The following is a 69,908-nucleotide window of genomic DNA, read 5'->3' as shown; positions in this document are numbered from 1 at the left end:
CTTCATTGTTCATAAAAGAGTTCATACTGGGGAGAAGCCCTATAAGTGTGGTGCCTGTGAGAAATGCTTTGGCCAGAAATCCGACCTTATCGTACACCAGAGAGTCCATACAGGTGAGAAGCCGTATAAATGCTTGGAATGTATGAGAAGTTTTACCCGGAGTGCCAACCTAATCAGGCATCAGGCAACTCACACTCACACTTTTAAATGCCTTGAATATGAGAAAAGTTTCAGCTGTAGCTCAGACCTCATTGTGCATCAAAGAATTCACATGGAAGAGAAACCACATCAGTGGTCTGCGTGCGAGAGCGGCTTCCTCCTGGGCATGGACTTTGTTGCCCAACAGAAAATGAGAACGCAGACCGAGGAGCTGCATTACAAATACAGTGTGTGTGATAAAAGCTTCCACCAGAGCTCAGCCCTTCTTCAACATCAGACAATCCATCTCGGTGAGAAACCATATCTCTGTAATATGGGCGAGAAGGGTCTTGAGCTCAGTCCTCCCCATGCATCAGAAGCCTCACAAATGTCTTGAACAGACCAGAAGTTAGAACACCCTAAGAAATGTACTTAAAACATGTCAGAGGACCCAGTAAAGAGCTCTGGGCAAATCTCAGACTTTCCTCAGAGCTCAGACTTCCGTGGGGACCAGAGAATACAGCTGTGGGAAGTCGAGAAATGGTTTGCCCAGAGAGTGACCCTCACAGAACACTTAAATCAGTCACTTCAGTGAGAAACCTGAACAGATGCCCTGAGGCTTGGGAAAAACCTTTAGTCCAAGCTTGTATCTGATCACCCACAAGGGGATTCCTACAGGTAAGAAACCTTACAGATGCAGTGAGTGTGGGAGAGCTTTCTAGCAGTGCTCAAGCCCTCCTCATCCCGAGAGAATTCACACCAGAGGACTTCTTAAATGCCCTCAGTGTCAACAGAGCTTCGGACAGTATGCACGTCACACTGGACATCAGAAAGCCCACAATGGGGAGAAACCCCAGCAAGTGTGTAAAAGGCTTCTTACGACTTTCTTACTCTTCAGAGAAGCCCTACTGGTGAAAACGTGTATATTTGTCTTGAATGTGGCAAAAACATGAGTTGGAGAGCCGCCTTGGGTTTGCACCAAAGAAACCCAATCTGAGGAAAGACCTTCCAGGGTCTCTGAATGAGAAAAACTTCTGTCAATGAACAGCTCTCATGGTACACCGGGGAACTCACATTAGTGAAAAACCCCCTTGAATCTGAAAAAAGCCTTGCTAGAAACTCCTCCCTCATTGGGTCCCAAAGAACGTGCTCTGTGGAGAATTCTGCGCCAGTGAGAGCTCGAGCTGTGGACTGTGTACATATAATAGGTAACAGTTGACCCATATGGTAGAGGTGACTTTCAGTGGAGGCAGTATGTAAACCGTTGTTCAGATACCCAGAAACTTGTTCTGGGAGGAGCTAGGGCAGGTCACAGTAGGCCTGATGGGTAACTCAGGTAAAGATGCTTTTCTTTTATCTGAACCACTTAATGATTGCTTTACTTTTCACTTTTTAAAATTTGGAAATCCAATAAAGAAAAGGACTGTAACTTTGTGATAGAAGGTGTGGCATGTGTTCCTATTGGGGGAAAAGGATTATATTGATTCGGCCTTTGTCGATTTTTAATTCTTGGCTAGAATGGGGATTAGTGTGTTGACAGTAGTCTGGGAATCTTTTACTGGTAGTGAAAAGAACTGAACAGCTAGGGAGTAGTTCCCCTAGATCAGAACTCTTCCCAAAAGTTCCCCCTTTGGAGGGCCAGCCTCATAAAGAGAATACTCAGCGTTTTACTTAGTGTGAGTTAAGGCATTGCCCTCAAAAATTTCCTTTTCCTCAAACATCTTTGAGAGGATCACTGGCATTTGAAATTTCAGCTTTAGAGATTCATTTCTTTTAAACTCAGAAACGCAGATTTCAGTTTAACAGTTGTGTCCTGATGTCGCTAGCTAGCATCCCATATTTTTATAACTTTAACTTGTCTCTTTCATTGATAAAATGCTCTTCAGCTCCTTGCAGAATGATTAAGGGAAACCAAAAGAAAGGTTTAAGCCTGAGGAGGCACAAAGTAAAACTCGTAAAGATGCGTCACTCATGAAGGAGCTAAAACTTCGTGATTTTGAGTATCCCACATTCCAAAGCTGGCGTTCTTTTCACTCCATTTTCCTGCTGTTTTTAGTGAATCAAGCCCCATAATGATATGCCTTTCATTTATTTCAGTTCTTCCAAGGAAAGAAAATACTTTTTATTCCCAGGGAAAGGATTGCAGTCACCACAACATAAGGTACCTGTGTGGCTTGGAACATAGGGTTCTGAATGCTAGAAGGGAAAAGGAGTGGTCAGGTTTATCAGACATTTAAGGATAAGCACTTATCTCCGATTTAACAGAATAATTAATGATTATCTGTAACATTCTCTAGAAATACTATAATTAATCCAGTGATTATAGATGGACAATTCTGAGGGGTTTTTTCTTCCCTCAGATTAAAAGACATTTAATATAAATGCTTAAGATTCCTACAGTATTTGGGGCGATAGACTGGTAAGTAAATACTCTTGCTAGTCTGGGTTCTCTGGTTTATTTTAACAAATCCCTGCACTCGAGAGAGTGTTGGCATCAGACTTAAGGAGGTGGCCAACTGCTGCCTGTGTACGGCTCTAAGCTTTGATCCTAACGACTGGTTGATGAGCTTGATAATCTTAGGGTCAGTGGATATAGCTTATAGTGATAATAAGGAATCTGGTTCTAGGGTGGGGTTTTCTTGGGTTTTTTTGGTCTTTTTTTTTTTCTTTTTAGAAAACAAATGCTGGAAGTTTATTTGATCTGTTGTGTTTTAGTAATTTTCATAAAATAGCTCTTATACCACGAGAAGTTGCCCAGTGTGCTAAAACACGCAAGATGTATTTGTTTCTCTTTGGTGCAGGTCATGCCTGTCACTAGTATATGTTTGGTGGTTGTAATACTTAAAATAGTATTGGGTATATGGCATGGTGGTGACGAAAGTTAGTCCTTATGGCTACTTGTTAGTCATTAGAACTTGGAGAAGGGGACAGAGTTTGTATCGTTGGTAGGGCAATGACTTGCCCCTTCTTTCAACTAATCTTACTGGTCATTGTCTCTAGTCTTTAAGTAAATTAAGGATGGACCATCCCTCCAATGGAGAACAGTCGGGGTTCTGAGACAGGTCCGAGTGTGAGGGCTTTAGCCATGGGGAAAAAGGTGTTGGTGTTCTTCATAGAGCATAACCTGAGGTTGGAGAGACCACTTGGGAGCCTGTAGCCAAAACTAGAAGGTAACTTCTGGGATGGATGGAGGTTCTCTTGAGACAGTGCCGACCTAAATCTACCTCAGGTAAGTAGTTAGAGTAACTTTTTCAAGATTTAAGACCAAACAAGACACTTGTATTCAGTCAATGTATTCCTATGCTTTAATGTTTTTGTTTTTCCTTAATTCTTAAATAAACATTTATTCTGGAAAACTCCGTTTTTGTCTCCACTCTCTTGAGAACAAGCATTTCTCCTGCACTTGCATGAGAATAAAGCAGATAGCCAAGAACCCTTTCACAGTGCATACATAAATGATTATGGTGTACACTCTGCTTCCACTTTTTCAGTCATACCTCAGTGAAACAAAGTGGATGTTCATGTGACCCTTAGGCCCAGTAGAGGTGATCGCCATTAGAACGTCTTTAGAATTCCAGGAGTTTTTGATGCCAGGGCAGAGAAGTAAATGGAAACCTGGAAGGAATATTGTCTGTGCTCTGCTGTGGATATTGGATCCTTTTGGAGCCCCCGCACTGCATCACCTAAAATAGCAAGGAGAGAGTGATAGCCTGAGCTGCTGATATTTGGGGCTAAAAGTCAGTAACAACAAAAACATCTGTTTTTTGTGTGAGTAACCTTCATCTTCAAAATCCGGGAAATTTTCGAATTCACAGTTCTCACTAGAAGCCACAGATGGCTGTGGTTCTGCAACTTACCACCTTATCTGCTGGAGTCCCAGCATGGGAGGTAAGGTCAGAATGGTGGCTCCAAATCTCCTCCCATTATCAAGTTTACTTCCACTCCATTTGCTCTGCCAACCAGAATAGGTCTCTCCCGGTCTTTTTCTTTTCTTTTCTTTTTTTTCCTCAGATTTTATTTATTTGACAGAGCAAGCATAGGGAGCAGCAGAGAGAGAGGGAGAAGCACAGAGAGCCAGATGTGGGGCTCCATACCAGGACCCCAGGATCATGACCTGAGCTGAAGGCAAACAGCTTTAACCAACTGGACCACCCAGGCACTGAGTTTTAAGTGGTTGCTGAGGTCGCTGGGTTTTAAGTGGCTTTAAAAGAAATGTATCAGAAGAGGGATGAAAAGGGGGAATGGAAAATGGCACAACTTGGTTTTGTTTTGTTTCCGCCCTTCGTGCAGGCTGGTGTGCCTGGAACAAGGCCTGCAGCCTTCATGTCCCCCCCCCCCCCGACGGCCAGGCTCCATCCCCACGTTTATGTGGGCTGTGTTGAGAGACATTCCTGGGGAAAATAGTCACAGCCCTTACACATACTGAAAGAGAAGTGGTGTCTCTGAGGAAGTAGAAAAGCCAAGGGGCATCCCAGCCCACACATATGCCCAGGCTGTTTCCTGAAAGTTCTCTACCTCACACCTTGAGCAAAACCAAAAAAGCCAGTAATGAAATTGAAGCTTGCTTGTTTCATCCTCCACACGTGAGCTGTGTCATCACTCTACCCAAGCAGAGCCCTTCAGAATGGGCTGCCAGAAGCTGAAGGCTGTTAACCTTGCAGAGGAAATCCTTCTTCCATCTGGCAGATGAAACAGCAGTAGGGGCTCCGCTATCGCTAGTGACAGATAAGGCGGAAGAAGTGATGCTTGGAGTCTTGCGGAAAAGGGAGACTCCCGGAGTAGATCCTGTTCCTTATCTATTGTACCCCGTTTTCATAATCTCTGCTCCCCTCCTATACCTTAATTCCTGGCTCGGCGTGTTGCGGTAGTATACCTGAAAAGAAGTCTTTTGTGTGAAATTCTAAGGGGACCTTCCTCACTGAATCCAGCTCCTCTTCTAAAATGGGGGGCCTCAGTCTTGCGGGCGGAGGACATTGGAGCTGCTTTGGGAGACGAGGGGACCTCACGGTCTACACGGTCAGTTTAAACCAGACCAACTGTTTCCGACTGGGCAGGGCACTGATAAGGGACTTAAATGGAACACTTCGTGGCTTGTCACTTCTACCGCCTAAAACCACACCCGGAGCCTTCCTCCTTTAGCCCTCAGCGCCCCAGGATCACCTACCCTGAAAAAAATCTCTCGCAGTCAGAGACCTCCTGACCACTTCCAAACGAATGTTTTTGTCTATCCTGCATTTCTTCTCCAGAGGAATAAATGTTCTGATTCCTTTAGCATGCTAAGCACATTCTACAACTTCTGGAAACTTCTTCCATTTGTCTTGTCTGTAGAACTTAAAATTCATTTCTTGCTTTGAGATTTTTAACTCATTTGTTCAATATGTATGGATATCCTTTTGTTCCCTGTGTAAAAAAAGTTTAGGTTGTCCCTAATTTGCTAGTTTTTCCCCTTCCAGAATTTGCCAGCTTAAAATCTATACTGCTTCCATTTCTAAGTGTTCATTTCCTATCATGCTACCATCTGCCTTCTCTCCGCTTTCTACTGCTCTCCAAGATCACTCATCTTTGGACCAAAGTGCAAGAAGATGTGCACTTCGCAGCTCAGCTGCTTGCCTCTTTTTATCGTCTTCAGCAACCCACCATAGTCTGCTTTTTTCCCCCGCGTGTGCGGGACATTTGTTTTCCTAACCCCGCGCCCCCTCCCTCCCGCCCGGCCCCACGCCCTCCAAACAGGCTCCAGGCCCTCTAGCCACGCCCCCACGCCCCTCCAGCCCCGCCCCGCACCCTTCAACAGCGCTCTGGGCCCGGACTACACACCGCCCTCTAGCCACGCCCCACGGCCTACAGCCACGCCCCTGCGCCCTCTAGCCACGCCCTACGCCCTCACGCAAGCGTGGCGCCTCTACGCCGCGTCCCTGCTGCTGTGCTCCCTAAAAGGGGTCGCGCCGGCGGTCCGTGGAGGTTCTGTGGTGAAGTTACAGGCTCTCTGTTGTCGCTGCAGTCAGAGACCTTCGGATCTGTCTCCTCCTTTCGCGCCGGCCTTCCCCCGGCACCTCCACGCCTACACCCTGAATCTGTGTCTTGGGCTGAGTTATATGTGCATGGGTTCCTGTGTGTGTCCGCACCTGTGTCCTGGGGAATGGAGGCCTCCCGAACTGGCAGCAGCCCCTGTAATGAGAACCCCACATATACGAAATAAGCTTTTACAGGGTTCTGTGTTCGTATATAAACTTTAAAAAATGTTATGCATTGTTTTGTCATTGTAAATTCTATGGGAAACCACAGGCAGATACTCACTACACACACCCTCCAAAGGGTGTTCCTCCAAAGATGGTAGAACAAAATGCAACGTCCAGAAACAGATCTGCACTTTATATATAGGGATTTACTATATTTAAAAGCGTTGTTTTAAATTAGTGCAGAAGGGATGATTCATTCACTCAGGAAATGGTGTTAGATTAGGCAAATAAAACTTGGGAGAAAAAGATTTAATCCACACTAAGTGCAAAAATGAAGTACAGGTAGGTTAAAGGGTTGGAACTCTAAACCAAACTCTACCATAATAAAATCAGATGACGTTGAAGAAAATCCCATAATACCTCTGAACCTGTTTTCCACTCTATAAAATTAGACCACATATTTGCACTATTAAGGTAGTTAGCCACACGTGGCTACTGAACACTTAAAATTTTAATCTAAGTAGAGATACACCTGTAAGATACACACTGGACTTAGAAGACTTAATAAAAAAAAGAATGTAAAATCTCCTTAATTATTTATATCAGCTGCATATTAAAATGATAATATTTTGGATATATTGTGTTAAATATGTTACTCAAATTTCACCTGTCCCAATTTTTCTTTTTATGTGGTTACTAAAAACATTTAAAATTGCGTATGAAGCTTGCATTATATTTCTCTCTTTCTTTTTTTTACGTTCTTAAGTTGGCTCTGTGCCTAGCATGGAGCCCAATACCAGCCAGAACCCAGGACAGTGAGATCAAGACCTGAGCTGATACCAAGAGAGGGACACTCAACTGACTGAGCGAGCCAGCCAGGTGCCCCAGAGGCTTGCATTGTACTTCTATGAGACGGTATTGCTGTATAGTATTTAAAGCCATCTCAAGCTTTGAAAGCCTATTGTTGGTATTTTGCAGTGATTCCTTATATTTGCCTAGTAAATTACATCTTCTATACTTTTTATAATATATTGTCTCATTTAGTATGCCCAGGAACTCTGTGACTTAAGGCAGGATCACAGTGATTATCCCTGTGTCTCAGATGGCGAGGAAACGAAGCCTTTATTAAAGACAGTTTCAAGGTTCATATGATGGAATCAGGGCTAGAGCAAGTCCCCTTCTCTGCTGTGCTCCAAGGCCGGATTCTGGCAGGTTTCATTTTATGTCTGAGGCATATGTCGAACTTAATGTTTCTATTTGAGTTTATTTGAGTATCTGTCATCTTCAGAGATCACATTGGGACTGTGTTTGGGTACTAGTAGGGGTGTGTCAGTACTGGGAGAGGAGGTCCCTTCTTTTGACCTGTTGTCTGTCTCCTGTCTGGGGGTTACAGGTAAGCCTCAGAGTTAGAGAGAAAGCTTAAGGGAGCTCGCTCCTTTAGGTCTGAACCTCCAGCTTCTGTAGGAACTAAAGAGAAGACATAAAGAAGCAAAATCCCAGAGCAACAAAAATGAATCTTGAAAGAGACATATGTGTCTCAAGAAATAAGCACTCAGAGCTGCTCTTCATAGGTTCCTAGCTTGCTTCTCTGTCTACTCAGAAAATTTTACTGCCGTTCTTAAGAGAGGAAGAGTTATTTTTCCTCCAAAGGCTATAGACTAAGGAGTCCGGAAACACATCAGTGATTTATATAGGAAGTGATTTATTTTCAAACTGGTATTTAAATCACAGAGAAAGGATACTTTATTTGGGGGAAAGAGCATTAAATTTCTAGCATACCAAATCTAAAAACAGTCTGGAGAGATTTAACTAGAAAAATTAAGTATTTTCTTAATGTAAAATATAAGATCATGATTGTGACAAAATAAAGTGTAGGGGTTTAGGGTAATTAACAAAATAATCCTTTGTTGTGAAGGCCTTTCTTCATAGGCCTATCAATGTTAGATGGTATAAAAACTAAAAACTTACGTTACATACTTACACCATCAGCCAGATAAAGGAAGTATGCTTACCATATGTCATAAAAAAACGGTATTTACTCATGCTATAGAAGAACATCTACAAATCCATAACTTTAAAAAACTGGGATGAGATTTGAGCAGGGAGTTCACTGAGGGAGTACAGTTGGCCAATATACACTTGAAAAGAGGGTCATATTAATATTCAAAGTAATATAAAATACTTTGGTTATTTTGAATTTTCCAACTTTTGGTAATTCTTCATATTAGCAAAGATTTTAAAAAACTATGATAGCCACGTTGGTGGCAGTTCGGCATTCTGCTGTAGATTGAGTGTTTGCCTCTCCCCAAAATTCTTCGGGTTTCAAACCCAGTCCCCAGTGTGATGGCATTTGGAGGTATGACCTTTTAGAGGCGAGCAGGGTCCTTATATTAAAGACTCTAGAGCCTTCTTGGCCCTTTGGCCATGTGAGAACACAGCAAGAAGACTGCTGCTTTAAACAGAACCAGGAAAAGAGCCTTTCCCAGAGTTCTACCATGTTGGCACCCTGATCTTGGACTTCCAAGACTCCAGATTGTAAGAAATAAATTTCTGCTGTTTATAAGCTTCCCAGTCTACGAACAGACTGACACTCTTATACATTACTAGTATGAGTATAAATATAAAATATTTATATACTTATATACAGTCTTATTGGAGTAACAAACTTAATGCCTGAAATGGTTGGGAACTAGGAGAACAGTAGCTTTATGAAAAATAAAAAATATAAAAAAATATATTTAGTGTATATATTCTTCAACCCAGTAATTTCACATTAAAGATGTTTCCATAAATATACTGATAAAAATCTGTGTCTCGGGCGCCTGGGTGGCTCAGTGGGTTAAGCCGCTGCCTTTGGCTCAGGTCATGATCTCAGGGTCCTGAGATCGAGTCCCACATTGGGCTCTCTGCTCAGCAGGGAGCCTGCTTCCCTCTCTCTCTCTCTCTCTCTCTGCCTGCCTCTCTGCCTAACTGTGATCTCTCTCTGTCAAATAAATAAATAAAATCTTAAAAAAAAAAATCTGTGTCTCTATGTCTATGTGGATATTTATCCTATAAATATGTATTATATAAATTGCTTATGAAATAGCAAAAAATTGGAAATAATTTAAATGCTAAGTTAAATATTCTCTTTAAATAAACTAAGGTGATACCATTTGATGAAATACCCAAAATATATTTGTATAAAGAGTAACAAAATAGGGGACTCCTGTGGCTCAGTTGGTTAAGCAGCTGCCTTCTGCTCAGGTCATGAGGATCGAGTCCCACATTGGCCTCCTTGCTCAGCGGGGAGCCTGCTTCTCCCTCTGCCTCTGCCTGCCTGTGCTTGCTTTCTCACTCTCCCTCTCTGACAAATAAATAAATAAAATCTTTAAAAATAGAGGACATCTGCATTTTCTAATTTATGTATTTCATATCATTTCATTATTTAAATGTTAAATTTCAGGAAAAAATAGTCTGAACAGAACATTTAAAATACAACTATTTTACTGGAGTTGGGCAAAGCATGGAGCATAGCCATAGCATAGAGCATGGGATACTGTTGATATTTTAGATCATAGTATTTAAAACCCATCATCTTTTCTTAGTTGTTCATCATTTTTCCTCTGTCTATGCAAGAGTTATAGCGACCCTGGATGTCCAAGGAATTTATCCCTTAGTTTTCCTCAACCCTCACATCCTCTTGGATTTGATCTTAAATTATTTTAAGAAATTTACCATTAGGAAGCAATAAGCAGTGTGACAAAATACACAGACAAGGGTGCTTGTCACAGTTAGTCATAAAAAGTACATGTCTAGGGGCGCCTGGGTAGCTCAGTGGGTTAAAGTCTCTGCTTTCTGCTCAGGTCATGATCCCAGGGTCCTGGAATCGAGCCCCGCATCGGGCTCTCTGCTCAGTGGGGAGCCTGCTTCCTCCTCTCTCTCTCTCTGCCTACTTGTAATCTCTGTCTGTCAAATAAATAAATAAAATCTTTAAAAAAAAAGAAAAAAAGTACATGTCTAACACTAAGGGGTCTATGTGATACATTGTTAAAACTGAAAGGCAGGTCATACAATGATATGTACTATATGACTCCATTTTATTTTATTATTTTTTTAAGATTTTATTTATTTATTTGACAGACAGAGATCACAAGTAGGCAGAGAGGAAGGCAGAGAGTGAGAGGGGGAAGCCGACTCACTGCTGAGCAGGGAGCCCGATGTGGGGCTCGATCCCAGGAAGGCAGAAGCTTTAACGCACTGAGCCACCCAGGTGCCCCTATATGACTCCATTTTAATACATACAGACAGAGAGAGGGAAAACAATGGGAATATACACATTAAAATGATAACAGTGATTGTCTCTGTTGGTTTATAGGTTTTTTCCCAAATATCTAATAGTGAACATGTTTTTTTTTTTTTTTAAAGATTTTATTTATTTGACAGAGAGAGATCACAAGTAGGCAGAGAGGCAGGCAGAGAGGAGGAAGCAGGCTCCCAGCTGAGCAGAGAGCCCGATGCGGGACTCAATCCCAGGACTCCGAGATCATGACCTGAGCCGAAGGCAGCAGCTTAACCCACTGAGCCACCCAGGCGCCCCGTGAACATGTTCTTGAAATTGAAAATGCAAGATCCATTTTTCTTAAATAATGATAAAATATAACATAAAATTTACCATTTTAACCATTTGTAAGTGTACGAATAGCATTAAGTACATTTCTAATGTTGTACAACCATCATCACTATCAATTTCCAGAACTTCTTCATCATCCCAAACAGAAACTCTGTCCCCATCAAACAGTAACTTCTCATTTCCTTTTTCCCCAATCCCTGGAAACCTTTATCTTCTTTTCTGTATGAGTTTGCCTAGTAGAGGTTCCTTAGATAAGTGGAATCATTCGATATTTATCCTTTTTTGTCTGGCTTACGGCACTTAGCACAATGTCTTCAAGGCCCATCCCTGTGCAGCACGTATCAGAATTTCGCTGTAAGGGTGACTGCTATTCTGCTGTATGGATATACCACATTCTGTTCATCCATTCACCTCCTGGTGGGTATTTGGGTTGTTTTTACCTTTTAATCCATTATTTGAAAAACAGTTCCTCATGTAGCTTCTAGGGCCTTGATGTAGTAACGTTCTTATGTTTTTGCCTATGAAATTAAGCTGATAACTAGATCCTCCTTTTTTATTTTTTCTTATTTTTTAAAAAGATTTTGTTTTTAGTAATCTCTGCACCCACTGTGGAGCTAAAACTCATAACCCAGGCACCCTCTGCTGGCTGAGCCAGCCACGCAATCCTAGATCTGTCCTTAATAAAGGGGCGGGCGGGGGGGGGGGGGGGGGCTGTTAAGTTAGTAAACGTCCCTGAGAGGATTCTCTGGTGCTGTGTCTCTTATGTCTCTCATGTTCTTCTCCTCTTTCTGTGCTTATTTTTCCTCAATGTTCAAGAATTACACAGTTTACTTTTATTGGGGAGATAAAACTTACACATAAAATGCTGTTAAAATAAGATACCAATGAAGAACTTAATTGTGATACAGACTGTCCCCAGGCAGATCTCAGAGGAGAGAGGCATCACCCAGCTGAACCCGTGGTTTAAAAAGTCCCTTCTGGAAGCTCCACCTCTCAGAGACAGAATCTCGGTCAGAGTTCCCACGGGAGGGCCAGAACCTCTCAGCCTCTCTGCTCGGAATAGCTAAACTTAGAGCTTGAAGTGAGTAGTTTGTCTAATACATCTCTTGTGAGGTTTCTATGTGGAAATTCTCTTCACACGTCATCCACTATCCTACTAGAGAGTTTGGGAGTTAAAGTATTGATGTAAAGTATTAGTAAAGTTAATTAGGAATTAAACAGCTGCAGGGAAAGAAGCCTCCCTTAGAAGAGAGATGGAAAGGAAGTGACAATTGTTAAGCACTTACTACGCAAGAAGTGCTGTTATTTCCTTCAAAGAACGTTACAGTCTGGTAGTAGCGAACCATCCGAAATGAGCCAACCACCCATTTGAAAAAAGGAGCAGGCAGTGGTTTGGCCTAAAAGTATCTTATCAGGGGTTTGCCTCAAGCGCAGGGTTTTAACCAGATTGAATTTGACCTATTACGGTGATAGAACTTTTTCTTTCATTTCACAAATATTTACTGAATGCCAGACATTATTTTAGATGCTGCAGAGATAGCAGCGAATGGCTCGTTCTCCTCCATTATGATAGGAGGTTGGGGTAAACCCAGCAAACAGTCCTAATACTCATGTAGCCTGACTTCGGGGAGCAACTCTGGAAACGTGGCGTGTTGTGCAAGGAATACTGAGATTGAATCAGGAAGTCAGGTAGGTCACACTCGCTCTTCTACTTAGAAGCCGCATGAGAGGGAGGAAGATATTTTTGGTCCCTATCGTCCTCAGTAAAATGAATGGAATTAAATCAGTTGGTACCTAACATACATTACCCCTCACCTTCTGTGATTTCTTCACTTTCAGTTTCCCCAAAGTTTACAGCATCGACCCAGCCCCACCCCACAGACTACTACTCCGCAGACAGTCCATCTAGCTGGAATATCCTGAAACAGAACGTCTCACAGTTACCACATCCACCGGTGGGTTTAATGCTTTTGCTACAGTCCTGGACAGACTTAGCCATTTGCTCCAGACAGATTCGGACTCAGGAAAGAAAGCAGAAATGCACAAGCAGAAACAAACCCTGCGGCTTCCAGAGTTAGAGAACTTTTGGATCCATCCTTTTGGGAACAAAGCAGGAGTGATAGTACACAAGGGACCATGAGAAGACAGCTCCAAAGACCTCGGGAGAAAGGTGTGAGCTGTGGGAGAGGGAAAGTGGGGAGGTGTAGGGTAGGACTGGCCGCCTTGAGCCAATTCCATACTCACCAACATACTGGTCCTGTATATGGCTTAGTTAAAATACATGTGTGTATACGTGTATACACACACACACACATCAGTCCATACGCCCATACTGTGTATGTGAACCTCATGTATTACATCATCCCCAGCTCTCTCCTCACCCAAGTTCTTGTAGTTTTTCTTCTAGACCATAAGATCCTTGAAGTCTGGAAAATTGTCCATGCGTCATGGTGTCGCCTGAGCCCAGGGCACGTGAAGGACATTCAGTAAATATGTATCAAGCCAATGAGTACATTTCTGATTGAAGGCTGGAAGTTTCAGCAGGGAAAGCTATGTCATGCCTTTCTTATTCCCTTAGCCCTGTCCTACCGGGACACTAAGAATTGCTCTAGCTTTTGAAGAAGAATACTGTTATGACAGCCAGGACCGGGTAAGTTGGGATAAGTAGATTTATCTGTTCCTTGATTTATTTATTATTTTCAGTTTCTAAACATTGGTATTCTTCCTCGATTCTGGCTCTGTAGTGACTAGCCAGTAACCAGCCAATCAACCAATGACTAATCAAGTTCCTGCACTGGAACTTGAGCTCTATTTTTTGGTAGATAACTAGATAGAATACTTTGAGGTAGAGGCAGTATCTGAAAGGAACGCTAACCATTCTTCTGGTGTCTTCCCCTCACTGTCTTTCTCTTACATGCGGCCATCCATCATCTGGGCTAGTCACACGCACGGCTCTGTTCGTGGCCCTGCCAGCAGTAGAAAGTGTGCATTGGGCCAAGCCCTCGTCCCCTTGCACGAGCATTACAGAAGCGTTTGGGTCTCTGTGTACACGCACATCCACGTGCGCTTATACATACATATTAAAGTATATATAAGTATGTGATGAAGTGGGCAAGGTAAGTGTTAAAGGAGTTTTGGGAAGGCAGAGGCTGGAGGGGGCAGGGAAAGCTCCATATTGTACACGGAGGTTGTAGTGGGTCTTGAATCACAGGTGCGGGCTCCGGGTGCTGCAGGCAGCGTGGGAGGCATGATCGGTGGTGTGGTGCTAGGGATGGGTGTATCGTGCGCGAGGGCCAGAAAGGAGACTGAAGTTCCTGAGAAAAACAGGGGTGAGCCACCCCATTCCCTCTACCCTAACAGGGGTTCCGAGAAAGAAGTGTGACTCGAAAAAAGTGGAGATACAGAGTAGGAAGGAAGTTCCTGGAAAATGCCGAGATCATTTGTTTGGGGAAACTGTAAGACCACTGTACTGAGGAAGATTTGATTTGGAATGGATATAAAGAATATGTTCTCATCCATACACCACCAGTCAAAACAGAGACGTAAGCAAAGGCCTGGGGCAGAACATTCAGAAAGAGCTGCTCCTAAGAGATGCAGGGGCCCCCAGGAGTTCCGTCGGTGAAGCATCTGCTCCTGGCTGGGGTAGGGGTCCCGGGGTCCTGGGATCCAGCCCCCTGTCGGACTCCCTGCCGAGTGGAGAGTCTGCTTCTCTCCCTGCCTCTGCCGCTCCCTGCAGCAACTTGTGCTCTCTCTCTCTCAAATAAATAAAGTTAAAGGGAGCCTGGGTGGCTCAGTGGGTTAAATCAGGTCATGATCCCAGGGTCCTGGGATCAAGCCCCACATTAAGCCCCCATCAAGCCCCGCATCGGGCTCTCTGCTCAGCAGGGAGCCTCTTTCCCCCTCTCTCTCTGCCTGTCTCTTTGCCTACTTGTGATCTCTCTCTCTGTGTCAAATAAATAAATAAAATCTTTAAAAAAAAACAAAAAACAAAAAAATGTTGCAAAGAGAATTCACACAGCCAATAAATAACGGAACAAAGAATCAGCATCAGTATCTGAGCCTGTGCATGATGTTTTGTTCACTCTGCTACTGCGGTCTCTGGATTAGTTTGAGCAAACAAGCTCACCAGTGAATCTAGTACGACTTGAGTCCTGCTTTTTTTTTTTTTTTTTTCTTTAAAAGCAGGATTCTCACTAGTGACTTCTCATTGGCATTACCTAGCATGCTTCTAAAACAAACAAACAAACAAACACACAAGAAAAAACACTGATGTTTGGCCCTCCATTCGACAATTTAAATCAGAATTCCAGTGAGTTGGGCCTTGACACCCCTACGCTTTAGAGACTCTCTAGCTGCTTGGACTGTCCATCTAAAGAGGAGAACTGTTAAGTGAACTCTTTCCCTCGCTTTCTGCATACGCTGGCATCATCCTTCCTGGAATGCCCTCAGTACCTTTTCTCTGTAGCAGAGAAGTTCACGATTTCTTCATGTGCTTTATGATTTTGAAGTTATTTCACATGAACAATTTCCTGTCACTTGTGGACTGGTATTCTTTGTTTTTGTACTTCAGACAGACTCAAACACAGTATTAGACACAAAGTAAGAATGAATAGACTTGGCTTTCTTGACAGAATATTTTATTCTGTCATAACTATATCGTGCTTTGCTTTCTTTTGTTCTACATTCCATTCACTTCTGGGCTTGTAACCCCTCAGTGAGGCATTTCTGGGTTTGTTTGATTTTTCAGGCAACAGCGACATTCAAGGATGTGGCTGTAGAATTCACCAAGGTTCCACTGGCTTCTGAACAGAAGGGTTTATGCTGGGATATGATGATGGAGAATTATAGACATCTGATCTCATTGGTCCCAAATTCCTTTCCCCTTAGGAATGTCGTTGCCTCTTTTTGACTGTTAATAGTGCCGACATATCACAAGAACCTAACTGGCTTCTCTCTGGTGTGGGGTCAGATATTCCTAAAGCACATTTTAAGCGAAGAGACGCTGTGTTTCAGCTTTCCATTCCTCAGATCTGTTATCCTGAAGTATGGCTAGAAACTAGCCAGTATGGTAACTTACACGACACTATTCTCTTTAGCCTAGATCAGAAACTCTCTTTGAAGTACTCCTCACTGTCAAAATGGAGTAGGAAATATACTAGAGCCTAACAGTTCAGAGCTCAGCTTTGGGACTTCATTCATGATGAAATCCAACAGTGTGTTACCCTGGGCGTGTCACTCAACCTCTCCAAGTCTAGGTTTTATCTAAGACAAAATAGCACATTATTTGGCTACCTATTATTCTCCTAGCAAAGAAAATTACATTATGATTTTATAATATTTCTGATCACATGCCTCTATGCCTGCTCCCAGCTGGCGCTGTCTCTTTCCAGGACATATTCATGTCTGTTTTGCACTACCTTCCTTGTATCTGTACCTGCACTACCTTTCATGTACCCTGTATTCCAAAATACTCAAGTTTCTGCCAAGGACGCTTAAGTGGATTTTTGACTTTGACATCTCCAAGATCTTATTTTACTCAACCAACATTTTAAATTCTTAATATTTCACATCTTTTCTTCCTGAAGAAGGAATTCTGTTTCATGACTGTGACATAGATATCCTGCCTGAGTTTCCAGCTTGCTGGTCCACTTTACATATGAGCCAATTAGATCGGTAAGTGATGAGATGGATTGATCAATACATAGAGACAGAAGCGGGGAGATCTCTATAGAGAGGGACTGAGGCGGAGAGATAAGAGAAGGAGATTTACCATATGTGTCCTGCTTCTCTGGAAGAACCATCAAACAGCCACTAACATTTTTTTAGTATCTTGTTACACAGCAATAGCTACATGAAGCAACAAGGCTAGAAGTTGTCTAACAGGGCAAATTACATCCAAGCTAATCCTTTTTGACAAAATATCGTGTGCTGTGGACTTCCTGTGACTTCATCAGGAAGCACATAATGTTAATTTCTCCCATTGTTAATGATGCCAAATTTGATCCCTAGTTTCAGTGGAGACATAAGTTTTGTTTTTTGCTTTGCAATTAGCAAGATAGCTCTGCGCTGATACTTTGGTACATGAGAATATCCTATTTCCCAGGAAGCACACTTTTACCTGATAATTTAAGGATGCATTGATGATCCTCTAGATTTTCCCCTAAATGGTTTGTATTTCCTTCATTGCTCTTCCTGGTATCTTTCCCATTTAATGTATGTTCATCTATACAGATCCTTATGGGGGCCGTTCTAGCAACTGAAGCGTCAGTAAAAACTTTCTTTTTGGACTGAAAATAAATTCTGGCTAGATGTCCTTTTTAAAATTATTATATTCACCTGTATTTGGGTAAACAGCAGTCCCCGCCCTGCTTCCCACCCAATCTACATTCCAAGGTACCTCTCTTAATAATATCTATATTTTTTGAGGGGCGCCTGCGTGGCTTAGTGGGTTAAATAATATCTATATTATTTGAAAACAAGAATAAGAACAACAAAAATCACGAGGGGACATTTCTTCAATACATATACCCATCGAAAGCTATTTGTAAAGTGTATCTCACAGGTCAGACTAGAGAAAATGAAAAGATCATGTTTAGCAAGAGAAGCGCTTCTAGCTTCGTCTCTGTGGCGCAATCGGTTAGCGCGTTCGGCTGTTAACCGAAAGGTTGGTGGTTCGATCCCACCCAGGGACGGCCCTCTCTATTTAGGGACGCCGCTTATCCTCCCTAAGTTTTGTCTGACGATATTGTTTCTGACCATTCTCACAAATTAAATTAAGATCTAGCCAGATCATCTTTGAGATAGGCGTAATTTTCTCTTGTTCCGTGATTTAAAATGTACCGAATGCCTTCAGTATGCCATCAAACATGAGCTCAGCCCCGTCATTTTGTACCTAATTCTACTCAGTTTGTTTCCAGGTTCCCTCTCCTTCATCTGCGTTGGTCCACCCGCAGCGTGCACAGCGCCAAGAGCAGCAGCGGCCGCTTGGCCAAAGCCGCACAAAGCTTGCCCTCCACACGGAGCGGGCCACCCTCTCCCTGAGTCCCACCGTGGGGACATCCGTAAGAGACTGCGAAAAGTGCTGGAGGCTTCTGTCTGGGATAGCTGGTTTCCAGCGACTGGTATTTCTCTAAATTATCCGTTTCCTTGCTTATAAGTGGAATCCCAAAAATGGTTGCTTACACTTTTCGTAAGAGGCGTTTTGACATTATCTACCAAAATTACTCTGCAAGTTCACTTCTGGAAAGGTATACAATTATTATATTTGTACAACTAAAATTGACCCATGTCAGGGTCACTCATGGCAACATTTCAAAGAGGAATAACATTTTAAATGTAAAAAAGGTGTTTTCCTGCCCTCAAAAGGCTGTCTCCAGGGAATCAGGCTGACAGCTCTTGGGAAATTCATCTTCTTCCAGACATTCTTATTTCCATTTCTCACTCCACCTTTGATTTACCCGTTACCAGGCTGTGGGGATGAGCTTTGTGCAGAACTATTGAATTGGAGCCTGCAGTGCTGACCTTGAATATATTGATGCTGACCCAATGCCACCCCAAAAAGTTTATTTCATTCAAAAAATTAAGCCCTATTATGTGTTTTACTTTAGAAGTCATTAGCAACCTAAGGGATAAGAAGTTTCTTAATATTGATATTCTCTTTATCTAGCAAAGGGGGGGAATGGGAACTTAGATTCTGAGTATGTGAATAGCTTATCAAATTCCGACACTGGATTTTTCTGGCTCACTTGGAAGACATCGTGACCAGAGGAAAACAATCCACATGAAACTCACAAGAAACACAGAACAAGAACATAGAAACAAGGGTATGGAGTTCCTAAAACTGAGGTTGTAAAACTACACTTCTTTGATGGGCAGGAGAGGTATAGGCACTGTGGGAAATGTTACACCAAGTATCTATCATCTCTTACTGGTCATTTTTATTCTCCCAAATTAAGTGCACCTACCAAATCAAAATCTTAACATGACCAAGATTTTATTTTAGAGCCAAATAAGTGCATTAATCCACTTTACCCAAAGAAAGAATCAGTAAATATTGAGGACATTGGGGGGAAAAAACAGCACAAGCAAAACCCAGATTATTATAATCACTCCACAACTTCCTATAATTCCTAGATATTGGCCAGTTTTTAAAAGATTTTATTTAAGAGCATAAGCAGGGGGAGAGGCAGAGGGAGCAGACTCCTGGTGGAGCAAGGAGCCCAATGTGGAGCTCGATCCCAGGACCCTGGGATGACCTGTGCTGAAGGCAGACTCTTAACCAACTGAGCCACCCTGTGTTCCTTTTCTAACTTTTTTTTAATGTCATCTCTACACCCAGCATGCGGCAAACTCACAACCCCAAGATCAAGAGTTAAGTTCCACCAACTGAGCCAGCCAGGAACCCTTAACCAGTTTTAATTTATGTATTTATTTATTGAATTTGTTTTCATTTACTGTGACACTTGTTTTCAGTTTCTCTTAGTGGCTTACCTTCTTTGTGGCCTCCAGGCCTGCTCTGCATGTTGCCTGTGAACCCTCCCTCATGTGAGCCCTAATTCCCACAAGTGTATCTGTGGAGCATCGTTTGTGCCCAACTACCTCCCAGGCTTTGTCTACCTTTAGTGATTTGAACCCAACACTTTACCCACCAACTTTTGTTTCCAACAGGACTACACCAGTTTCAGTCAGACTTCTGTTCACTTTTCAGGAATGATCTGGAAAGCCTGGTGAAAATGGACCCATCTCGGAAGAGTGTGATCGGGTATCAGCTGCGTATTTAGCACTGCTTACCTTCCTGGAGAGTCAACCATACCCTCCCAGGGCCCCTACTTTCCCCGATAGAAATCTACCGTGATGCCTGCAGTACCTCTGTACATTTTTTTTTTTTTTTGAAAAAAATTTTTTAAAGATTTTATTTATTTGACAATCAGAGATCACAAGCAGGCAGAGAGGCAGGCAGAGAGAGAGGAGGAAGCAGGCTCCCTGTGGCGCAGAGAGCCTGATGCGGGTCCTGATCCCAGGATCCTGGGATCATGACCTGAGCCGAAGGCAGAGGCTTTAACCCACTGAGCCACCCAGGAGCTCCATCTGTACATTTATTTCTTTAATGTCTCTTTCTAGTGGCAACTCTTGAAGTCAAGGGCTATCTTGAAGCCAAGGGTTATTATTACCTACTATCCCCATGTCCTCATATAGTGACTTAGTAAAGGCTGAACTAGATATGGGCTAAGAAGTTAATGTGATAGATAGAAAAGGGTCCAGGCTGAATTGGGAGGGTCGGGGAGGAATGGTGGCTATGAGACCAGGAGATGAAGTTAAGGGGAAATGAACAGGACATGAGGGGATAAAAGTCAGAATTTATAAAACACCCCCCATGCCCCAATAAACTACAAAGGCATATAAATATATATATATATATATATATATTTTTTTTTTTCTTTCCTATACATTTACTTGGAAGGTGGCTCCCAACCCAGTCCCACCCCTTTACCCCCAGGCCCTGTTAATCTTCTCAAATAAAAAGGATGTTGCAGCTTCCCTTCATCTATAGTTGGTGGAACAGCTGCCTGGAGTGGGCTTTATCACTCTAGCTTGAAGTAAAGGCTCTTCCTCCGCCCAGGAAGTGGGATTTTGAGAGGATCTCACTGGGCAGAAGTAGACAGTCAAGAATCAAGCAAAATTGGCATCCTGCCGTAGTCATACTCTTGCTAGTATGAATTGGGTGCCTCAGCCAAGCAACAGGAGTTGGAGGGTGGACCAGAGCCCCACAAGACATCTATGCCTAAGCACCCACCAGACTCCTGGTCTTAGAAAGATAATATAATCACTGTCAGTAGTTATTATCAGGTAGACAGGAAGCAAGGCTAGGAGATGGAAAGGGTCTCCTGCCTTTCAAGAGTTCTTGACTACTCAGGGCTCCTCCATGCTCTCTGAAGGTGGTGGGGCTCCAAAGATCTTGGCAAGCAGCCCTCGGTTGGAGCGAGCCTGGTCCTGGGCATTTGCCAGGCGAGCCCGCTCACGTCCCCCTGGCCGAGCTGCCTTCCGGGCTCTCAGCTCTTGCTCAGTAGGACGCTGGGCAAAGGTCCAGGTGCCATTCGGGCGGGCAGAGTCCCCTTCAGCAGCAAGGAAGCGCTGTCCCCGTTCCACACTTCGAAGATAGAAGTCAGTCTCACGCTTGGCCTGGGCAACCTCGGCCCTCAGGCGCTGCCTGCGCACCTGGCGCTCAAAGGCGAGATGTTCGCTGAGGTGGGACCACGTGAAACGGTGCAGGTACTGTGGATAGGAAAATATGAAAAGATCTGGGTAGGACATGTCAGGAGCGGAGAGGAGATGAAAGAGAGTGGGGTCAACAAGAGGAAATGAGATGCCCGGGCTGGGGCTGGGAAGGCGGGAGGCTGGGATGCGACAGAGAAGCTTACCCCCTCACCTTGAGGTTCCATAGGTCATAACGGAAGGGGCTGCGCTTTCGGGCCCCCATGGGCGTGTTGTGAAGGCTCGCTGCCACGCGCTTGGCTACTCGCTTGTCCCGGAACTCCACCCAGCCCTCGGTGTAGTCCTTGCTGTACTTGGACCGCTTTTTGCCTCCCGCTGTCGAGGCTGCCGCTGCCTTCTTCTTGCGCCTCACGAACCCGTCTGTGCCAAAAACACAGCAGTGGTTTAGGAAGCCGGCATGGCACCTCCCACTAGTCCGCGGGCCAGGACCCCACCTCGAGATCTTTGTCGGGAAGAGAACTCCAAGGTCCATCCTATCACTGTGTCTCAATCTTTTCCTCAGACTTCAACTCCTGCATCAGATCTGCTCTGCACATGCACACACCAATGCATGTGCAGAGATGCACACATACCCCAATCCCAATTCAATTAGTGCCTGCAGGGAAGCTGGGGTCAGGTGACCATACACTGTCGCTAGACCTGGGTCACGATGACAAAGGGGATGGATTCAGTTTTGTGAAAACGCCTCTCAGATTTTTATTCAGTGTGTACTCATTTAACAAGCCGGTAAAATCGGTTCAGGAAAGGGGGGTGTGCAGAGTAGACTCATCTGTGCTTACTGAGCTACCCACACCCAATCCCGGCTTCCCCACAGGGGCCGGGCGCCTGCCTTGAGTCCCGTGACCCCCACCTCCGAGCCTCGGGCCCGAACAAGCGAGCCCACTCGCCGGCAAGCGCCACCCTCCTCCCCGCACAACCAGAGCCTGTGATAAAGACTTACCCTCGGGCTGGAAAAAGACGCGCCCGACCTCGCCATACGCGCTGAGAAGGTTCCGTACATGCAGAGGCCGAAAGCGGGGCGGGAGGTGGCCCAAGTACACAATACCAGGCACCACCCTCTTCTTGGCGCCACAAACCGCCTCTTCGGATTCCTCCTGCTCCTCCACCGCCTCTGGTTTCTCATCTATCCCTTCCACAGCCTCCGGCTCCCCATCTTCCCTCTCCAACTCCTCACCCTCCATGCCGGCGGAGACGAGAAGCACGGCAGCCGTAAAGCGCCGCGCCGTCTGCCGCACCCCGCGTGCGACTGCCGTCAGGAAGGGGGCGGGGCCGAAGGGGCGGAGATGAGTGGAAGGACCGGAATGGGTGGAGAGAGCGGAAGTGGGGGCCGGGTCGGCCGCGGGATTGAAGCCGAAAGGCAGGATTTAGGCTCAGAATGGCCGAAGTGGCGGGGCTCGGACTTGGGCGATGGGAGTAGAGCAGGTAGGTCCCCAAGGGAACGTGCCCTAGAGAACGCCTCGGCGAGATGGGCAAAACGCGGGAGGCGGGCTCTTCTGGGGATGTGAGAAAACCTGGGGAAGTCGGGAGAGGTTTCTGTGTGTCTCAGCGACCAAAACAGCATTTTATCCAGGGGACCCGGGTGCGACTCCGGTGGGGCGGCGGCGGGGTGATTCACCTTTTAAAGTGGACTTGAACGTAAGTTTTTAAAACCGTCTTGAGCTTTGAAATTTGAATTATTTTTCAAAACTTCGAGTTCTGAGTGTTTCTGGTTTTGAAAATGTAGTTTGACTTTGCAAATGGAAGTTTTGGAAATTCAGATTTTGAAGACTTCAGTTGTGACCTCATTTAGTTTAAAACCTTTCGTTTACTTTAAAATATTAACTTTCAATTTGATTTTGTGACTAAGAGGTCCAAAACATTTTAATGGGCCACAGTTACTTCTCTTGTTTTCAAAGCGCGATTGGCGTCGGCCCGTGATGCGTGCTGATACTAGAAACACCTGTTCTCATGTGTACCACGGCCCTGATTGAGGCGACCCCGGGGCGGCGCGCTTAACCCCGCTCTCCCCGAGTGGGTGTTTGCTGCTGGCCCAGGTCTCTGTCCCGCCGGCGCCGGACACGCCCCTTCCCACAGAGCGGAGCCCGCCCGGCAGGGGGCGCCGTCCGCCCGCTCTTGGCGCTGCGGTTCCTCCCACGCGCAGCTGCTGCTGGGCCGCCTGCAAAAACCAGCGGCCAGGGATGCGGACCGAAGGTGCAGCCGGCTCTCTGGAAGGGGCCCCGGGCGAGTGTAAGGAGAGTATAAATCCGTCCTCGCTGCAGCGGGACAGAATTTCCTATCCTGCTTGAACTGGCGGCTGTGCAAAAGAACCGGGCCAGGGGTCCACGGCTCCCGTCCGAGGGGACAGCTCCGGCCAGGCAGCCTCCCAGTATAGTTCTGCCGGATCCTGGCGCCTCGCTCTTCCGTGGAGTGGGCGACAGGCCTAAGAAACCAGCCTCCTCGAGTTCTCACACCAGTTTCATTAATTTTATGGAAGTGAACTTCTTTTTTGGGGGGGAGTGAGGGGGGCAGTGAGAGGAACAGACTCGAGCCCGCGTTGAATTCCTCATGTCTTCAAAACACTGAGCGACTTTGGATGAGAGGAGAGCGCATCTTGGTATTTTTTCTAAAAGGTCGGGAGTAGGAAGGGGGCACGTGGGAGGATAGAGGATGCCAGTGTACAGGTGTGACGCCTCTGCCGGTAATTGATGCTGTTTTCTCTACTTTGTGTGTCTTTGAAACTGCCAATAATGAAGTGTTTATTCACTTAAATATCAACGTAACAGAAAGACCATGGGACCTCCAAAATGAAATGAAAACCTTGGGCCAAGAGGTCCTTCCCGTTCTCCACACGCCCCATGACCCTTGCCTAAACTCCATGAGAAGTCAGTCTCCCTGGAGACCAGATCTTATAAAGACGCCGCTTCTCGTATGTGCCTGTGGATCATTTATTTTATTTATTTTTTTTTAAAGATTTTATTTATTTATTTGACAGAGATCACAAGTAGATGGAGAGGCAGGTAGAGAGAGAGAGAGAGAGAAGCAGGCTCCCTGCTGAGCAGAGAGTCCGATGCGGGACTCGATCCCAGCCCTGAGATCATGACCTGAGCCACCCAGGTGCCCCATTTATTTATTTATTATTATTTCCAGCCTTACAAGTTCGTCTGTGAGCACAAATGACAATATTCCCAACTGTTCAAGTTTTTTTTTTTTTCCCCTGTGTGAAGGGTCCACGCAAGCGGCGTCAATGAAAACCTATCAAAAGCGTGAGTCCTTCGAGCCGGATTCGAACCAGCGACCTAAGGATGACCACAGTGAAACATCTACAGTCCTCCGCTCTACCAACTGAGCTATCGAAGGATTGGTGCTAGGGATGGTTAGAATACCTCTAATAATGTTTATCCCCGTGGTTTTAATCATCTTAAGATTTACAAGCAAATGCTTTTTCTAGGATGCTAGAATGGATGGTAGGATGGTAGGATGGTAGGAGTGATAATCATAGAGGTATATTGAAAAATTAATACACTTGAACACTTAAGTTTTGTGTGTTTTACTTTCTGATTTAGATCTTTAAAAAAGAAAATACCATCCACGTTCCATATCCTGCTTGCTTATATAGAATATAGATAGGGCCATCACCCTTATTTTTCCTGCTGTCTCTCTGTTTCTTCTACTCACCACCTCTCTATTAAAATGGTGGATAAATGATAATTTATCCTACATATAGACAGCTGGGTTAAAGAGGAATCTATTGTCTTGAAGTGGGTATACTGCTGAGTTCATTTTGTAAACGTTGCAACCCTTTTTGAAAGACAATGAAAATAATGTATAGACACAGAAGTACTCCACCCAAAACATGAGAGGCAGTGTGTGTGTGTGTGTGTGTGTGTGTGTGTGTGTGTGTTTAGGAATTGAGTGGCTTATATTTAGTGGGGCAAATAAATGAAACACCCCTACCCAATCAAAAAAAAAAATACTGTAGAAATGTGTTTGTAGGGATGCTGTCTACTGCTAATGAACACCTTATAACAGCATTTGGCTTCCTGGCTGAACACCGGTGAAGAAAGCAAGAAGCCATCTGGACAGACTTTTCTTGATGATGTATCTATAGAAAGGCTTTCTGGTGAACTTAAAAAAGATTATTTTTTATTAAAAATCAAAATACTTCATAACTGTAGTCTTGAAAAAACAAATTTTTCTTCAAAAGGTCCTACCAGTGATTTCCATGAGGAATCTGCAACACAGAATTCATATTTAATTCAGTTATTCAGATCTCTCCTGAGAAACTAAGAACATATGGGCTGGTACATTTCTTTGCAATAATTTAATTTAATCTGGGGGAAGTGTGAGAAGCTAGAGTAGAAAAGCCTCAGAGAAACGACCATCGCTTCCATATACTGAGTGCTGTGGCAGAGCCTTGAACACCACAAACATGAAAGCAACCAAACTTTAGGATCTAAGTTCATGTTGTCTCTCAAATAAAAGCTTCCCTAATTTTCTTTCTTGTTTTTCCACGGAAAAAAAATGTTTAAATTTTACTTAAGTTTCTTCGAACACACACAGATGGACCCAGTATTGATCACACAGGACGCTTCCTATCAGACATCTCTCCTCATCTCAGAAGCCTCCCTTGCTATAACATAGCAGCGAATCCAAATTTCTTTCTCTTTTCTCTCTTATAAACTCCCAAACTCTCTCTCTTAGCCAGTGCTCATTGGCTTTTGACGTTCCAAGTGTCTACTCATCTTCAGGATCTGTCCTTTTTCTTGTGTAACTCTGGCTTTTCCAGTAGATCAGTCAAAACTTTCCTCTTACCTAATCTACCAGTCTCTCTCTCTCTCTCTCTCTCTCTCTTTTTTTTTTTTTAGAGTTTATTTAAATTCAAGTTAGTTAACATACAGTGTATTATTAGTTTCAGGGATAGAAGTTAGTGATTCATCAGTCTCATGGAACAATACTCATTCCATCCAGTGCCCTCCTCAGTGCCCGTCACCCACTCACCACCTCCCCTCCAGCCACCTCCCCTCCAACCCAATTGGCACAAAGGGACCTGAGAAAGGTTCTGTATGTTTCTCATCAGCCAGTGCTAGGTAATGTCCAAGTGCTCATTTGAGATCCCAGAGGCTCTGTCTCAGTCGCGTGGTGTCGCAGAGTTGATTCAAGTCTGAAGTGCTTCTCTAGCTAACTGACTCGAACTCACCGGCTCCTGAAGCCTGCAGACCATATTCCAGCTGAATGCTCAGCGGTCACAAGGAGCAAACTCTTAATGTAATGCTGGATGCATCTTCCTTATCCTGAAGGCAGATGCAAAAGGCTGCATAGAACATTCTTATAAGCACAAAAATTAAGGAATAGAAAACACCAGTAGTTAGCAGGTTGGAATTGCAGGGGGAGGAGTTAACTACAAAAGGAGCTTGGAGAGGCTTAGGGTTGTGATGTAACTATTTCATATCTTCATTGTGGGTGTGGTTATGTGACTGTACATGTTTGTCAGAACTCATGGCACTAAAAAGGGACATTTTATGTAAATGTTGCCTGAATTTTTCAAGTGTGAAAAGAAGCTCCCAAAAAACAAAACCAGGTGAAAAGTTGAAGTGTAAGTAAGAATTTATTAGAAAGCAATTTAATCTTATTATCAGTTAGAAGAGACCTCTATGATGATCTCAATAGAAGCAGAACAACAAGACAAAATTAGGATGCTTTCATGGATTAAATTTTTGCCAACTAGTAACACAAGGGAATTTAATCTACCTGTAAAAGACATCTTGAAAAGCCCTACCATTAGCGTATTTAGTAGTGAAAGACTGAATGCCTTGTCACTAAGATCAGGTCTAGAACAAGGATATCCGACCTTGACTTCTAGTCAGTATTGCCCTGGAGGTTCTAGCCAGTACAAGTCAAGAAACAAATAAAAGCATAGATTTGAAAAGGAAAGGCAAAACTGTCTCTTTTCGCATATGATGTGATGATTATGAAAAAAATGCTGAAGAATCTACTGCAAATAATAAGTTTACCCAAGCTATAGGACACAGATGTAATAAAATATAATCCTATTTATTAATAAGTATTCTGGTTTATTGAACTTGAAATATACAATACCATTTGGAAGGGTATAAAAAGTGAAATTTTTAGGAATAGATTTAACCAAAAGTACAATAAAAATAACATTCTATAACAGAAAACTCCACATTTTTCAGATGCAAAGTCTTCTAAATTGACTTACACATGTAATGCCATCCCAATCAAAATCTCAATGAGCAGTTTTGTAAAAATGACAAGCTGATTCTAAAATTTATATAGACTACAAAAGATGCAAAATATCCAAAACAATTGTGAAGGGGAAGAACAAAGTTAGAGGACTTGACTCTACCTGATTACAAGACTTACTATACAGCTGGAGAGAGTCCAGAAAAATATACCAGCACATACACATAATCAGTGGACTTTGACAGAGCACCAAGATAATTCAGTGTTGACCAGAGAGACCTTAACAAATGGTGCTGGACAAGGTGGATAAACACATGCTACTAAATGAACTCAGACCCTCCACAGCATAATGGACAGAACACAAAATGGATGAAGACTTAAACATAATGACTAAAACTATAAAACTTCTAGGAGGAGGCACCTGGGCAGCACAGTGGGTTAAAGCCTCTGCCTTCGGCTCAGGGAGCCTGCTTCCTCCTCTCCCTCTGCCTGCCTCTCTGCCTACTTGTAATCTCTGTCAAATAAATAAATAAAATCTTAAAAAAAAAAAAAAACTTCTAGGAGAAAAATCTGTAACTTTAGGTTAAGCAAAAAATTTCTTAGAGCACAAAAGACATAAACTACAAAGAAAAATGATAAATTAGACTCATCAAAGTCTAAAAAAAAAACAACCTCAAAAGATGCTAAAGAACTTAATTAAAAGGCAAGTGACAGGCCAGGGGAAAAATACATGCAAAACATTTAGGGAAGTGTCTACGTGATAAGTAATGAAGGTCTTGGATCCCGAATGTATAACCCACTTGTTCGACTCAATAGTGAGCCATTTTTTTAATAGGCAAATAAATGATTTGGATAGATAGTTCACCAAACAAAATGTACAGGTGGCCAATCAGCCCATGATCTGGATCCTCAATGTTATTATTCATTAGGGAAATGCAAATTAGGAGCCTCAGAATGAGAGTTCCTGTTGGCTTCATATCCTTACCAGCACTTGGTGCTGTGTTTTGTATTTTGGCCATTCTAATAGGCATGTCGTGCCTTCTTGTTGGTTTTTCAGTTTACAATTCCCTGATTACATATGATGGGGATCTTTTATTTGACACCTGTATATCTTTGGTGAGTTGTCCAGATCTCTTGTCCAAGTTTATTTTATTGTCGTTTTAAAAGGTCTTTTTATAGCAAAGAGCAGTCCTTTATCAGATATGTTCTTTGCACATATTTTCTCACAGTCTGTGGCTTCTCTTATTCTTTTGACAGTGTCTTTTTGAAGAAGTTTTTAATTTTAATGAAGCCCAACTTACCAATTTTTTTCTTCATGACGTATGCCTTTGGTGTTGCATCTAAAAAGTGTTATCCCTGTGCTCAAGGGATAACTTATGCATTTTTCCCTTTGTTATCTTTTAGTAATATTATAGTTTTGCAGTTTACATTTAGGTGTATGATAATTTTGAGTTAACTGTTGTGATTCATTTTTTTGGTATGTAGATATTCAGTTCAACCACCATTTGTTAAAAATACTGTTGATTGATTTTTGACATAGGCAACAAGGTAATTCTATAGAGAAAAGATAAGCTTTCAGTAACTGATGTTGGTACAACTGGATATTCATATATAAAACAAAAAAATCTTTGACCCTACGTCAATATCACATAAAATAATTCAAATTTGACCAGAGGCCTAAATGTCTTCTTCCAGAAGAAAATCTCTGTGACCTTTGTTTAGGCAAAAAATTCTTAGAACACCAAAGAACACAAAAAATACAATGTATAAAAGAAAAAGAAATGATAAATTGGGCTTCATCAAAATTTTAATGTTTGCTTTTCAAAAGATACTGCTAAGAAAATGAAAAAAAGAAAAAGAAACACAGACTGGGAGAAAATATTTGCAGGACAAACACCTGATAGACAAGACTTATATCCAGAATATGTAAAGCATTCCTAGAACTCAGTAAGGAGGCAAACAATTCAATTTTTTTTTAAAAAAAAGATGGATTTCAACAGACATGTCACCAAAGAAGATCTACAGATGACAACTACCTGGAAAGGTAAACATCGTTAGTCGAGGGAAATGTGAATAAAAACCACACGAGATGCCTCTACACTCATTGTAGGAGGCAAAATTCTAAGACGGCCCCAAGATTTCACCCACCTCTCAAAATATCTGAATAATCCCTGCCCCATAAACGTGGGTAGGACATGTGAATGTGTTTTGTTAGTTACAATATGAATAGCTAATATTTAAAAGACTGTTCCAAGTATTGTCCAAGATGTAGAAAAACAAGCTCTCGTCCTTTGCTATAAGACTGTAAAATGGTACGGCCCACACTGGGTCATAGTTGGTAGTTTCCTTGAAAGATAAATATACACCTACCATAGGACCCGGCAGTCCCATTCTTGTACATTTACTGAAAATAAAACACATGGCCACACAAAGATTTATACCCAAAATACATACAGCCGTGTAATAATTTGTGAAGACTGGCATCACAACGTACCACAGACTGGGAGACTTAAACAGAAATTCATCTCCTCCCAGTTCTGGAGGCTGGAAGTCCAAGATCAGGGTGTCAGCGGGACTGATTTCTTCTGAGACCTCTGCTTGGCTTGAAGAAAGGAGCCTTCTTGTTTCATGTGTACATGGTCATTCCTCTGTACACTCCTGCCCCTAGTGTCTCTGTATCCTAATCTCTTCCTACAAAGAAACCAGTCAGATTGGGTTGGGGCGCCCTACCAGCCTCATTTGAATGTAGTAACTTCTTTCAAGGCCCTGTCTCCAAATACAGTCTCATTCTCAGGTACTGGAATTTAGGGCCTTAATATATGAATGGGGGGGGGGGCAACATAATTCAATCCATAACTAGCAGTTTTATTAATAATAATAAAAACTAAAAAATTTCATCGGCTGTGGAATGAAAAAACAAATTGTAGCAGCACAGCCCTACAGTGGAGTGGACGATAAGGACTGAACTGCGGATACACACATGACAATGCAGCCTGTACGAGTCTGTCCTAGAACCATCTGGCAAAGGCAGAAGTGCCGTGACCGAAAGCAGGTCAGTGCTTCTGAAGGCTCAGGCTGGCTTTCTGGAGAGATGGAAAGGTTCGTGAGTGTTGTGGTTAGAAGATTGCATATAATTTTCAAGACCCATCAAACTCCTTAGAAAGGAAGGAATTTTGCTGTGTTTAAATTACATTTCCAGAGAGGTCATTCAAAGCAAAACAAAACTAAGCCACACAAAAACTTCAACATCAGTTTGATGTCTTTCTGAGCAGGCCATGTCTTGCTGCGCACTCCCTCCTTGTCAGATTCCCAGTTAACTTGTTTTCTTTCCTTTTGCTCATGGTACTTATTCTCAACATATTATATACCATTACACAAATTTGTTTTTACCACATTTTAAAATTTCCAGCACTTTCAAGCTGGTATAATAGTGTATTATATCTAACAGTTGTAGTTCTCCAAAATGCCACCGATGGAAATGGGGTGTCCCTTCTGGAAGTTTGAGAGCTAATGAGTAATCCACCACACCCCTCTGTACTCTTACCCTGACAAAATTACTTACGATCTGAGCTGTAGAGGATCTACAAGTCATTGTCCCAGAACGGAGCGGAACCCGCCAGCCAAACCATGATTTATATGACACAGAAGTAAGAGTTTCTGGTTATGAGCTGCCATGATCGGCAGGAGAAGGGGCAATGTTCATTGCTACACTGTAAGGTACCCTATTCAGGTAGATACACACAGGAAATTTGAAAGTCTGAATTCACTAAGAAGGCTTATTCCTCTCTGAGGAAAATACCAACCAAAAATGTATGAACTTCTGTGCCAAGATATATGATAAGAGTATTGAGATTTATTATTTTTTTACAATTGTCCATGTTTTATCAGTGAGTGAAGAAAAAGCCCGTTCAATTTTTGCCAAGAGCCTACCTGTTAGCCTAGTGTCATTTTATACTACATTAAGAGATGTTTTTTTTTTTTTTTTCAGTCACTCAAAGGAATGGGTTCTAGGAAAGTTTTCTGACATAATTGCTAATAAAAGGCTGAGGTTCTTTGTGGAATTCCTAAGTGTTGAGCTAAAAGTAGAATCAATTTATTGGAGTGAATACAAATCTTGGATTGGAATTTGAACATACCACGGCAATTTTTCAAGATGGGAAACTGCAGAGTTCCGGCAGAAAGGACTTCATTTAAATGCTTGGACAGAGGCATTTCCCTGGCTCTGTCACCCGCCAGGTCAGCCACAGTGACCGCCCTTGCCCTCCTCTCGGAATTCAGACGGCTTTCCTTTTTCCTTGGTAGCTTCTCCTAGCCGCTGAGTGGGGACACGTGTCCCAGAGACAGACGGGATTATAGCAGGAGTCTTCAAACCCTCCCAGTTCCTCGCTGCTCCTGAAAACTACCATTCAAGATCCTTTTAAAATGCTGAGTGGTACCGCAAACTATGCGTCCACAGACTGAGCATGCTGTTCTCTGAGAAGTGACATGACTGGGTCACGTGCGTGTGCCGTGTTTCTTTCGTGGCTGAAAGCTGCAGGCAACCGGGCCGCTGCCGAGTTCCCCACCTTTAGTCCTGACGGCTGGGCGCGGACGCGCTCGACCTTGTTTTCTGCGGCCGCGTCCCAGCCCGGGGACCTCCCCAGTATGTGAATTGTCCCCCACTCCTGGCGTGTGCAGAGGGGCAGAGGTGATGGCCTGGTCCTGTCCACATCTCAGATCTGTGCGGAAAGGTCAGGGATGTGGATTTGGGGTAGAAGGTGCCAACAGGGTGGCTGTATGTGGGCGACGGGTCCGGTGAAGTTCCTGATGCTATTGCCCACCTTTGGGTGGGTCTGAAATTTTTCCAATAAAAGGCCTCTTCAGGAATCACCAGGGCGACCGGGGATCCCCGCGGCCAAGAGGACACAACTCCCCGGGGGCGGGGTCTGGAGTCCTGGGGGCGGGGCGCGCCCGGCTGCAACGCGCGTGCGTCGGCCTTCCGGCGCGGGGTGCGGCGCGGGAGTCCGGGCGCGGGTTCCGAGAGGTCCGTGCGGGACCCGCGGAGCTGGAGAACCCGGGCGGCCGTGTGCACGGCTGCGCTTCACGCGGGAAAAGGTGGACGAAGCCCGCTGGGAAGGTCCACCGCAGAGCCGGCGGCCCTTCCCTACAACCGCCACCGTGGGCGCCCGCTCCGCAAATAAGAGCTCAGCGCGTCCTCGTGTCCCCAGAAAGTGCCCCTTGTCCTCCCGAAGGATCTAAATTTTACGGTGGCTTTGTTGGAGGAGCCTGGGACTTCCAAAAGTCTCGTCCTTCGAGCCGGATTCGAACCAGCGACCTAAGGATACCCAACTGTCAACACCTACAGTCCTCCGCTCTACCAACTGAGCTATCGAAGGACTCACGGGAAAGGCTATTACAGGATTCCTAAAATAATGCCCGTCCGGATGGTTTCTGTGTTGGTAATGTTCATATTCACTTGTAGAGAAAAAGTACAACCTTAAGCTGTCTGCTTAGACACCGAATGTATTTGATATGGTGATCTGGTTAAGCTGGCCTGTGGGTTTATAAATTCATTGAGTTGTACATCTAAGACGTTAGGATATTACTTGTCTGTTTCAAGAAAAAACCCAAAGCGTATCCCATATCCTTCTACCCTAGGAATAATATAGCTGAAAGTCATGCCTTGAATTACACCCGATTTCCTTCCCTCCTCTCTGGTTACTTCCTCCTTCTCTAAAAAGTGTCAAAAATTGCTCAATAAATGTTATAGTTGCCCTAAATGCAGACAACTAAGTTGGATCTTCTCTGAGTTGTGAACAGAGCAATGCCCCCCGCATTTGGGCACCCTGCAGTACTCCGTTCTGAAAGTCTAATGGGAAATCATACATGTTCATAACTATAATGATGAAAAGTATGTTCTGTGTGTGCCTGTGTGTATGTAAACTTTTAGTTGGATAATTGATTTGGGTGGTTCATATTATATTGCATAGCTATAATAGGGCGATTAAAATGAAACACATCCTTAAAATTCTTAAATGGAAATATAAATATTCCTTTTCCAAATCAAATCGCCCAACATCAAGTTTCAACAGAGACTGATCAGTTCCGTGTACCAACTGCAGAAACTAGACACAGAGGGAGAACATGCTACACTATCTGGAACAAAAAGGCCTTCCTCTAATGTATTTAAGGAAAAAATAAGTGAACTTATGTATAAAACATGTGTGCTTATTAAAATAAAATTTCTCCACAACTATATGATTGAAAACATTCCAAATTTTTCTTCAAATGGCCATCACCAATGACTCCTACGAGAAATGTTGAAAGCACATAGTTGTTCTGGAACTCAGTAATTAAATCCCTTTCCATGAGAAACTAAGAGCATAGCGCCTAGTAACTTTTCTTTCAATGTTCCTGACCTAATAGAGAATTCGCAGCTAGAGGAAAAGAATCCTAAGAAGTGGACAGTTTCTCTTGACATTATCGGGTGTCCTTCCCATGCCTTGAATACCAAGTGGAAAATAGCAAAGTTGCCGACAAGTGGTGAAATTTCGGGCTGGTGCTGGTTTCTTGGGCAACGCTTCAAGAAACAGGAAATTCCCAGAAGGGAAACACGAATGAGTAAGCCCACCTTCCATCCTTCTCCAGCCTTGCGTTCTTCTTCTAGCTTCCCTTCTGGCAAAGCCTAACGGGGGGACCAAGCAGAACATCAGTAATGTGGTTTACAGAGTCTCATCTCCTTCATATCACAGCAGGTTTAAAAAGGATTATTGTCTTAGTCTGCTCAGGCTGCTATGGCAAAGTACCAGAAATTAATTTTTCTCACAGTGCTGGAGGTTGGAAGTCACGACCAAGGTGATGGTCATTCGGTTCCTGGTGAGAGCCTTCTTCTTGTCTGGCAGATGCGCATGTCCTGGCTGTGTCTTCACACACACAGTGAGCTCTCTGGCGTCTCCCCCCTTATCAAGACACTAATCCCGTGATCTCAGGGCCCCACCCTTACAACCTTATTAACCGTAACTACTTCCCCATTTCAAATACAGACACATTGGGGGATAGAGCTGAAACACAGGAATTTGGAGGGAACACAATTCAGACCAGAGCAGAGAAGTTAGCATTGAGTCAATAGCCTAACAACTGGTAAAACTTCCATGTGAGTTTTATTTTATTTATTTTATTTTATTTATTTATTTATTTTTAAGCACAAACGCAGTCCCCCACTACCACAAATTATGCAGTCGAGTTTCCCACATTTGGGGAAATCGCAGGGGTCGGCACAACCGGATTGCAATGGATAAGCCTCACCCTGGGAAAACCACCTTAGTGATCATGGTATCTCCCCTGCCAGGTAAGCATGCCATGTGAATTTTAAAATAATAGTCTTGATTTTCATGTAGCCTCTGTGGAAACTGAGTGTTGTAAAATGTAATCCCCAATGGGAACCAGTACTCCCAGCTCAGGGTTGAAAGCTCCCAGACAAACCAGTCACTCCCAGTTCAGTCAGTCATGCCCAGTCCATGGATCTGAGCTATGGAATTGGGCTACATTCTGTCACTAAAATTCCACACCTACACCCACACCTACATGGAAAATGAACAGGGAGGAAAAAAATGAGTGAAGGCCAAGCTGACTTCTGTCGCACTGCAAATTCTGTCTCAGGAAAAGTAGGGGGAAAGCACCTAGATGATGGAGAGAATCCGGGTAAAGCTGTCCTTGCACCAAGTTTTGGAATGAATGGTGGTTTCTACACCCACTTGGAACACCTGAACTCTATTGTCTAAGTTGTGGGGAGGCAAGTAGGTGGAAGGTTTCTCCCCTCAGAAAGTTATTCACCCATTTTTATCAGCCCTGATTGCAATGAAAAGGCAAAAAAGAAGAGCAAATGTTAAGGGTGTTTTAAGAGTCTTGCAAAGGCCTGCTCTGCATAGAGACATAGACTCACTTTCTTAAATGAGATGTTTCTCCTGCATTTGCATTTTGATCACTTGCTTCAGTGTTATTGAGAGTAAAAAATAACACGAAATCAAAGAGAGGAAGTCTCTAAAGATGGGTTATCAGGCAAAGAAATAGTTGAAGGTGTGGACGTCGGTTGAAGGCCTTCAGAAGGATTTCCTGCATGGGATGGGCTCCTGGCTCCCAACCGGCACCTAGCACAGTCCCTGGTACCTGGTACCCAACAGGTCCAGAAGAAAAAGACACGACTACTGTCTTTTTGCAAAGACTCTGGATCTAAGCCTGCAGTCATAATTATCTTAGCATCCTAGTAATGTTTACCTTAGAAAAATAGAAAATAACTTGTACCCTTTTAACAAACTCGGGATTCCAAAAGCCAGAATGGAGAAATTAACCGGGACGCGCGCCCCCTCCTGGCCATGAGTCCACAGGCGGTGTGTTGTTGTCGTTGTTTTGTTGTTTTAAAGCCAGACAGCTGTTCTTAAGAAGTGTCTGTAGGGACTCTGGAGAATCTGCTTCTGGAGCCAGCAGAGTCAACTGGTGGGAAATTTAGGGGTGCATTGATTGTCAGGAACCATTGCAAAGCTTGAGAAGCTTGGTTTTCCCTCCTGGATGCACCTGCCATCTCCTTCCAGTTCCGTTTCCTCGGAGCGGATTCCGGGTTGACTTCTTGCCCAGTGTCTAAGACGAGAGTTTCCGAGGCCTCCCTGGCCCGGACTCCGCCTGCCGTCTGAGATCTTGTACCGACGGGATCCGGATCCGTAGGACGACAGGTGGTAGGCGGCGGCGAGGGACGCAACAGTCTCTTGTCTGCGGCCCGGCGCCTCGTTCACGTGGTCAAGGCCGACTGCAAACAGCCGGCGCCGCGCCGCGAATGACCGCAGGGAGCGGAGTGAGTAAGAGAGGCGCGGCCGCGCGCCGGAGCGGGGAATTAGCTCAAATGGTAGAGCGCTCGCTTAGCATGCGAGAGGTAGCGGGATCGATGCCCGCATTCTCCAGTTTTATGCTCCCTGTGCGCCTGCTCTGAATACCGAGCCAATTGTATTACTAAATTTATTAATTACTAAAATGTAACACATTACAGCCGGGAGCAAGACTCATTTCCTAACAGGGACGGTGTTTCCTTCCAAAGCCACGCTCTCTCTCCATCCTTCGTCCCCACACAGTGCTGGGATAGGCGTGGCTGAGTTCTTTAGGATTTCTTACGTTTTTGCAGATTTGAATATCGGTCCCTGCCAGGTGGATTTTCAAATCTACACTTCAGTTATTCATGCATTAATATTACATTTTTATTCTCGGGATCTATTTCTCACATATCCGACCTACTGAGGGCAACCTCAAGTTCTTCAAACTGGAACGAATGATTCCCATTTCTTAATGATGGTGAAGTCATATGATGTGTAGGTATGTTTGAGACTTATTTTTTATACATGCCCTCTTCCTCCTCTGGGGCCGTCTGGCCGCGTCTTCGGAGGTGCGGGTGGTAATGCTGATTTCGATCCTGGACTATAGCAGAATGTCGCCCAATTATGGGAGGATGGAGAACCTCTGTGGTGCCTTAGGGAGAAGCTCAGCCCAGGGCTATCTGGTAAACTTTGCATTTCTTTTCTTTGAAAAGAAAAACGGACCATTTTCCTTCTTTATTCTTTTGTCCCAGGTCGCTTTCAAGGAGCGAGAAGTTAATCAGGAGCTACCAGTTTAGACCAACGTTCGTAGGGGTAAGTTTCCAGTTCGTTTTAGGAAGTAGGTCTCAAGCCACTACCCGCCTGGGCGTCTGTGTTCTGACATACACCAGAGTCTGCGAATCGGTAAAGAATGAAAGCCCGGAAGCATAGGAAGGAAAATACAAAAAATTGCCAGGGACAAAACTCTCACACAACTCTTTTTACTTTGATCTATTATCTTTGTAGTTGAGGACTCTTCCACGGGTGTTTGGTATCACATTTTTGAGATAGGGCAGAAGTGGGAGTAATATATCTTAATGAGATTGGCCCCAAATTAGCAAATGCTTTCTTTGTTAAGAGAAATCTCTATCTTTTGAGCTAGTTCCCCAAATGGGTAGAAAATTCTACCCATCCCCCCCTCTGTCATTGTTAATTCTAGAATTTTTGTTTCTCTTGTACCAGTGGTTCTCAAACCTTGCGGCCCAGTAAATGTCACCCGGAAGGTTTTCAAACTACCAGTACCTAGGTCCCACCTTCAAACTGGCCCAAGCAAAGGCGCTTTGTAAAATCTGCCCAGGCGATTCTATATCCACCAACGTTTCTCAGCCAAGATTGAAAGCCACTGTTACAGAATTAAACCGATAAGGAGGAGCAGTGCCCCTGAATTTCAACCCGCCCCGAGGCTAACGGACTGCCAGCGGTTCCGCATCCTTCACCGGCAAAAACCTTTCCAGAGACCCGGGACTCTAAGCCCACCAGGGGGCGCGCGTGTCCCACCAATTACCCGCAGGTCGTATCCTTCCTACGCAGGCAGCGTCTTTCCTCCCGGGGGTTGCGGATCCCGGGTGCGGGTGCGGGTGCGGAGACGCGTCTACACACCCCTTGCCCAGTGGGGCCGCCTCTGCTCCGCCTCGTCTGAGCTCGGTATATCTCGGCGGCCCCTAGCTGTATTGTATGTAAAGTATGGGGTGGACGTCTGATCGCGCGTATTAGTCATTGTTACAGAAATTAATAATTTTAAAAATTGGGTTCGCCGTACATTGGGAACAGCCTTAGTAGATGCACATCGAGGATATATGTAGCTGAGATACGCCTTGTAAGGGGAGGGGGGTTAAAAAAAAAAGATGCAAAACACGAACTCCTTCGAGCCGGATTCGAACCAGCGACCTAAGGATGCCTGAGGAGCTTCCACTACAGTCCTCCGCTCTACCAACTGAGCTATCGAAGGAATCACACTGTTCGTCTCACTCGCAGAGGATGCCATCTCTGCGCAAGGTTGTGAGCGCGTCGGTGCTAGTTGATGATTCACCGGTATTGTTCCCGGGTCTGCCCTAACCGCGCCCACTTTTCTTTTTTTTTCTTTCCTTTTTTTTTTTTTTTTAAAATAATCCAGCACCCCGTCGGAACTGACACTCAAAGATCCACAGCCCTGGAGAAGAAAAACGGGAGCATCCACTGGTTTTCGAAAAGTAAAAAAAAAAAAAAAAAAAAAAGGAGACACAGGAACTGATAAGAATTTAGCAATGGGCATTTTTTATTATGAGAAATGAATTTACCCAATTTAACTCAACTTATAAATAGGATTTTAAGTACATCAATCTGCAATTCTAACAGGATAATTAACAGAATGAGGAGGAGGAAGAAAGAAGTATAGGATTAAACTTTCCAAAACCATCTTTAAATGTTCTTTAATTGACATTAATCTTTGTAGATAAACCAACCCATTACACTAAATCTAAACTCGGCAAAACCTATCCACAGGGAGCTAAAACAATGTTTTTAAATTCTGTATCTTAACACAAGGTAGAAAGTAATGCCATTCAAATACTAGTAATTTTGCAAAATGTGAGGTTTTAGTCTAGTTTTCTAGTTCAGACGGGACTGTCTGTTACTCTCTTTGTTAATGAAATCGATCCGAAGTGGCATCCGACATCAGGAATAATACGATCCTCCTTGTGTAGGCCGGACATTGAGACCATCTGTGGCAAAAAGAAAGATTTCTCTTTTCTGAAGAATTGAAAACAAGTTGTTCCTCACTTAATTTGGCCATTAACCTCCTCAAGTGTTTATGAAAAACATATGTTTGAAGAGGGGTCGGTCTGAATGAATTAAATATAAAATCTTATCTCCTCTCCAAGCCCGACTGACTGAGTCATTTTGTATATGCAGCATTCCCCATTTTGTCAAAGTACACCTTTCAGAAAGTTATATGCGTGACACTTACACAAATGTAAAAGAAAAAAAAGTCCTTGATTTTGTTCCGGTCCACATTAGAGAAGATTCAGAGATTAAAAAGACAGAACTTAAGGGAGCCTGAGGGAGAGGAAGAGGGGAAGGTACAACAGTAGATTTGAGGGATTTTGGCATGTGTGTGTCTGTATAACCCGCATTCTTGCACGTGAATTCTGGTATATATATACCAGATACACATATACCAAATATATCTACCAGACAAAATTATATAATTTGTGTATAATTAATTATATTTATGTTGTTATATATAATTCTTTTCTATATATTTTCAAAATAAAATACAACTCAGTGTAAAAACGGGAAGAAGCAGGAAAGCGCTGGTGTCCCTTTTTCTCTTTCCTAAGTATTCTTGCGCGCGGGCTGGGGAGGAACTGGGGTCCCACGTCCCGCGCGGGATCAGAGCGCAGCAGGCTGTGCGGGCCGCCGCGGCCGCAGGTGCGCGTGCGCGCGCCGCATTCCCGGGCTCCCCAGAGAGCCGCGGGAGTCTGGAGACGGAGGTGGGACGGCTCGCAAGCTCCCCCAGAAAACGGAAGCACGCGGGAGCGCCCCTCGGCCGGAGGGGGTCTGCGTGTGGACGCGCCCCGACGGCCATGTTGGGGTCCCCCCGGAGGCACTCTCCTGCTCTTGCACTTCTCTCCGCTTCTTCACCGCCCCTTGCGGCCGGCTCGCTCCGCGTGGGACTGCGGACAGCCTTTGCAGCCGGGGGGTGGGAGTAGACGCGGGCCGGATGGGGGCGGGGGGCGGGGTCCCTCTGCTGGGGGGCGGGCCCGAGCGGTGGGCGGGGTCACGTGGTGGGCGGGGCGCACGTTGGCCGCACGAGACCCGACGTCCGGCCCGTGGGCCGCGCTGCTGAGCTCCGTGGGCTCGGCGCTTAGACCCGGCGGCTGAGCGGAGCCCGCCGCGTTGTCGGCCAGGTAAATGCCCCTTCGTTTTAAGTGGGGCGGCCGCTACCGCGCCACAGGGCGCTCCTTCCGTTGTCCCTGCGGTGAGGCTCCTGGCGCGCCTGCGGGCCCGAGATCCTGCGAGTAGGAACCCGGAGCCGACCGCCGCGGTCCGGGCTGCGCGGTGAGGAGTCCGCTGGGGCGCGAGCCGGCTGGGCAGGTGCGCAGTGCGGGGGAGTGCGCGGCGCCTCGCGGTGACCTGTGCCCTGGCGGCTGCTGTGCTGTGATACTTCCAAAAATACATGTATTGACCTTTCCTGCTGGCAGGGCCGGTTTAACACAATTTAAAAGTAAAGAACGAATTTCGCTGGTAGAAATTACAGCAACATGTAATGGAGAGAACAAGGGCTTTGGAGCCATTGAGGCAACTTTTTTTTTTTTTTTTTTTTTAAGTATAATTAGCAGTGTAGTGTTACTTTCAGGGGTACAACATGATTCAACATTACTCATTGCTCAGGATGACAAGTGCGACCGTCTGTCGTCAGACAGTATTAGCGCAGTATTTCTACATTCCCTATGCTGTACTTTTCATCTCCCTGATTTACTTTTATAACTGGAAGTTTGTGCCTCTTCCCTGTATGTTTCACTCATTCCCTTTCCGACGTCCCCCTGGCAACCCCTGGCTTGTTCTCTGTATTCAAGTCTGCTTTTTAAATTTGTTTTGTTTTTAGATTCCACATATAAGTGAAATCATGTGGTATTTGTCTTTCTCTCACTTATTTCTCTTAAAATTATACTCTCCACGTCCATTCATGCTGTCATTAACTACAAGATCTTTTTTTTTTTTTAAAGACTTTACTTATTATTTGAGAGAGAGAGAGAGATTGAGAGGAAAGAGGGGCAGAGGTAGAAGCAGACTCCCAGCAGGGAGCCCGACGCAGACACAGGACTCCATCCCAGGACCCAGGGATAATGACCTCAACCAAAGGCAGCCACCTAACCAACTGAGCTACCCAGGCGCCCTCATTCTTTTTTATGACTTTGTAATATTCCATTATATGTGTACCTATATATTACATTTTCTTTATCCAATCATCTGTTGATGGACTGGGTTGCTTCCATATATTGGCTATTGTAAATAATCCCGCTGTAAATGTAGGGGTGGATATATCTTTTCAGATTAGTGTTTTCATTTTCTTTCGATTAATACCCAGCAGTGAAATTATCAGTTCAGGGGTGCCTGGGTGGCTCAGTGGGTTAAAGCCTCTGCCTTTGGCTCAGGTCATGGTCCCAGGGTCCTGGGGTCGAGCCCTGTATGGGGCTCTTAGCTCGGCAGGGAGCTTGCTTCCCCCCTGGCTCTTAGCTCGGCAGGGAGCTTGCTTCCCCCCTCTCTGTCTCTGCCTGCCTCTCTGCCTACTTGTGATCTCTATCAAATAAATAAATAAAATCTTTAAAAAAAAAGAAATTACCTGTTCATATAGTATTTCTATTTTTAACTTTTTGAGGAACCTCCATATTGTTTTCCACAGTGGTTGTACCACCAGTTTGCATTCCCACCAACAATGCATGAAGGTTCCTTTTTCTCCACATCCTCACCAACACTTGGTATTTCTTGTCTTCTTTATTGTAGCCATTCTGACAGGTGTGAGGTGATATCTCATTGTGCTTTTGATTTGTATTTCCCTGGTAAGTGATGTTGAGCATCTTTTCATGTGTCTGTCGGCCATTTGTAAGTCTTCTTTGAGAAAATGTCGATTTGAATCTTTTTTTTTTTTAAAGATTTTATTTCTTTTTTTGACAGAGAGATCACAAGTTGGCAGAGAGGCGGGGGGGGGGGGGGGGGGGGGGGGGGGGGGGGATGCAGGCTCCCTACTGAGTAAAGAGGTGGGGCTCAATCCCAGGACCCTGGGATCATGATGTGAGCCGAAGGCAGAGGCTTAACCCACTGAGCCACCCAGGCACCCCTCCTCTATTTTTAATCAGATTATTTGCTTTTTGGGTGTTGTGTACGTTTTTCATGTATTTTGGTTACTAACCCCTTATCAGATACGTCATTTGTAAATATCTTCGCCCATTCAGTAGGCTGCCTTTTCATTTTGTTGATGGTTTCCTTCACTGTGCAAAAGCTTTTTGATTTAGTGTGTTCCCAGTTGTTTATTTTTGCTTCTGTTCCCCTAGCCTCAGGAGATATATCTAGAAAAATGCTGCTCAGTCCTATGTCAGAGAAATGACTATGTATTTTCTTCTAGGGGTTTTATGGTTTCCTTTCTCACATTCAGATGTTTAATCCATTTTGAGTTTATTTCTGTGTATGGTCTAAGAAGGTGGTCCAGTTTCATTCTTTTCCTCGCTGCCCAGCTCTCCCAGCACCATTTACTGAAGAGACTTTTTCCCCATGGTATATTCTTGCCTCTTTTGTCATGGATTAATTGACCATATATATGTGGGTTTATTTCTGGGTTCTCTATTCCGTTCCATTGATCTGTGTGTCTGTTTTTGTGCCAGTATCATACTGTTTTGATTACTACAGCTTTGAAGTAATCTTAAAGTACATGTTATTATATGTGAGATATACACACACACACATAAAATATGCACTAAAATTAGCATAGAACCACATGGTCCTATACAAATTTTAGTGTATTTTGTTCTAGTTCTGTGAAAAATGCTGTTGGTGTTTGATAGGGATTGCATTAAATTTGTAGATTACTTTGGGTAGTGTAGGCATTTTTAGCCTATTAGGGACACCTGGGTGGCTCAGTCAGTTAAGCGTCTGCCTTCCGCTCAGGTCCTGATCAAGTACCTCGGGCTCCTTGCTCAGCGGGGAGCCTGCTTCTCCCTCTGCCTCTGCCTGCCACTCTGCCTGTTTGTGTGCGCTCTCTCTCTGGCAAATAAATAAAATCTTTAAAAAATATATTAATTCTTCCAGTCCGTGAGCATGGATTATCTTTCCATGTGATTGTGTCATCTTCAGTTTGTTTCATCAGAGTTTAACAGAGTACAGGTCTTTCACCTCTTCGGTTAAGTTTCTTCCTAGGTATTTTATTCTTTTTAGTGCAATTGTAAGTGGATTATTTTCTTAATTTCTCTTTCTGCTACTTCATTATTAGTGTTTAGAATACTTAGGCCACTTTGAATCCTGTCTCTTCCTGGCTGTGTGTCCCCCTCAAACCTCTTTGTGCCCTTGCAAAATGGGGATCAGATAATACAGATAATACATATCCTTAGGGGTTTTACTGTGAGTCTGAAATGAAACAGCATTTGTAAAGCAAAGTGTATGGGGTGCACTGCAGTCCCCCCCACCCCCGGCTCAAGCAGGGGAACCCTCACAGGGGCTTTGACAGGTTTTCATCCAGTCCCACCTCTGGGTAATTCAGAGTGGAAAAGTTCAAGAATGTATCATATGAAGCATAAGGGTAACCGTTTACTCCTTAAAACAACAGGTTGCAAGCAATTTCACAAAAAATACAGGTACATGGAATTTAGACTACATTAATGACCAGATTTGAGTGAGATTAATTAAGGAAACCCTCCTAGATGGAATGAAATTCTCTAGACAGGAATTTTGAAGAGGTGATTGATAAAAACCACTTTTGACAAAAGTAGAGACATTTTTCATTGATTCCAAGATCATGTGTGTGTGTAAGCAGGGTCTTAAAGCTACTTTTTAAATTTTTTTTACATTGGGCTCTGTCATAATTGAATGAGAAGTCAGCTGCTAGAGTTTTGAGACTCAATTAATGAAAAGCAGCAGTATATACACAACAGTGACCTTCATATTTACAAACATGCATCAGGCACTGACTGTCCAGCTACTATGTGGGCTAGGAACACAAGGCAGTAAATAGGACAGTCTCTGTTGCCAGGAGCTGTCAGAATTTAAGAGCTCAAAGAATAAGTTTGAGTAGGTCATGGAGTTAATGGTTGTAGCTTTGAAGGCTTAACTCAGGATGTGTGGTAATTAACTTAATGCAACCTCTGTGGTTGGACCATATTTAATAAAAGTGTATTCTACTAATGTAAACATTTGTTTTTCAGAAAAAGTCCTGGAATTCCTTGAACTCTTGACTCCAGAGAGTCGAGACTCCACTTGATGATGCGTATGTGCTGAAACACAAGTCGTGAAGATGACTGGCCAAGGCCAGAGTAAACCGATCTTTGTCCACATGAGCCCTGCCTTAAGGTAGGTCACTTGGCCTCTGGTACACTGTATACAACTATGGTACATAGTTGGTTGCAAATGTCTCACATGAAGACTGTCATGAGATGGTTAAAATATCAACAGACATACGTATTTCCAGGAGTTTCTCAAAGTAAAATTTTACATTTTTTCCACTGAGTTTTTTGGTTTTTTAATTGATTTTAGAATTTCTCCTTCCTCCCTGATTTCCGGAAGGGTCCTGGGATGGAGCCCCGCATCGGGCTTTCTGCTCGGCGGGGAGCCTGCTTCCTCCTCTCTCGCTGCCTGCCTCTCTGCCTACTTGTGATCTCTCTGTGTCAAATAAATAAATAAATAAAAATCTTTAAAAAAAAATAAATAAAAGTTGGCTCCTGAGCACAGAGCATGGTGCCTTCAGTGCGGCAAGGGCTTTATAAGTGGTCATTGTTGTTATTAGTGCTTTATAAGGAAGTTTTGGTGAGTAAAATAATGGTCATAGGTAGCTCTTGTGACACTGTATGAGGTAGGAGTTAATATTCTCAAAGAGGTAACTTCTTGTCCAAGAGTTTATTGCTAAGAAACTGTGACTGTGTTTCTTAGCAGTAAACCTGACACCAGATGACCCGTGTGATACCGTCACCTGTTGGTGTGAAACAGCAACTACAGGTATCAGGAGAATCAGGGTGTCTGGCTGAAGTACAACATAGAGAACTGGTGGTAGAGGACTTTGAGTTGAAAGGTAAATGAAAGCTGAATGTGAAAACTCATTATCTGATTGTCCCCAGTCCTCTTATATTCATACAGTGCCCTCCCCCTCCAGTAATGCAGGGACTTCTCCCTCAAGAAGCCTTATTACAACATAGCTCCACTCAGGCCTGTCCGGCTTATTAGGTCCTGCCTTGCAGGGCAGCCCTCACCACACCTACGGAATCATTAGCCAAGATCTGTGGAAGGTGTCTCCTACCTGGATTGGGGAGGTGGAGAGAGGTATTCCCCCCCTTTTTTAATTTATTAGAGATCACAATTAGGCAGAGTCAGGCAGGGAGAGGTGGGGAGAGCAGGCTCCCTGCGGGACAGGGAGCCCGATGTGGGACTTGATCCCAGGATCCTGAGACCATGACCTGAGCCTGGGAGGTAGCCCTTTTCTGACCTCCTTTTAGCATCTGTTTTCCCTTTCTGAAGCCTACTTTGAGTCTCTTGTTTTCCGCACTGAACGCTGATATGTTTCAAATGAGAACACATGTTCCTAGAAGGGGGCCTATGGAGGAACCTTCCCAGACATAGCTAACTTTTTCTGGATACTGTTTCTTCCACTAAGATCCTAGGATTATTCATAGAAGCATTACGCAAAGGGGGCAGTGCCTTATCCTTAATGAGACTCGAAAGAGTGTGACGAGCTAGAAAGAAAGCATGTTAATTTAATCTTTACACCACACCTGGAACTAATTGCTTTCCTTGTTCTTTGTTACAGGACAGCTGAGGCCCCTTTCCCAGAGGCGCTACCGTGGAATCTGGTCATGCATGCAGCAGTTCTCTGAGCTATAGTCTCTGAAAGTAGCTGAGGTCATTCGTTACATCGCTTCTGGAACTACTACTATCTTTTGTTTCTGGAATGCCTGGAGGGTCATCCTCTGGGGCGCTGGTACAGATAACCGCTCTTGATTTAGATGCTTCCTTTCTCCTTGGCCTACGGCTGGGCCTCTCACAGGTCTCCTAGTCTGCCCCGGAAACAGGAGGAAGGCCTTGCCTTCCTTTACCCTCCACTCCGCGCACCGGCCCGCCGAGCCGGCCTCCGAAGCCCACTGGGCCGCACGGGTTGTGTTGGCCTCCTTCCCTGGACAGGCCGGACCAGAACCTTGTGTTCACAACACTGTGCTTCTGCGCCCCCCCACCCACCGTTCCTTTTTTCCAGAGACCGACCTCCCAAGTTCAGATTCCTCTCCGGACTTCCACAGCTGGGTCGGCAGCCCCTCACATTACTAAGGTCTGGCTTTTTTTATTCATCCCTGACTCAGTCCAGTACCGTTCAAGCTTTAGTCACGAACAGAGTCTGTGCGTTCTACTTCCAGATTAACTGTCCTGAGAAAAAGCCACTGTAAGATGACTTTTTAAATTCAGTAGTATTTATAATACAGCGTTATATGTATTAAAGATCGTGTTGAGCGAACTAAAGTTGAAATCATTCATTCAAAAAATATCTGAGTACTTACTATGTGCTAGAGAACTTTCTGAGTTCCAAATGTCACCTTGTGTTTTGAATGGGTTTTTTTGGTCCCCTTCTTATGGACTGAATTGTGCCCCCATATTCGTATGTTAAAGCTTTATTGACGTATACACTGAACCCCCAGTGTGGCTGTATTCAGAATAAGGAAGTAATTAAAGTTAAATGAGGTCATCAGGGTAGAGCCCTGATGCACTCTGATGAGTGTCCTTACAAGAAGAGAACTCACCCATGAGGACACAATGAGAACGCAGTCTTCTGCAAACCAAGAAGAGAGCTCTTACCAGAAAATGAATCAGATGGCACCTTGATCTTGGACTTCTCAACCTCCAGAACTGAGAAAATAAATTCTGTTGTTTAAGCCCCCCGTGAATGGTGCTTTGCTTCGGCAAGCCCCAGCTCGTAAGACCCGCCCCCTCCGCAGGCCCCTTCCAACCTTTCATCAAGGACCCCTTTGCAGTTAGAATGATATTTCAAAGGAGTTAGATTAGCGGGTGCTCAGGACCAAGCTCAGGGCCAGCCTTGGCCATGGAGATGATGCCACAGGTCTTAGGTTCAGAAATTCAAATATGTCAACTCAGTTTTATTAATAATATAGCCAAGCAGCTGTAAAAACAGGAAAAATCCATATGTTCCAAGAAACCCAAAAAATGTTTATAATCCAAAAATCTAACAAGTTTATTGACAGAAGGATATGTGCTTTATTAATACTAGTAATACTTGTTGTACCCAGGATAACCCGTTACAGTTCTTGCGGCACCCTAGAAATCAAAACATCAAGCAGAGGCTATCAGGTGAGGAAAGGGAGATCCACGACATGTGGTCCAGAAATCCTCAACGGTTGTCCTGTCAGGTGGGCAGAATATATGAACCAGATATAAGGCCTTTGTTCCTTTTATTTTACTTGGTAAATGCTCTTGATTTCTTAACTATCCAAATCATGTCACTGTCATCTATTTTTAAATCAGTCACACCAAGCCCCCTTGTTTCCTAGGGCCAGATAGTTGAAACACAGCAGAGGATTTAATTCTCACTGAGCCAGGTACATTCACCCAGTAGGTGGAAAACAGCCCTCAAAAAGGCACAGACCATGTTGTATGTGTGTTTCCATTTTAGGTATCCAACACGAGAAAGGTGCTTACTAAAAGTTGATTTGAAAAACTGCCTTGTTAAAAGAGACTTGGAAAACAGGGTTCAGTGTACCCTTCTAGGAAAGTTACTTTTTGTTCCTGCATTTTGTATTGACTCTTGATTCTTCGTTTCATTGTGTATGTAATGACAATATCTCCAAACACAAGGGAGTCTGCCTGGTTTAAACCATGTGATTCCCTGTCCCTAACTTACAGGTATGACTGAGCTAAATAGGCAAAATACATAAGAGTTTCTGAACTAAATATAACCTCACACGGAGCAAATGATCTATTAATGACAATATTCAGGCTACTGGGTAAAAAAAAAAAGAAAGGTTTGGTTGGGAGAGGATGGAGAGTAATTTGTGCTGAGGCCACTGTGCCCAGATACGCCAGGGTTCAAGGTAGTCTGGGGGTGGGGGGCGGACGGTGAGCAGTATCAGGTGTTCACAACAACATAAATAATGTTGGTGTCTGACTCCTTTTCTCTGATTATCCACTAGTCAACCTTTCATAGGAATTTTGGCCTCTGAGATGAGGGCAGTTATAAACACACACACACAGGGCTGCGTAAGTTTGTTTCTTGGCCTGTGTTTATCAGGCTGGCACTCTAAATTAGTGATTCCTGGCTATCCTTTATGGCCACCAGACAAGCCCTGGAACGGCCTTCCACACATACCCAGAAAACATCTCACTTCTCCCCTCCTGCTCCGTGACTACTCTGGTCTGACTTGACACTCTGGTTGCCAAAAGCCTCCCAACCGGTGTCCTTGTTTCTACCACTTTCCCCTTGAGCTCTGTCCTCAACACAACATCCAGAGTTCCCTTTTTAAAAGGTAGATTAGATCCTATTACCCTTCCGCACAGAAATTTCAGAGACTTCCTGTCTCACCCAATTCAAAGTCCTTACAAAGCCTGTGAGGTCTCACACGTTTTTACCTCCTCCCCCTACTTTCTCTCCAAACATTCTGTTGCAGCCACACTACCGCAAACGTGCTCCTGCCTTCAGTTCTGCCTGATCCCTCTATTTAGAAACGAAAAAGGCAGTGTGGTTTCTCTGTGCTCAAAAGCCCCCTTCAGGACACCTAACCAGACAGCCCTGATTGCTGCCACAACAAACCTCCGCTCTCCGCAGCACGCTGACCACATCCAACATCAAGTTCAGTTGACTCATATGTGTATTTGTTACTGTCTGCCTCCCCCCATGGACTGTAAGGGACAGGGACCTTTGCTTTGTTAACTGATAAATCCCAAACACCCAAAACGATGCCTGACACAGGAGCGAGCAGTACATGTTGGGATGAATAAATGGCCAAGTATGTTTCATTTGGGTCATCAGCATCTCATCCCTCCAGAGTTTACCTGAACTGGGAAGAGGGATGGAGAGAGAGAGGGGCAGGAAAACCGGTAACATCAAGTTTCTGAACCCAAAAGTTCATGTTACACACCTAGAATCACTGTTTCCTGTAAGATCATGGCTCCCTGTGGAATTCTAGCCTGACTAGGCCGCCAAGTTGCCATGTCCATCATGTTAGAAAGAAGCACCTCAAAAGCACCAGTTTCTAAACCACCAGAGATTCAGCTTCACAGCAGCTGAGATGGGGCCCAGGAATCAAATTTTTGAAACTCACCAGATGATTCACATGCACAGCCAGATCCGAATACCCAAGTTACAGCACCTCCACTGGACGGTCCTGAGGCCTGAAGAGAACATCAGAACAGTGTTAGCAAAGAGAGAGGAACCCATGCGGCTAACTGGGCTTTTAGAATCAAGGAAGAAGTACGTATTTGTGTGCTTTCTCTGTTATGGCCGGGGCATTTTGTCCGTCAATGCTAGTGAGTCCACAATGGCTTCCAAGGAATGACAAAGGAAGACTGGCACGGTGGAATGTTCACAGAGGGACAGGGAAATCTCACAAAATAAGTCTTGGTCAGTTTGACCATGGGAATGATTTTAACAGCAAAGTCCACTCATATCTGGGGTAGTAGCGCCCCTGCGCAGAGCTGAGTTGACCTCGTCCACAACCAGCGTAGATCTGTAGGCAGAAAAAGGGTACACGGTAGGCACGACGTGAACGAACATCAGGGACTGGACAGGGCAGGTATTTTTTTGAGAGGGTGGAGAGTTCAGACAAGCTGGAGGTAGAAATGCAGTTTGGATTTTTGAAAACAAGCCTACATCTTTAGATTCCATTGTGTAGGCAACTGCAATTTGCTGTGGGTTGTTTGGTTCTTCCACTTGTCATATATGAAGAAAGGTTGGAAAGAGCATTGTTTTGGGAGGTCCGTTGTGCTGTCCCAGTGTGGTGAACAGGAACTGAACAGGTGTGTGAAGCAGTGGTAATAGAAAATTCACCCCAATAAAATAAGACAAAATCAGACAGGGACACTTAACCATAAGAGAGGTAACTCTAGGGGAAAAAAATGAGGGTTGCTGGGGCAGGGGATGAGGGTAAGTGGGTGATGTAATGGGCACTGGGTGTTATATGCAACTGATGAATCACTGAACTCTACCTTGGAACCCCCCACCAAAAAAAAAAAAAAAAAGAAAAGGGGAAAATGACACTAGCTTGGGCCAGGAAGTGGAGTCAGCATTCTCGAAACTGCGTGGACAATGCTGCCCATCAAACTGGTCCCTGTGTTTGAACTGTTTCTCCACCTTCAGACTTTACCTTTTTCAATATCTCTGCATCCTTCTCCCCGTATCCTAAACCCTTTTTCGGGGTGTAGTACTTCAGAATCATCTGAGGAGCTTAAATGTACAGAGCCGGTTGCCTACCACAGACTTGTAGTATTAACATCTCTAAGTGGCCAGAAAACGCATTCCCACCAGGGGGCGACAAGCCCAATCTGCAAGATTAAGAGAGCAGGTCGGAGGAGCTCTGCAGAGCCAGTGAACTGTGGCCACTCACTGTGAGTCCATTAATTCCACACCTCAGAAGTGCTGATCTTCAAAACTCCTCTTGTTTGACAGTGGTGTGGGACCTCCTTTCTGAATGTGCAGAAATTCAGTTAAGAATAAATACTGGAAGAGAAAGCAAAAGTAAGCGCCCAACGTGGGGCTCGAACCCACGACCCTGAGATTAAGAGTCTCATGCTCTACCGACTGAGCTAGCCGGGCAGCTAAAAGTACACTTCCCCCAATCTATTATGAGGACATACAAATTCCTCTTGACCCACTAGGAGCACAGAATTCTAGATTTTTGTTTGATCTTGTCTTCTAAGGAGGATGACATGAAAAGCAAAGCATATTAAGCATTATCTGAAATTTTTTATACTTCTCCACCATCAAGGCTTACACACACAGAAAAGGGAGGGGAGGTGCAATTTCATTTTAATAAAAAATATTTGACAACCCCTGAAACAGGACCCAGTGATTTTTTTGTTTTGTTTTGTCTACCACTGACTGCAGAAGTTTATTAAATATAATAGATGCTAAATAAATATGTGCTTAATGAGAACCAAACCTGCAGAACCTTCACAATCCCCTGAAAGATGGGGGAACAGTCAACACTGTGCTAACAAGGAAAGCCCAAATCTCTTGTACAAAGGTTGCCAAAACCCCAACTCTATAGTTCAGTTTTATTTTTAAATAAAAAAATGATGCATGAATGGTGGATGACCTCAAACTGAGAGGTGACTATGGTCTTCCTATGCTTTCACACATTCACAACTGTGTCGTTGGAACATCTAGAAGAACCAGAAACATCAACCTTTGCAAAAATCACTTTAGAGCTGATAGAACACGGAATAAAAGGTAAAACTGAAAAGTGCTTGTCCCTTTTAAGTGAGTCACCATATTACTTCCTGGGATTGAGTGCGTGTGCAGCCTACACATTTCTACATGAAGGTACAGCCGCTGAATGGGATGGCGCCTGTATGCGTTTGATTTGTGTTAGAACTTAACGCCGAGTTAGTAAAAATTGAGCGATGGGAGGGCAACAAAAGATGGGCTCGTCCGGGATTTGAACCCGGGACCTCTCGCACCCTAAGCGAGAATCATACCCCTAGACCAACGAGCCACACATACTATGCTTCTCTCTGAATACATTAAATATTTAGTTAAAAAAAAAAATTGTGCGTGTACCTCATGCATGTTTAGGTGCATACAACCATAACCGACTTTTGACTCTCCCTCCTTCCCTTCCACTTTGGAAACTGGGAAAACCTAGCTCCCAGCACCTCCCCCGCTCTTCTCGCGACCCAATCCTCATAAGGAGCCCACGACGCCTTCCCAAAGCGCGGACCCAGCTCCGTAGGAGACAGACTACGGCGGCGGCTGTCCCGACAGCACCCGCCGGGGCTCCTGGTCCCCTGCACGTTGTCGGCGTGTGGGGGCGAGGCCCGAGAGACCCCCCCAGCCTGGCAGCGGAAGCCGGGCCGGCCGCTCGCGCGCCCCCGACTGCCGGAGGCTGTCGGCTGGATCCCAGGGTTCTCCAGGCCCAGAGAGGATGCGTGGGAGCCCCTCAACGAGACTGAAATCGGTGGGGTCGCGAATGAAGAAAGGAAATCGGCTGTGCCAGGAAGACCGAGACACAGTTAGGGAGCAGAGAGCTGGCTTCCGTGGGACATGGGGCTGACCCGGGACACTGCCATAACCGCGGGGCTGCAGGCATCCGCACGGAGACGGGGCGCAAGGGCTGAGTCCTCCCTTCCCTGAGAACAGGCTTGCCTCTAGACGGACTTCCCGCTGCGTGCTGCTGGACCCAAACCCAAACCCTCAGCCAAGCAGCAAAACGAGCCCTGTCTTCTCATCTCACAGGTGTCCGGGGGCGGAAACCTGTTTCTGGACTATTTCAAGGGCAGTGTTAGGACGCTGCACAAACAGATGACATGTTTCCTTCTAATGAATTTAATCGTCCCTCAGGAGTCCTGCTGCTTTTCTGAGCTCGCTGGCTTTCCAAGAGGTGTTCTCTGAGTTCTCCTAGGATGGTTTGGACTCGTGGCAAAACATTCCTTATGGGGACACAGTGAACTGTCTTACCTTAGATGGTGGTCCTCCTTTTCCACCCAAAAGTGGTCAAGGAGAGAGGATAGAAAACAAATCACTGGCCCGTACGGGGATCGAACCCGCGACCTTGGCGTTATTAGCACCACGCTCTAACCAACTGAGCTAACCGGCCAACCACGAGAAAAGAAGTCTCCGAAGTTCTCATAAGAAGGTACTAATGCTACTGTTGCTTTTTATGCCGTGAGCTGCACAGTATATCATCCGAGCTGCTGACTTCCATTTTGCCCCCACCGAGCTAGGCTTCCTCCTTTTCCCAATATTTGTCCTATTTTTTTTTTTTTCGTGCCATGATCCAGCAACAAGACTCTAGCAACAACCCTTTATCTCCTCTCTGTATTTTCAGGCCAAGGTTATCTCTGCCTTTTAAGGCCAGCCAGATACTACAAACTGCCTGATATTAATGGGTCCTGGGCAGATTTCCAGGCTGCTCTGCTTTGGCCATCTCTCCCTTGGGTGCTTTTATCTATGTTTCCAGTTTTATTGGTTTCAGATAAAGATCTCCCCAAATGTTTTCCTCTCTCTATACACACCTCTACATGAAGTGGGTAGAACACTGTAGGAAATTGATGAATAGGAGGATAGAAGTCCAATGAAACTACATTTTAAAAACATAGTTTCTGATAGTGTAGCTAAAACAGCTTGGAGATGCCGGGGATCGAACCCGGGGCCTCATACATGCGAAGCATGCGCTCTACCACTGAGCTACATCCCCAGCCCTATAATGTATATCTTTGTAACTCTTCCCAGTTCTTTGAATCCTATTTTGTCCCCAGCAACTATAAAATTTTTTGAATGCTAGTTACATTTTCCTTTACTTACTTAGCTAAATCATGAAATGGTTAAAGGGATAACATCAGTGTTTCAAGTAAAGTAAGTCTTCTAGCCATCGGGCCCTTGTCAAGCACTTAACCTGGAGACCAAAAGAACGAAATACCTAAAAATTTTATGAGAAAAGGGAGAGGGGGGCACTATTCAGAAGCTTCTTTCTCACTATATGTTATCTAACTCAAATTTAAATATTTGAAAATAAAATGAGCTTCTTTCTTTCCTTTTTTCTTTTACTTTAAAGACAAGTGAGGGGTACTGCAGCCATGCTAGGCTGTCTACAGGCTGATAAGATCACAGGAAAGTTGCAGTTGAATTGAAAGACAAGTGATAGAGAACTGATGAGAAATGTCTCACAACATGGGATATTTATTTACTTGAAGATAAGTTGGCTGAGGAATTAATGACCTAAGAAAAGTCTTCCACCTAGGTAAAACAGATCCCAGTAACACAGGAACCTCTTTCCCACATGAAACAGGTCTTCTAGGGTCACAGTTTGCCTTGGGACTCAGGATGTCCAGTACTAAACCTAGAAAAAGTTCATCACCCCGATGCCCTTTACTCCACTCCCAGAATCCAGAATTCCCAGCCCCAAACCCCTAAGATGGCTTCCAAAAGAATGGAGTCTCTGGAGCACAAAGCTGGGAAGAGGAGGGAGGAGTGGGTTAGCAGCAGGCCTCCTGCTTTCTTTTGGACCCTTGCTCCCAGGCCTGCTAACGTTAGGAAACCCTAGTGTTTGAGGGAATGTGGTCAGTGATTAATAGAATTTCATGCCCAAAATGTGCTGGTACTGAAGGACACTGAGAAGATGATTAAGTAAACAGAGATGCCTAAATAAACCTGAGATTGGTCTTGTTTTTGTTTTTGTTTTTAATAAATCCTTAAGTTTGAATTTCATCGTGGAAGTTTCCACAGTATATTGTTCAGAAACTTAAAAACACTGTAATAGATGCCAAATTATAAAGAACATGAGATAGAAAATAAACCCCTAATTCAAGACAGTGTTTACCTGGAAAGATGAAGAGATAGGACCCTGGGGGACAAATGAATGTTGGGAATTATCTTTCTAAGCTGAGAAATATATCTCTAATTATATGTGCACAGTATTCTCATTAGTCTTCTTAAAATGCATCTATAATTTAAGATGTGAATAACCAAGGACAATGGGTGTATGGCAACTCTGTATATTTTTGTAATTTAGTAAATCTAAAACTCCTCAAAAATTAAAAATTTATTTAAATAAAAAAACTAATAAATAAAGACAGCCGAGACCCAACACAAAATCAAACCACTCCATTTCTCAACCCATACTCAGGTGTCCATAGTATTGTCTAAAACCTTAGAAGCACTGGCAATGGATCAGCTTCCTTTTGAAAATGCTCTATTTGAGCCCAAATGTAGAATATTTGAGATTTGTCTCTGGGAAGCCTAGGAATTGAAGGCCTAGGAATTGTAGCTCTTGACTGCACTGAATTCTGTACAGTATAGTATATAGCTATCTATATAGTATTGACCTATACATATACTGTACAGCTATACTTTATATAGAAAAAGAATTTGGGGCAGTATTATTTTAATATAACACAGATTTCAGTATTAAAGAGCTCCCTCCTTGTAATTGAGTTTCTGTGCTGCCTGGTATACTTATAACCATCTCCTGAATGAGTGGTTCTGAACCAGAATCACACAATAAACTTGTAAATTTCCTTGCAAGTTTGTAGATAAATTGACTATAGCTGATGTGTTAGGTACTGTCCCTGTGAGCCCGGATAGCTCAGTCGGTAGAGCATCAGACTTTTAATCTGAGGGTCCAGGGTTCAAGTCCCTGTTCGGGCGTTAGCACTTTTCTTCCCTATTCTTAAATTTTTAACCCAGTAAACAGTTAACAGGAAAGAAGATAACCTCAAATCACAGGCTAACTAAAAACTGAGAGGGGATCCCGAGCATGGCACAGATATCGGACCTGTTCAGGAAATAGAAGGGCCTTTTAGTAAGGTGCCACAGCACTCTCAACATTTTGTCTAGAGCACAAGTAAAAGTTTCATTAACAATGGCCACAAATTATAAAAAGTCAAACTCTTTTTTTTTTTTTAAGATTTATTAATTTGACAGAGAGAAATCACAAGTAGACAGAGAGGCAGCCAGAGAGAGAGAGAGGGAAGCAGGCTCTCTGGAGAGCCCGATGCGGGACTCGATCCCAGGACTCTGAGATCATGACCTGAGCCGAAGGCAGCGGCTTAACCCACTGAGCCACCCAGGCGCCCCTAAAAAGTCAAACTCTTATTTGAAAAGCCACAAAAACGCAGAACTGCTCCCTCTGCCCTACACTGAGGTGCTCCTTTCCAGTCCTCTGCTTTGCTCAGCCTGGGGGATACCCACATAAACCACAGGGGTCACTCTGAACTCAGGTCAGCGGCTTCCAAACTTTTTGGCCCATGTCCAGTTTGAAGTTGAGTTTACATCTGCACCCAGACACACAAATGTAGCAGGAACAAAAATTGCCTGAATTACCACTTACTCGCACACGTGCACTGCATTCTGATGTTTCAGATTCCATCCCATTCTTTACCATGTTGGGAGCTACCCACCATTAAACTGATTTCACATTCCCCTCATCGGGAAACACTGGACTTAGAGTCGTCATAAAGATGCAATGTAACATATAGTACAGGGCGATGGGGTCCTGAGCCAAGTAACCTGCCTGCCCTGCCCCTTCCCTAAATCCCAGTCCCCTTCTTAGAGTGACCCAAAACCTCAAGTCCCCTGAGCACACTGGTACGAACACCATCTCTGCCCTGCTAGGAACCACTGAGGAAACAGGACGTGGCAGCCCTTGACTGAGACTTCATTTGATCACTGCCCAAAGCAGAATTTTCATCCCACTGGATCCAAAAGATAAGTGGATTTTACACTGCTAGGAAAAATCATCAAAGTAGCTGCAAAATCTCTGAGAAAAAAGGACAGAACATTCCTTGTCAATGCCTTGGCACAGTCGGCAGCATGCTGGCCTCATAATATGAGGTCCTTGAGCTCAATCCTCAGAGAAAGGATAGCATTTTGCAGGGAAAAAACAAAACAAAACAAAACAATATGATCATTATTATTACTGCTACTAGAGTCACAGGAGAAATATCTTCTTGAAGGGCCATCACTTTTTGAAAACTTTTCCTGCCTGTTAGGCAGTCCACTTGGGTTGTGACCCCATGGTTTCTTTACAATGCTCAGAGCTTTTTTGAAAGGAAAGAAACCTCCATTAACTTTAATTAACCACAACAGGGCAACTGTATCTCACAACCTTTTAAAATAAGCAGTGGGAGGGAGTCACATTAATTCCAAAATGATTCCAACATGAATCTCAGAGAATGTGCTAAGCAGTAATCAGTGTTGAGCAGCTACAGTGTTTAAGACAAAGGCCTTACCAATACATCAGTATGCCTACTTAGATGAGTGTTGCAAGATTCCCTTTCTTTTCTCTGTCTTGAGGGGAAGTGTGGGACAGAAGGAGAAGACAACCATTTCCACTTTTCCATTCTGGATCTTAGTGGGCTGAAACCCCAGCCCTGCTGTGCTGCTTGTTATCTGTGCTCCAACAACAAGAGCCCACCTGGCTGCAATTGGTCAAATGACAGACTCGCCAAGAATGTTACCCCAGTTCCAGGAGATAAGGGACTTACACATTAGATCATTATAACCTGACACTGGATTAAGGAAACAGACACATTGTAATTCCATTCTACACTATTGTCCGATCTCTAAACCTGTCTCCATGAACCTTTAACCACCTGAAACTCAACTAGTGCTAATCATCTGCTTTACCAGACAAAGCCAAATGCGTGGCTGGCACCCTCTACTCAAGAAACCCAGCAGCCCTGAGGTTGGTGCCCAGAGGAAACAGCTACTAGAAGTGTCCCTGGGTCCCTTCTATTCGGCAAGTGAGTTTAGGCAAACATTCAGATTTAAATTTCCCAAGCCAAGCTTCTTTAAAAAAAAAAAAAAAAAAATAGATGAAGAAGAAAGAAAGAAAAGAAAAAAACTTCAATGAGTGAAAGCAACTTATTGTTGGGCCATAATCTTTCTTTGATGAATCTCTCACATTTCTGCATGTATTGCTAGTAAGGCACTGAATGCTCTTTGTTCTGGATTTTCTGTTTAAGGGTGCTTATACAGCAAACACCCCCGGAAGACAGTCTCTCCAGAGTGATGACAGGCATGCTTACAGCTCATTATAAATTAATGGGGATCCACGGTTTAGGGTTTCTCTCTTAGAACCCACTGAATGCAGAGATGTCATGGTTTTGCCCTCTGAGAATTAGAGCCAGGAAACCAGAGAAAAAAAATGCTGATAGTCTGGCTAGTGCTGTTACTAGAATAATAGACTTTCCACTGTCCCTAACCCAGGAGTCTTGTGAGTTACACCAGTATCCGGGAAACTGCGGCAAGCTTAGCTTGCAAAGTTTGGGTGAAGTTTCCGACCCTTCGCATTTCCCGGCACTCATCAACCCCATGCTCTCTTCCTTCAGGAAAGGGTGTGGACAGCATTCTTTAGCACCCCTATCTAAATGACTTCATACATATAAGTAAATACAGGTATGTTACATATTTAGTACATATATATATAATCATATATGTAACTAAAATTAATATAGTTAACAATACTGTGTTACATATTTGAAAGTTGTTGAGAGTAAATCTGGAATGTTCTCATCACACACAAAATTTTTTTTTGGCATTATGTAAAGTGACAGATGTTTACCAGACACTGTGATGATCACTTCACAATGTTCCCAAATACAGGATCATTACATTGTACAAGCTGAAACTAATACACTGTATGTCAACTGTACCTCAGAAAAAAAAAATAAATTAAAAAAAAAAGGACTGAATTAAGGGGTGAGTTCTGATTTATTTTTAGGATCCCTCAAAAATTCATCATGGTCACCTATAAGAAATGTCACCATGCCCAAGAAAAGTAAAAGTTAAATCACTAGTATCTACATCTCTGGGGGTTGGGGACCCCTCAAGGAGCCAGACACTGTGGTCAGCATCTTTGCTGGTTTTCTTACCTTGGCGACTGGTGAGCTTGGATGGGAAAAATATCTACATTCTCAGAATCTCTAACCTCGAACCAAAATCTGGCGTACCCTTCCCGTAAGAATGTAGGGAACAAGCTATGGTCCGAAGTTCCTGTGGTTCTGTCACCAAGGAAAATCACTGACATTTTCTCATTGAGGAGAGCAACACAGGCAAGAGAGATGTAGCTTAATGAATTAATTAATCTCCTTACAACCCGCAGCACACGGATTCAAAAATCCTGAGACACGCAGCACCTGACAGTCCCCAAGGAACTCACGGCTGCCTCAATGCGCACGTGTTATTAACAACCTAAGGCTCCCTTAACAATAAGCCAGACCTCCAAGGTCCTGGGGCACCCTGCTCTCAGCACCCAGAAATTCCTGAAACTTCCCTGAGCTCTACCTTCCCTCCCTCTACAAACGTAAACGTGTCGCATCGGTCCCTCCCACAATCACAGCTGCAATTCTTCCTGCCCACGGTCCGGACCCTGTGCTGTCATAGAAACACCTTTTGGCACCCAAAACGTCCCAAGGATTCTTTCCTGGCCCTTCGCCCCAGAACCCCCGCTCAGAGCACGTCAACATCTCGTACTCACTGTTTCGACGTGATGCGTCCTGAGACGGGTCTTGTCGTTGAGGGAACAGTGCGTTCACGCCGTGTCACCTGTTTTTTCACTCAGTTCGGGAACTGCTGTGTCGCACGACTGGCTCTTTCGTCCTTCTAGGGGTTTCGTACTGCTCTTTAGAAGCAGTCGAGAGAAGGGCTCCCCGGGCCGCTTCAGGAGGCCAGCGGGCCCCGGGGAAGCCAACAGAGGCAGAGGCTGCGCACCGAGACACGGCGGGTTCCGACCACCCCCTCGAGGAAGGGGACTTGGGGTGAGCTCCCGGGACACCACGCCTGAGCAAGGTTGCGAGGGGTCCGAGCAGTGATAAGGGCAGGAGCCTCACAGCCCCAGCCTCCCTTTGCTCCCGCGTAGGGGCTGCGGAGGCCGCCTAAGGGCCTAGAAGGGCCGGAAGTGCTTCGCGGGCCGCGCCCGGGGCGGATGCCGCGGGCCCTCGGCGTTCACGGGGAGGACCCACGTGCAGCGACTTGCTGGGGCCGCTGGAGGCCCGGCGTGGGCGCTACGGAGACCCCTGTGATGCCTCTGCAGGACAGGACTTTTAGAGTGGCCAGTGAGGCTCTGGAGGCCAGCAAGGAGGAGGCCACGGCCGGCTGTGGGGAAGGTCAGGGGCCCGTCCTGGCAGCGTCCGCGAGAAGCCGGATCCCGCCAGGCAGGCCCAAGATGGCGGCGCCACGACCGGAAACCCCTGGGCAAGGGAGGAGGGAAAAAGCGGGAAACCTTGCTTCCCGCCGCGAGTGAGGAACACTCCGCCCCCTAGTTAACAACTGTGTGTAAAAGAAGGACAACCCCTAGGTTGCACAGCTTGCGCGCTCGCTCGCTCTCTCTCTCTCTCTCTCTCTCTCTCTCTCGAGCTGTCTTCTCTCAAGTCTAGAGATTGTACTTTTTAATAAACTTGCCCACGTGTGTCGCTTGTCCGCTGTGCTGCGACTCTGTCCTTGAATTCCTTCTCATGACAAGGCCAGGGACCTCCCCAGCTCACCGGCCAACAGAACTAAGCGGGACAAGGGTGGATACAGGAAAAGAAGTTTCCCTCCCACGTCTTTCCAGCTCTTCCGGGAACCAATGCCTCAGTTTTGAGGGCCAGAAATTTAGTTTTGGAGCACTCAGTCTGTTTGGTGTCAGACACCGAAATTCTCAAAATATTCATAAACCGGGATGTTAATTTATGAATTTACAGATGGGAATGTAAGTGCCAAATGGACCGGAAAAGTGGACAAGGAAGTTTATAGGGTAGTTTATTATTTCCTAATCTGCTCTTCCCCGCTTAGAAATATTTGTCTAAAACACTAGCATCTTTGTACAGAAAAAATAAGCCTTTCTAGCTTTATGTTGCTAGAGAAATACTGCCTAAATTCCGTATGACCACTTCCCCCTAGAATTTAGGGTCCTTTCAATACTACCCTTCTTCACTGGAAATTACAACTGTTTAGCCAACAGCATTATTATTTCTTGCATGTCATTGTTTCCTAATGGTATCTTGGGAAATTCCTTGGTTTACTCAGAAATTGGATGGATTACATTTGAAATTTATACCACTGATCTTTCAACAATGAGTTATCTTCTAGGCCCTGGAGTTGTAGACTTGGGTCTTAATTTGGATTTTTCTATTCATTGTCTGATCTCAAAGCAAATTATTTAATTTAATTTAATTATTTAATCTCTCCTTGCCTCAGTTTCACTGAATGTAAAATAAAATGGAGATAGTAATATTCAGCTCATAGGGTCGTGGAAATAAAATTATGAACAGAAATCATTGAACAGATACAGTGGCAAACAATGAGGACTTAAGAAATACCTTATTGGGTTGTGTGGGTAGCTCAGTGGGTTAAAGCCTCTGCCTTCAGCTCGGGTCATGATCCCAGGGTCATGGGATCGAGCCCCACATTGGGCTCTCTGCTCCGTGGGGAGCCTGCTTCCTCCTCTCTTTCTGCCTGCCTCTCTGCCTACTTGTGATCTCTGTCAAATAAATAAAATCTTAAAAAGAAAAGAAATACCTTATTAAAAAATAACCTACTAGAATTTGGTTACGCAATTAAATCTTTTCTGATTCAACAATTTATTGAACATCTTCTATGCACCATATTCTCTTAACATCTTTGCAGATGTTTTTACCCTTACTAGAAGGCTTTCCCTCACTCCTTCCTTGCTTGACCAACTCCTGTTTTCATCTTGCTGCTTCAGTGTCAAAATGACCCAGGAAGTTCTCACTAAAACCCCTTTATGCTCTGACATCAGGGGCAGGGCTCCTGCAGTTATTACCACAACACTAAGCACAGTACCCTGTGGTGACTTTATTGCATTTGACTTTGGACTTTGAGGACAGGGATGTTTTTCTTTGGTCCTGACCTGTTGCTTAGCAAAGAGAAAGCAGATACATGTTTGCTGTTTACCAAAGAAAATGGAGTGGGAATAGTTAAACAGAGGGAAGGACAGTAATCCAGCATATAAAGTAGATTTCTTGCAATTCAGTTTGACAGCCATCTAACTGGTCTTCCTCCTTCAACTCTTGCCCTCCCCTGACAGCCTATTGTCCACCCCCCACCCTCAACACTTTGTGTTCTGTGTTGGAAACTCTAACGGTAACCCATCACTTTCAGAGAAAATCACAGCTTGGAGCATCTTCCATTTCCTGGCCTCTAGCTATCTCTGCAATCAGATCAGCTATCATCCTTATCCATCTTTTTTCCAATTCAGCCCCTTCTGCTTCCTTGTTCTTCCTCAGTGAGCCAAATAGCTAAACACATGTTCACCTCCTGTCTGCTGGAGTATTTTCCCCACATATTGACATCCCCTCCTTTATTTCATTAAGGGCTCTGCTCAAATATCTCGTCATCGAGGACTTCCCTAACCACCCTATTGAAATTGCACCCACTTTTAGTTGTTTACTTAAGGACCCTCCTCCCATAAATTTGTGTATTTTCTACTTCTCTTCCCAGGCTCAACCAGAATATAAGCTTGGTGAAAGAAGAGACTTTTGTTTTTTCACAGCTATGCCCCCAGCTCTTGGACAATTCCTAGCATTAAAAAGAGTAAAAATGGGAATAAAACTGTGTAGAAGCAAAATTGTCTGCACATACACAACATACAGTTTACCTATGTAGAAAACCCAAAAGAACATACAGACATATTAATTAGTGAGAGTTTAGCAAGGTTGCTGGATATAAACATCAGCTTTAGCTAAAAACAGAAAATGTAGTAAGTAAAAATACACCATAAGAACAGCATCAAAACGTATAAAGTCCCTAGGAAATATAAACAAAAGACATTTATGGAGAAAATTATAAAACTTTATTGAAAGACACTTAAAAAGGCTAAGTAAATGAAGAACTGTATCATGTTCATGGATTGGAAGACTCAACATTGTATTATTTAGTCTATAAATTCCGTACAAATCCAATAAAAATTACAACATTTTTGTTTTGTTTTAGAACTTGTCAATCTAATTCTAAAAGTTGTACAGAAGAGCAAATGGCTAAGAAGAGCCAAGATACTCCCAAGGAAGAAAAATTTGGTGGTGATTTTTTTTGGAGGTGGGATTTGTCCTGAGATATGAAGTCCTGTTTCTAAAGTTGTAGTACTCAGGATTGTATGGTACGGCCACAAGGTTAGACAAATTGACTGAAAAGAAATAATCAACAGACCCACCCACACAGAGACTTTACTTATGAAAGAGCTGGTGTTATAGATCAGTAGGAAAAGAATAAAGTATTCAGAGAATGGTGCTGGGGCAACAACCACTTATCCATATGGGAAAAAATACTATATTGAACTTCTATCTCTTACTTTTCACAAAAATCAGTTCAGAGCAGACTAAAGACAAATGTGAAAAGCAAGACTATAAAAGGTTTACAATGCAAGAAAGAATATCTCTATGACTTTGGGTAGGAAATGATCCCCCTACCATCAAGCTAATTTGTATTCAGCTTTATCAGATACTTTTCAAAACCAGTTATTTCCAGGAGGACAGGGTTGACAATCCATAACATTTCACAACTTTCAAACTCCCCTCCCACAAAAGTCAACAGTCTTCTGTTGTGTTTCAAAAGGCGGGAGTTCTCAGAAAGGGTGGATATTTCACAAGAGGCATGTAAGATCTTTTCACAGGTCAACTCGGACACGGAAGAAAGGAACTAAAAACTCTAAGATTATCAATGCAATGATCTACAAACTACAAACAGGAATCTTGGCTTTTTGGAGCAACACCATCTTGATGTTATCACCAGGAAGCCTGAGTACTGTTACCCAGCATGGGATTTTAGGGGAGCCAAGGCCACATCACAACTATTTCAGGAAGTCAAGCATATGCTGACGGCATCAGGAAAGAAGACATGAAGTTTTGCTTCTCTGTGCTGTAAGGCTTCTAAGCCAAAGTGGCTGACATGTGTGAATGTCAGAGAATCTCTCCTGGGAACCAAGAATAATCTTCAAAAACAAGGACAGAAGATCCCATCTTCCCCCATTTCAAGCCAGCTTCTGAGACTTTCTATTAGTGGTATTTGCACTTACCACAAAGGACAACAACAATGCGTCTTGTATGCTAACAACGTTAAGTCTGGGGGAAAAAAAACACCCAAATTCTACATTTTTATAAAACTTGATTAAAGAAAAATAGTATTTCAAACAGTAAAGTCACTAGAAGTACAGACTATCAAAAAAGTACACTTCACTTGGCATCCCCACTGCCTTCTGCTTTCTGTGACTGGACTGTGGAAGCATCTAGGTTCTTTGCAGCGTTGTTCCCCTCCTTGCCACCATCTGCTTTCCCCTTTCTCCCTTTGGGTAGCTTCTCTCCTTTCTTTGCAGGGGCCTTTTTAGGCCGGGGTTCTGGTTTTGGAGGAGCCGGTTTCGCAGACAAGCGGGCCGATCTCCTCTGCGGCTCATCCTTCACCTTCCCTTTGTCACCTTTAGCATCTCCTTTGGCCTTTCTCTTGGGCATGGTGGCAGCAGCGCTGGGCAGGTGGCTTGGCCAGTCCAGGGAGGGGGGCGGTTTCAGTCTTCCTCACGCTGCTCCTAGAAAGATTTAACAAACACAAAAAGTGTCAACCAAATGGGAAAGACTGACAAATTTAACTACATTAAAATTCAAATTTGGCTATATTAAAATGAATAATTTGTGTAAATCAAAGATAGTATGAAAAAGTAAAAAGATAAGATATAAGACATAAGCAGGCCAAAGATATTCCTAACACACAGAACTGACAAAGGATTTGAATCCAGGATATATAAAGAATTTCTACAGACATATGAGAAAAGGACAAAAGGAAAATTTTAAAACAATGAGCAACAGTGTAAACAAGTACTTCACAGATGTAGTATAAAGTATGCTCAACCTCATTAGTAGTATGAGAAATGCATAATAACACCCATCAAACCGGTGGTAACTAAATCGACAAAATCAAGGACTCAGCAGATGTAAAACAATTAAAGTGCTATACACTGCCGGGATGTGTGTTTCTGTGTGTATAAATTAGTGTATTAAATCTGAAAACATTCTGAAAGCAATTTTACTTCTGAGTGTTTCCCTAGAGGAATTTTTGGAGACATGCAGAGGAGATCCTACAAGAATGCTTATGGTGACTCTGTAATTTCAAAACCCGACATCATCCACTGGCCTTCAGTAAGAGAATAAATACGTTTAGTAGCAGCATCTCTGAAAGGGAATGCTATTCAGAAGCAGAAATGAATAGATGTCAGTGACATGCAAAAACACGGATGAACCTTCACGAACATACTGTTGGGCAAAAATGACAGGTTGCAAGATATGTGTAGTACTGATCCATTTCCCAGTACAAAAGTAAATGACACATTTAGGCTACAAGCAGGTAGTAAAACTGAAAACAAACAAACAAACAGACCCACAAACAAACAAGGGATAAAGATAAAAATTGGGACAGTAGTCACATCAAAGGGGGTTGAGAAAAGGATGGTGGTTGGAGAGAGGAAGAGGGTCCAGCGAAAGGGGTGGGGGGGACCCTCTCCCTTGAACAGAGGTAGGGTAGGGAGGACGGCACGGCTGGTGTACTCCTCTCTAGATTCTACACAGAGACATTTTATGTATCTGCCCAAGAATTAATAAAAACTACTTTTAAAAAGTATGTAGCCCAAAGGACAGGTTCAGGGATACACGAAATGGAAAGTGATTTATTTTTAGTCTAGGTCATTAGGACCTGGGCGATGGCTGGCACTCACAAGCCCTGTGTGAAGTTTTTTAAAGCTTGAGGCCAGGACTAGCTCCTCACACCTCTGCCCCACCCTCGAAAACATCCCTGGGGATTTCTGTAACCTTTGCCCTGTCCCACTCTACAATGTTTTAAGAAAAAAAATATGTGTTATCTTGTCCCTAAAGTGCTCCACAGTCTTGTTTTGTTCTGTTTTGTTTTTGCTGGGCCTCACTATGTGGATACGTAGTGGGCAAACATGTTCCTTGGCTAACAAAAGTGAGCACCTACAAATGGTGCTAAAACATCAAATTTATCTATTTTTCTCCCCATTTTTTTCACCATGACTAAAATTACTGGACATTCTGCATTTTTTTCTTTCACTCACGTGCAATACAGGGAGAAATGTGTTCATATAAAGAAGAAAGGAGAAGCAAAGTGCCTTGAATAAGTCAGTATTTTTTCCTTGATAACCTTGTAAGAAACTTTGGGGACAGAGCAAAATTGAGAGGAGAAACACTTACATTCTCATGCTGAAAGCGACTCACTGAAAAGCTAATGTGAAATTAGCTGGACCCTTCTCTTCCCTTACTGTGCTCTTCCCTTCCTTCTAAATATCTAAATTCCTGAGGGCCGAAAAGTCCCTGTTGCCACAGATGAAAGCTTGCCATTCCAACCCAGGAGATTCCGCCTGCTCTCTGCCGAGAACATGCTTCCCTAAACACTGAATGAATTTATGCCTAATTTATTCCCTTTTTTCTCTCTCCCGAATGTATCACTACAGAAATGTGTGAACAATCCTTACAGAACAAAAGGGTTTTTGTTTTTTTTAAGTCCAAATTCTGACACAATAAAGAAAATAATTTTGAAGGAAAATAATTGAGAAAGATGCCAGAGATCACAGTGGTCAACTCTGGGTATGGTAAAGGTATGCCCATAAAGGAACAGGGAGGAAAAGACAGCTGTTCGTAAAATGAGCAAACCAACATTGAGAGATATTTTATGGCATGAAAATCATCTAGTATTAGGGTCACGTGGTTTATACCTGTTGCCCTGGCATAATTATTTATAATGCTCCCATTCACTCTCAAAGGTGTGCCAGCTTGAAGAGAAAATGAAAATGTCACTCTAAAGCTTCTGCATATATTTTTAGAGACCTTTCTGTTACCAGAGAATGAGAGAGGAAACCAAAGGGTGAGCTTTTGTTCTAGGACACACTTCCCTAAAGAATGGACACTCCATACCATTCTCCAACCATCTCACTCCAAAACTGTGTTTCTTAGCCCAAGTCCTGGTGTGGGAATGCTCACAGTCTGTTTCCTGGGCTCAGTCTTCTTCATGTTAGATCCCTTGCAGTCCATCCCAAGCAGGGGGGCCATGATCTCCACATGTCAAAGGCCGAAACACAGCAGGTAACAAGAAAGATAAATTCAAGGAAAACAGGCCGCTGTCTGGATGCTGTATCTGAGTACACGAATATGGATTAGTTCCTTGAAACTCACCTTTAGGAAGCTTATCAGGAGACCACGGGCTGACTCTCCAGAGACCTTACAAATTAGGAGACAGATACACAAATAAGGAAAAAGGGCCAGTGGGATAAAAGACATTTCATTTCTGTGAAGGCCAAGGAGGGATGGGGGGGCAGCGTTCTCACCATACAGTGGTGTTAACTGAAAAGAAATTACTTGAGGTGCAGTACCGGGGAACCTTTAAGGACAATGAAACTGTTCTGTACGCACTATAATTGTGGATACATGACCTTATGCATTTAGTAAAACTCAACTGTATACAAAGAGTGAAGTCTACAGTAAACAACGAATTCAGTTAAGAATAATGTGGAAACACTGGCTCATCAGTTGTAACAAATGTACCACGCCAATGCAAGTTGTTATTAATAAGAGAAACTTCAAGAACAGGAGAAACTACTTTCTGCTTAATTTGTCTGAAAAACTAAAGCTGGTCTTAAAAAAATAAAGTCTCTGAAAAACTAAAACTGGTCTTAAAAAAATAAAGTCAACTAATTTTTAAAAAACCTATTGTAAGAATTAAAAAAGGGGGAAATAATTTGTTAGGCCATAAAATAGAGAAGTCACAGGACTACAAATATTCCATCATGCATGTGAGAGAAAAGAAATATTATGAACGGGCAGATAAAACATATAAGTAATTGTATAACTTTGGGAACACAGAGATAGGACTTTCAATGCAATCGCCAAGGCAAGAAATTATCAAGACATGGCAACAATTTTTAAAGTTTGGGGAATTTAACAATTCCCCTTTGTTAAAATAACACTTCCAAGGACAGAATTATATTAACAGAGAACAGAACAAACAAAATAGTGAAAGCGTTCAATCATTCATCTTCGCATTGCAAAGAATCTGACTGAAATTCCTGTGAAAGTTCACAATTTAACTCTTCATTTAACCAGACTGCTTGTCCTCTAATGTGGAAAGCTTCTCTCCCTCAGCAGCCTCATGGGAGAGGGAACATCTACTCCAGCCTTTTTAAAAAATACTTATGTTAGCTACGAAGACTTGCATATTTTCATTAGAAGCAGACCCACGAAGTTTAACTGGTAGAAGTAGCTTTAAAAACACAAAAGTCAAATAAAAAGCAAAGAGTCTATTTCAGCTGCAATTAAAATATGCAAATGAGTAAAATGAGGAGATGCAGGTGTCCTACAGTCTTCTGTGAGGTTAACTGCTGGGAAATCTCCAAATTCTGTCAATAATATATTTAATACGTCAATCTCAGTCCCCAGATATGAGCTGAATTTGTGCCTCCACCCACCCACCCAAATTCATAGGCTGAAGTCCTAACCTCCAGGGCCTCAGATTGTGAATGTATTTGGAGATGGGGACTTTAAAAAGGTAGTTAAGGTAAAATGGGGTCATATGGGTGGGTCCCAATCCCATATAAGAGTAGATGGGGACACAGACACCACAGAGGGGTAACCGTTCAAAGAGGTAGCAAGGTGACCATCTGTGAGCTAAGAAGAGAGGCCTCGGAAGAAACCAAAGTGCCACCATCTCGATGCTGGACTTCCAGCCTTCGGAACTGTGAGAAAACAAATTTCCGTGGCTCACCACACACATCCTGTTGCGGCAGCCCTAGCGGACTACCACAGGAGGAAGGAGTGTAAAGACCTTAGGGACCTACAACACATCTCGGATTAGGTTCATTTTGAGGTTTTGCATAGCTCTCAAAATCCTTTTCCCATATTTTTTTTCTCTTTCATTATAGGCCTGACTCCAGTATCCATGGAGAAAATCCTACTTCATCCCACACACCCCACCCCATTCCCTGCACATTTCAGCAGCATCCTTTGGTTCCCTGTTATTGACCCGGATTTCTGGGAAATAGTTGTAACTTGGTTCTAGTCTTGATCCCACCCCCAAAGTCAGAAGGCCACCTTCTTCGCTCTGTACCTTGGGGTTGCAGGGAAGACCTGGGAGAAGGCTGCTAACACCAAGCTTAGGAAAGAGGATAAAGCCTATAACAAAATAAAAAGTTGTAGATAGGGTGCAGTGGGCCGCAGGAGCAAGAGCTCTCTAGCCACAATCTAGAGCCCACTTGTTCTCCACCTTCCAAAGGAAGTATCAGCCACGGTGGGCAGCCTGAGCTTCCCTTTGGCATTGAGGGAGACTGGGGGAGGAAAGGGTGGTAGAAAGAAGCGAGAAAGGGTAGAGTGTCTGAAACTGTAAGTCTCCTTCTGCATTTTGCCAGAAAACACCTAGTTGAAAGAGAAGCAGAGAGCCATAGACTTTCAATGAAATGGTCACCCATCTGCAACTGGTGGTCTTGGGGCACACTCGGTTTCCCAGCTACAGGACTCCCGCCCATAGGCATCACAGAGGGATGGGAGAGGACAACTCTCCCAGCACCTCCCAGGCCCCTGAGACCCATGCGTCCTTTCAGGGCACCACATTAACTCGTATTTCTGAGAAGAGACTTCAAATGAAAATGTCTCAGATACAACTCTGGGAGCACGTACCAAAGCTAACTATTGTCTGGCTAACAAGGAAATTAACAAGATGGTAAAAGCAAGGGTTTTTCTGAGACGGTATGATAATGGACGGGGAAGACGGAGCTGGGGAGAGAGAAGAGAAGCAAAACCACAGCTCATTAGGTAAAGATTATTCTTTCTTTTTTCAGGGCCGTAAAAACACCATATTCATAGTAGTCATTCATTTCAGGGAACGTAGAGCAATGGGGCCTGAGAGACTAGGCCTAAAAGTAGTAGTAGTAGCAGCAGCAGGAACAAAAACAACGGAAGCAGGAGTAGTCGTGATAATACATCCAAGACAACCCTTAGGATATACCCGAGGCTGTCAGGGAATATCCAGACTTTTCTGCACCGGGAAAGCCCCTGATGGATGCAATGGCCAAGGAAGCAAGCCGTGTGTCAGCCAGAGGTCGGAGGCCACACACAGCGCTCAAGATGTGAATTTCAACAGGGGCTGCCAGGGGCTTTCCTCAAGCTTCGAGGCAACGCGCGGAATCCACAGCTGGTCCGTTTCTTAACTTTGGGTTCGTTTTGTTCTTTTGGCGGGGAGCGCACAGGGCCAAGTGGCGGAAGCCGCAGGCCTTGGGCGTC

At 44.0% G+C, this 69,908-nt stretch overlaps 2 protein-coding genes, 2 long non-coding RNA genes and 11 other non-coding genes across 18 annotated transcripts in view; 6 read left to right on the top strand and 9 right to left on the bottom strand.

The window, feature by feature from the left end:
- The window catches only part of ZNF322 (zinc finger protein 322), a 22,974-nt gene extending 21,407 nt beyond the window's left edge, over positions 1-1,567 (top strand). For all 3 annotated transcript variants that reach the window (XM_059399610.1, XM_059399608.1, XM_059399607.1), the window contains one exon: positions 1-1,567. This exon is cut by the window's left edge and continues 856 nt beyond it. In XM_059399610.1, the coding sequence (XP_059255593.1) occupies positions 1-535 (535 nt within the window). In that variant the 3' untranslated portion in view covers positions 536-1,567.
- A 15,977-nt stretch (positions 1,568-17,544) lies between these two features.
- Positions 17,545-17,618, top strand: TRNAN-GUU (transfer RNA asparagine (anticodon GUU)). Its single transcript has one exon. It is a non-coding gene; the product is annotated as a tRNA-Asn (tRNA).
- Positions 17,619-18,906: 1,288 nt separating this feature from the next.
- On the bottom strand, positions 18,907-22,424 carry ABT1 (activator of basal transcription 1). Its single transcript, XM_059399606.1, has 3 exons — positions 22,139-22,424; positions 21,353-21,558; positions 18,907-21,198 (listed from the first exon to the last, which is right to left on the bottom strand). Exons 1-3 carry the CDS (start codon positions 22,377-22,379, stop codon positions 20,836-20,838), a joined length of 810 nt encoding a protein of 269 aa, XP_059255589.1. The 5' UTR covers positions 22,380-22,424; the 3' UTR covers positions 18,907-20,835.
- Positions 22,425-22,494: 70 nt separating this feature from the next.
- Positions 22,495-25,351, top strand: LOC132017156 (uncharacterized). Its single transcript, XR_009404184.1, has 3 exons — positions 22,495-22,620; positions 24,170-24,291; positions 24,402-25,351. It is a non-coding gene; the product is annotated as an uncharacterized LOC132017156 (long non-coding RNA).
- On the bottom strand, positions 24,446-24,534 carry TRNAY-GUA (transfer RNA tyrosine (anticodon GUA)). Its single transcript is given in 2 exon segments — positions 24,446-24,481; positions 24,498-24,534. It is a non-coding gene; the product is annotated as a tRNA-Tyr (tRNA).
- A 7,316-nt stretch (positions 25,352-32,667) lies between the features above and the next one.
- TRNAY-GUA (transfer RNA tyrosine (anticodon GUA)) lies at positions 32,668-32,756 on the bottom strand. Its single transcript is given in 2 exon segments — positions 32,668-32,703; positions 32,720-32,756. It is a non-coding gene; the product is annotated as a tRNA-Tyr (tRNA).
- Positions 32,757-34,557: 1,801 nt separating this feature from the next.
- Positions 34,558-34,716, bottom strand: LOC132018906 (U1 spliceosomal RNA). Its single transcript, XR_009404679.1, has one exon. It is a non-coding gene; the product is annotated as a U1 spliceosomal RNA (small nuclear RNA).
- Positions 34,717-36,238: 1,522 nt separating this feature from the next.
- TRNAA-AGC (transfer RNA alanine (anticodon AGC)) lies at positions 36,239-36,311 on the top strand. The gene has a single exon. It is a non-coding gene; the product is annotated as a tRNA-Ala (tRNA).
- Positions 36,312-38,116: 1,805 nt separating this feature from the next.
- Positions 38,117-38,205, bottom strand: TRNAY-GUA (transfer RNA tyrosine (anticodon GUA)). Its single transcript is given in 2 exon segments — positions 38,117-38,152; positions 38,169-38,205. It is a non-coding gene; the product is annotated as a tRNA-Tyr (tRNA).
- Positions 38,206-40,033: 1,828 nt separating this feature from the next.
- On the top strand, positions 40,034-46,431 carry LOC132017155 (uncharacterized). 2 transcript variants are annotated; one of them, XR_009404183.1, is made up of 3 exons: positions 40,034-40,144; positions 44,150-44,294; positions 45,742-46,431. It is a non-coding gene; the product is annotated as an uncharacterized LOC132017155 (long non-coding RNA). The 2 variants fall into 2 exon arrangements; XR_009404182.1 differs by having other exon boundaries at positions 40,034-40,331.
- A 4,238-nt stretch (positions 46,432-50,669) lies between these two features.
- On the bottom strand, positions 50,670-50,742 carry TRNAK-CUU (transfer RNA lysine (anticodon CUU)). Its single transcript has one exon. It is a non-coding gene; the product is annotated as a tRNA-Lys (tRNA).
- An 829-nt stretch (positions 50,743-51,571) lies between these two features.
- TRNAP-AGG (transfer RNA proline (anticodon AGG)) lies at positions 51,572-51,643 on the bottom strand. The gene has a single exon. It is a non-coding gene; the product is annotated as a tRNA-Pro (tRNA).
- Positions 51,644-52,670: 1,027 nt separating this feature from the next.
- TRNAI-AAU (transfer RNA isoleucine (anticodon AAU)) lies at positions 52,671-52,744 on the bottom strand. The gene has a single exon. It is a non-coding gene; the product is annotated as a tRNA-Ile (tRNA).
- Positions 52,745-53,272: 528 nt separating this feature from the next.
- On the bottom strand, positions 53,273-53,344 carry TRNAA-CGC (transfer RNA alanine (anticodon CGC)). Its single transcript has one exon. It is a non-coding gene; the product is annotated as a tRNA-Ala (tRNA).
- A 1,876-nt stretch (positions 53,345-55,220) lies between these two features.
- Positions 55,221-55,293, top strand: TRNAK-UUU (transfer RNA lysine (anticodon UUU)). Its single transcript has one exon. It is a non-coding gene; the product is annotated as a tRNA-Lys (tRNA).
- The last annotated feature ends 14,615 nt before the right edge of the window (positions 55,294-69,908 follow it).

The sequence above is a fragment of the Mustela nigripes genome, chromosome 5 (genome assembly GCF_022355385.1).
Source record: "Mustela nigripes isolate SB6536 chromosome 5, MUSNIG.SB6536, whole genome shotgun sequence".
NCBI classification, from domain to species: Eukaryota; Metazoa; Chordata; class Mammalia; order Carnivora; family Mustelidae; genus Mustela; species Mustela nigripes.
The sequence above is the reverse complement of the archived record's forward strand: the minus strand, read 5'-3'. Positions and strand labels throughout refer to the sequence as shown.

Bases quoted from the DNA above. Each gene is read 5' to 3' on its own strand.
- ABT1 (XM_059399606.1), bottom strand. From the start codon at position 22,379: ATGGAGGGTGAGGAGTTGGAGAGGGAAGATGGGGAGCCGGAGGCTGTG. The intron at 21,559-22,138 runs GTAAGTCTTTAT...TTTTTGGCACAG, and splicing joins CGTCTTTTTCCAGCCCGAGG to ACGGGTTCGTGAGGCGCAAG. The intron at 21,199-21,352 runs GTGAGGGGGTAA...TCCTATCCACAG, and splicing joins ATGACCTATGGAACCTCAAG to TACCTGCACCGTTTCACGTG.